The sequence below is a fragment of the Pinus tabuliformis genome, chromosome 6 (genome assembly GCF_031772625.1).
Source record: "Pinus tabuliformis cultivar Carrire ecotype Pingquan chromosome 6, CPIR1, whole genome shotgun sequence".
Classification (NCBI taxonomy): Eukaryota; Viridiplantae; Streptophyta; class Pinopsida; order Pinales; family Pinaceae; genus Pinus; species Pinus tabuliformis.
The window spans coordinates 158641963-158714051 of NC_142292.1; the positions used below are offsets into that span (position 1 = coordinate 158641963).

The 72089-nt window shown below is 35.9% G+C and overlaps 1 protein-coding gene and 3 non-coding genes across 4 annotated transcripts; 3 read left to right on the plus strand and 1 right to left on the minus strand.

The window, feature by feature from the left end:
- Positions 1 to 29690: 29690 nt before the first annotated feature.
- Positions 29691 to 29795, plus strand: LOC149257864 (U6 spliceosomal RNA). The gene has a single exon (XR_016261268.1). It is a non-coding gene; the product is annotated as a U6 spliceosomal RNA (small nuclear RNA).
- A 2986-nt stretch (positions 29796 to 32781) lies between these two features.
- Positions 32782 to 36665, minus strand: LOC149257865 (uncharacterized). The gene is made up of 2 exons (XM_089389611.1): positions 34979 to 36665; positions 32782 to 34577 (listed from the first exon to the last, which is right to left on the minus strand). The coding sequence occupies exons 1-2, from the start codon at positions 36663 to 36665 to the stop codon at positions 32782 to 32784; spliced, it is 3483 nt and encodes a 1160-aa protein (XP_089245737.1).
- Positions 36666 to 45598: 8933 nt separating this feature from the next.
- LOC149257866 (U6 spliceosomal RNA) lies at positions 45599 to 45701 on the plus strand. The gene has a single exon (XR_016261280.1). It is a non-coding gene; the product is annotated as a U6 spliceosomal RNA (small nuclear RNA).
- A 15119-nt stretch (positions 45702 to 60820) lies between these two features.
- On the plus strand, positions 60821 to 60925 carry LOC149257867 (U6 spliceosomal RNA). The gene has a single exon (XR_016261262.1). It is a non-coding gene; the product is annotated as a U6 spliceosomal RNA (small nuclear RNA).
- The last annotated feature ends 11164 nt before the right edge of the window (positions 60926 to 72089 follow it).

Genomic DNA, 72089 nt, shown 5'->3' on the forward strand with positions numbered 1-72089 from the left:
TGGGCAGGAAGCACGGATGACAGGAAAAGCACTAGTGGTGGTGCATTCTATATGGGTTCTAGATTAGTGTCTTGGTTAGCAAGAAACAAAGTTCAATTGCATTATCTACAGCTGAAGTAGAATATGTGCTTACTGCATCTTGCTGCACACCACTCCTTTGGATGATGCAGACATTGTAAGACATTCAAATCTCATGTACTCCACCCATCTCCATTCTATTGTATAATAAAAGTGCAATAAGTATTTCAAAGAATCCAGTCTTGCATTCCAAGACCAAGCACATACCCATCAAATATAATTTTCTACGTGAACAAGTGCTTGAACAAAAGGTCAAATTGGAGTATGTTCCCTCCAAAGAACAGGTTGCTGATATATTCACCAAACCACTACCCAGAGAGACATTTGAATATCTCATGCAGAAGCTGGGAGTACTTGATGCATCATCTTGCTGTTGAAACTTATCTGTTTCAGAGAAAAGTGGTTATACGTGGGTTTCATGAAGCGTATCCACGTACATTCGCAAGTTGTTGTGGATACAGTCGCGTATATGTTCGTTTGAATAAAAATAGTGGGCCAGACTCAGGATGAAAGGAGTCTGATATGGGTCTGACAGTGATCATCTAGCACAAGTTCAGGGGCAGAATATACTTCTAATAATGCATTGTTGACATTATCTTAGGAGATCTTGGTACAAATTCACAGTTGGTTTCTATTCAGGTGAAACAGGTTCACGGGGAGATCATGGTTGCTAGTCTAGATGGTGATTGATAGATGCTGCTGATAACTATCATAGTCTTGTTTTAGATATTTGGTCTCTATGTCATGTATATATTTTAATGTCAAGGTCATGAAATGACCTATATTGTTTCCCCACTATGCATGGGATGGATGATGTAATGCTCTTGTTTTGACATGTATAATCATTTGGTATATACCCACTTGGTTGGGTGGATGAGTCAAACTTGGTATATCCCCAATTGGTTGGGAGATGGATGTATGTATGAGTCATTGGTGATAGGAAGGTCATTTATGATGTATGTATAGAGTCATATTTTTGCAGACCTTGTTTATATTCAGGGCGGGCATGGACTCAAGCATGGAGCTCAATTAGCACACTTTATCATATCAGAAAATTCAGAATGTACTCAGGGGGAGCATAACCCTTTGCCCTTGATGACAAAGGGCAAGAGTGACTTGGGGTTGCCACCGAGTCCAAAGGGGGAGATTGTTGGCATTATGACACAGGTGTTGTCCTTCATGGCAACTCACACAGATTACAGATCACAATTCAAGCTCACAGAATGAAGAAAGAGAGGTATACGCAGGTTCCCCATTGACCAAGTTGCATGTACACGCGAGTTCACAGACCAAAAGACGCATATAGCGTACACACTCACTTTCACAGAAATAAAAGCGCGTACATGTTGGAAAACTTAGTTTTGGTCCATGGTATTTAGTCCATGGTATTTTGATCCATGGTATTGGTCCAAGGTGTGTTGTCCAAAGTGTTGACCCCGAGTATTTGGTCCAAGGTACTAATTCTAAGTGGTTTTGGACCATGGTATTGTCTAAGGCCTAAGATTGTAAAACGAGGAGAAGATCATTAGGCAAAGGCACTCATGAATTGAATATCTAATGAAGAGCAAGATCTAGAATATAGGTGATTGGGTTATAGTGAACAGATGGATCTGACTCAAGGATGAACCTAAGCGATTGATGAAGGATAAGTTCTATTGATGGGTCAAGATCTTAAGGCTTGAAGAGAAGTATCGTTGTGTGGTTTTGATCTTTTATCTGAATAATTGGCGCATGTTGTAATCTGTAAATATGATGATTTGGAAATAACTAATGTCTGGAATTGTTGTAAAATTTAAATCATCATTTACAGATCTATACGCAGCTTCAATTTAGCAAAGGCACGTATACACACTAGTTCTTCATATCAAAATAATGTATACGCAGGCTTGCCTTGAGATAACGACATACCTACACAGACTCGACACATTGAGGTAGCGTATACCTAATGAAATATGATTTAGCTACTTCTGTTTGTTGTTGCAATGTTCTAGGTTATGGCTTGGGTTCTGGTTACTATTACTGTATTCTGGTTATAGCATTCTGAGAAGTGATTGATTGATTCAGTTTTGGTTGGTGCAAAGGAGATTGGCTGATACAGATATAATTGATGGTTGATTGATGTTATTGATGGATCCAGTATGAAAAATTATGAAATGTGGTCCCTGGAAGAAAAGAGAAGGTTGTAGCCTTCTGTAGGCCTCCACCTATGTACTAGTAAACACAACAAGTAGTACAAGATCTAGGGGGTAGTAGCTCCCTTCCAGGGGAAGCTGGAGAACAAGAGAAGGTTGTAGCCTTCTGCAGGTAGAAGCCTACGTACTGGTACAAGTCTGCACCAGTACAAAAATTATAAAAAGAAGTTTCTTATTAAACGAAGATAGAGACGATTGCAGTAGGTGGTTTTCACTCACATTGGGTTTCCACCTTATATCTTGTGTTCATGTGTGTGATTGTTTGTTCCATTTTTTCTGCACCTAGTTACTATTTATATTGTTTTGATGCGCATATTAAAGATCAACATATGATGAATTAACTAAGTTATAAGTTTGAAGAGTATATGCTAGTTGCCTTACATATAGCTGCATATACACGAAAGTTTAATTAACAGACGTAGCGTATATAAATATGATTATGGAAATGAAATATTATCGACTTGCTAATAGTGATTCACCCCCACCCCCCAGTATTATTTCCAAGAATTTGTATCAGAGCAGGTCCTTCAGAAGAAGCTTGATCGCTTGAAGGAATATCTGTCATCATGAGTAACTATGAAAGAGAGGCATCCATTAGACCACCAATATTTGATGGGAGCAACTTCGTTTATTGGAAGATAAGAACCACAACCTATCTTCAATCTCTTGGAATATATGTCTGGGAAATCGTGGAAGGAGGATATACATTTCCATTAGCAATTCCTATAGATACGGCAGGTAAAAAGCAATATGAAACCAATGCCAAGGCTGTCAATACATTATTGGGGCGTCTGTCACAATTAGAATTTGTCAAATCTATGCAGCTCAAAACCACCAAAGAAATATGGGACAAGATCATTCCAAGCTATGAAGGAGACAATCAGGTAAAACGTGCAAAACTACAATCTCTCAGAATTCAATATGAAATCCTCAAAATGCACAATGATGAAAGTATAGTTAATTACTTCTTACGTATAGATGAGATTGTTAATTGCATGAAGAAATTGGGTGAAGAGATAAAATAAGTTACTTTAGTTGAAAATGTTTTAAGATCCTTGTCTACCAAGTTTGAATCAAAAGTTTCTGCCATAGAAGAAAAGCAGGATCTTCAGAGTATCACTATGACACAGCTACACGAAATCTTAACTGCTTTCGAAATGAGAAAAGGAGGTCTATCAAACATGAGAGAAGTTGCATTCAAAGCTTTAGGAAGAGAAGAACTCAATGAATCAGGACATATTTTATAAGAAGAGGAAGAAGCAAACTTTGTCAAGAACCTTCAACGGGGTTCTGGAAGATTCAGACGTAAACTACCTTTCAAATGTTTTGCTTGTCAAAGAGTCGGTCACTATGCTACCAAATGTCCTCATAAGATAAGCTTGATAAAGGTAAGGAATCAACAAAATGGAATAAAAAACAAATCGTAAGTAAGAAGAGCTACTGTACGCATGAAGATAGCAATGGTTTATCAAATAGTGATGAAGATAATAATGACTATAGACTTCTGATGGCTTTTGAAGATGATGATTTCTTGGATGCTTTAGATGAAGACATTCTTTATGAAGAAATCTCTAAACTCAAAATCTGTTTAGAAGAAAAGAATATGACTATAGATACTCTGACATTCCAACTTGCCGAAAGAGAAAAACACAAAGAAAAACTAAAATGTGAAATTGTGGGTCTAAGGAAATATATTGAGAAAACAAAAGCTCTCAAACTCATATTTTCTAAAGGATTAGAAACTTTAGATGAAGTTATCAAAGTGAAGCGTTCTCCTCCGATAAAGACAGGTCTTGGATATATTGAGGAAGCATCTCAAGCACAGAAGTCGTCAACCTCCACTAAAAGCTATCTTGATGCAGCAAAGAGCAGTGAATAGTTTGACAATCGTCTGCAAAGGCTTAAATCAGTTCACCAAGTAAATCGGGTTCAATCTACTTCAAGGATGAACAGAAGTTACAACTAACCTCAGGTAAATCATACTCAATTTGCTTCAAAAATGAATGTCAATGGAAACTACAATCACCAGGTCAGTAGATTCAATAATCACAGGAACTTCTTTAATGGCCAATGTTTTTCATGTTATAACTTTGGACACAAAGTTGCTCAATGTGTTGCCTACAAGACCATCATGACTAGAGAAGCATGAAAACAAAGGAATGTGACAACGATCATGAAAAGGACCTAAAATAAATTTTCGCTTCTTGAAAATGAAATAGAATTCTCTATCTATAACAACTTCAGTCATGAAGATTTTGAATGCAGGAGTAAATTTCAGCAAACATCTGAGAAGGAGAAAGCTTCATTGAGTCCCCAAATAAGGAGAAAGAAAGAACCACAAACAGAAAGATGTGGTATAGCCTTGTATGCAGAAGAACAAGAAAATCAGTGGTACATCGACAATGGATGCTCAAAACACATGACAAGTGATAAAGAAAAACTTCAGTCATACAATGCCTTAGAAAAGGAAAAGAAGGTCTCATTTGGAAATGACACTCCTGCTGTCATAAAATGTAAAGGTTCTATTCTCTTAAAAGAAAAGGTTAAAGCTAGGAATGTTATGTATGTTGATGATCTAAAGCATAACCTATTGAGTGTCAGTCAAATGTTTGATCAAGGAAATGAAGTAGCATTTTGATCAAATGGATGTGTTGTTCGTGATCTTGATACAAGACAAACCACAATCAAAGGCATAATAACTCCAAATAATTTATACATACTCAAGGGAGGACAACAACAGTTCTATCTAAGCAAAAATGATGAACACTGGCTATGGCACAGAAGATTGGGGCATCTAAGCTTCCCTCAAACAAGGAAATCATGCAAATTCTAGGTTGTTCGTGATCTTCCCGATATCAACATTCCAAAAAATACAATATGCAAATCTTGTCAATTTGGTAAGCAAACCAGAGCACATTTCCCTGAGAAGGAAGAATCAGCTAGTAAGCCACTTGTACTTGTTCATACTGATTTATGTGGTTCATCAAGGAAAAAGTCACCCCGTGGAGAAGAATACTTTATATTTTTCATTGATGATTTTTCTAGAATGTGTTGGATGGGACTTCTAAAGCATAAAGATAAAGCATTTGAAAAGTTCAAAGCCTTAAAAGCTTTCGTTGAAAATGAATCAGATCACAAAATTAAATGCCTAAGATCTGATCGAGGAGGGGAATTTACCTCCGATGCATTCTTCGAATTTTGTGAAGAACATGGAATAAAAAGAGAATTCTCCACTGCAATGACTCCTCAGCAAAATGGAGTGGTAGAAATGATGAACAAAATTGTACAACAAATGGCTCATGCCATGCTAGATGAGTCCGGAACTCCTGCAACCTTCTGGGGTGAAGCTGCATTTGTTTCCGTCACTATCCTCAACAAAACAAACATTCAGGTAAACAACACTCAAACTCCACATGAACTTTGGTATGGTAAGACTCCTACTATAAAATACTTCAAAGTTTTTGGAAGCAAATGTTACATCAAAAGGACTGATGAAAAACTTGTCAAGTTTGAACGTAGAGCAGATGAAGGCATTCTCCTCGGTTACTCTTCTTGGAGTAAAGGATATAAGTGTTGTAATAAAAGACTTGGGAAAATTATTGAAAGTATTGATGTTGTAGTTGGTGAAGCAGGCAAAAATCAAGAGTGTGAAGAAGATGAGGATTATCCTTCAACATCAAATCTGACTAATTCTAAAGAATAAGAAACCAATGAAGCACCAGAAGAACAGATAATGGCAGAAGAAAAGAGTCCATCTAGGTATGTTAAGAAAAATAATCCACAGACTCAAATTTTGGGACAGAAAGAGGCAGGTGTGCAGACAACAAGAACTATTACATAAGCTTCAAGCTATATAGCATTTCTTTCCTCCATTGAACCTCAAAATGTAAATGAAGCATGCAAAGATGAATGTTGAGTCAAGGCCATGAATGAAGAACTTGAGCAAATTGAAAATAATAATACTTGGGAATTAGTTCCTATACCTCATGATAAGAATATTATAGGAACCAAATCGATATTTAAAAACAAGCTGTATGAAAATGGTGAAGTTATCAGAAACAAGGCCATACTTGTTTGTAAAGGATATTCTCAACAAGAAGGTATAGATTTTGAAGAAACTTTTGCACCTATTGCTAGACTTGAAGCCATAAGAATGTTCCTTGCTCTATCTAGCTTTCAAAAATTCAAAGTATACCAAATGGATGTAAAATCTGCCTTTCTTAATGGAGACTTAGAAGAAGAAGTATATATTGAGCAACCAGACAAATTCATCCTTGGAAATGATCCAAAACTTGTATGCCGACTCAGAAAGTCTCTCTATGGTCTAAAACAATATCCAAGGGCTTGGTATTACCGTCTTGACAAATACCTCCATCAAGAAGGTTTTTCAAAAGGATTAGCTGATAGCAATCTATATCCAAAGATTGATAATGATAAATTGCTAATAATTGTGGTGTATGTTAATGATATCATTTTTGGTAACAATGAACAAGCCATGAGTCAAAACTTTGCCTTGGTAATCCAACAAGAATTTGAAATGTCCCTACTTAGTGAGCTCACATATTTTCTCGGCCTACATGTTCAACAAAATGAAGATGGTATTTTTCTATCACAAACCAAGTATCTGAAGCAGATCTTGATAAAATATGGCATGAAAGATTCTAAACTAGTATGTACCCCCATTGTAACAGGATGCAGTCTAAGCTCAAATGATGAATAAGTAGCAGCACATCAACCAACCTACAGATCCATGATTCGCAGTTTGCTTTATCTAACAGGTACCCGACCAGACATCATGCATGCATTGGGAATAGTTGGAATATTCCAAGAAAATCCAAAGGAATCACAACTTTAGGTAGTCAAAAGGATTTTCAAATATCTTCAAGGAACTCAGAATTTTGGTTTATGGTATCTTTGGGATACAAATCTTACACGTCATGCATATACATATGCAGATTGGGCGAGAAGCATGCATGACAGGAAAAGCACTAGTGCTGGTGCATTCTATATGGAATCCAGATTAGTGTCTTGGTTCAGCAAGAAGCAAAGTTCAATTGCATTATCTACAACTGAAGCAGAATATGTGGTTGTTGCATCTTGTTGCACGCAACTCCTTTGGATGATGCAAACATTGCAAGACATTCAGATCACATGTACTCCACCCATCTCCATTCTATGTGATAATACAAGTGCAATCAGTATTTCAAAGAATCCAGTCATGCATTCCAAGACCAAGCACATACCCATCAAATATCATTTTCTACGTGAACAAGTGCTTGAACAAAAGGTCAAATTGGAGTATGTTCCCTCCAAAGAACAGGTTGCTGATATATTCACCAAACCACTGCCCAGAGAAACATTTGAATATCTCAGACAGAATCTGGGAGTAGTTGATGCATCATCTTGCTATTGAAATTTATCTGTTTCAGAGAAAAGTGGTTATACATGAGTTTCATGAAGCATATCCACGTACATACTCAAGTTGTTGTGGATACAGTCGCGTATATGTTCGTTTGAAGAAAAACAGTGGGCCAGACTCAGGATGAAAGGAGTCTGATATGGTTCTGACAGTGATCATCTAGCGTAGTTTCAGGGGGAGCATATACTTCTAATAATGTATTGTTGACATTATTTTAGAAGATCTTGGTACAAATTCACAGTTGGTTTCTATTCAGGTGAAACGGGTTCATGGGGAGATCATGGTTGCTAGTCTGGATGGTGATTGATAGATGTTGCTGATAACTATCATAGTCTTGTTTCAGATATTTGGTCTCTATGTCATGTATATATTTTAATGTCAAGGTAATGAAATGACCTATTTTGTTTCCCCACTATGCATAGGATGGATGATGTAATGCTCTTGTTTTGACATGTATAATCATTTGGTATATACCCACTTGGTTGGGTGGACGAGTCAAACTTGGTATATCACCACTTGGTTGGGAGATGGATGTATGTATGAGTCATTGGTGATAGGAAGGTCATTTATGATGTATGTATAGAGTCATATTTTTGCAGACCTTGCTTACATTCAGGGGGAGCATGGACTCAAGCATGGAGCTCAATCAACACACTTCAACATATCAGAGAATTCAGCATGTACTCTGGGGGAGCATAACCCTTTGCCATTGATGACAAAGGGGGAGAGCGACTTGGGGTTGCCATCAAGTCCAAAGGGGGAGATTGTTGGCATTATGACACAAATTTGGCACTATGACATAGGTGTTGTCCTTGATGGCAACTCACACAGATGACAAATCACAATTCAGGCTCACAGAATGAAGAAAGAGAGGTATACGAAGGTTCCCCATTGACCAAGCCGCGTGTACACGCGGGTTCGCAGACCAAAAGGTGTGTATAGCATACACACTCACTTTCATGGAAACAAAGGTGCATACATGTTGGAAAACTTAGTTTTGGTCCGTGGTATTTGGTCCATGGTATTTTGATCCATGGTATTGGTCCAAGGTATCTTGTCCGAAGTGTTGACCCTAGGTATTTGGTCCAAGGTATTGATTCTAAGTGGTTTTAGACCATGGTATTGTGTAAGGCCTAAGACTATAAAAGGAGGAGAAGATCATTAGGCAAAGGCACTCATGAATTGAATATCTAATGAAGAGCAAGATCTAGAATACAGGGGATTGGGTTATGGTGCACAGTTGGATCTGAATCAAGGATAAACCTGAGCACTTGATGAAGGATAAGTTCTATTGATGGGTCAAGATCTTAGGGCTTGAAGAGAAGTATCGTTGTGTGGTTTTGATCTTTTATCTAAATAACTGGCGCATGTTGTAATCTATAAATATGATGATCTGGGTATAACTGATGTCTAGAATTGCTGTAAAATTTAGATCATCATTTACAGATCGTACGTAGGTTCACTTTAGCAAAGGCGCGTATACACGTTGGTTCTGCATATCAAAACAGCGTATACGTAGGTTCGCCTTGAGATAACGGCGTATCTACGTAAGTTCGACACATTGAAGTAGCGTATACCTAATTAAATATGCTTTAGCTACTTCTATTTGTTGTTGCAGTGTTCTGGGTTCTGGTTACTGTTACTGTATTCTGGTTACAACATTCTGAGAAGTGATTGGTTGATTCAGTTTTGGTTGGTGCAAAGGATATTGGTTGATGCAAATATAATTGATGGTTGATTGATGTTATTGATGGATCTAGTTTGAAAAATTATGAAATGTGGTCCCTGGAAGAAAAGAAAAGGTTGTAGCCTTCTGTAGGCGTACACCTACATACTAGTAAACAGAACGGCCAGTACAAGTCCTAGGGGTTGTAGCTCCCTTCCAGGAGAAGCTGGAGAATGAGAGAAGTTTGTAGCCTTCTGCAGGTAGAAGCCTACATACTGGTATAAGTTTGCACCAGTACAAAAATTGTAAAAAGAAGTTTCTTATTAAAGGAAGATAGAGATGATTGCAACAGGTGGTTTTCACCCACATTGGGTTTCCACCTTATATCTTGTGTTCATGTGTGTGATTGTCTGTTCTGTTTTTACTGCACCTGGTTACTGTTTATATGGTTCTGATGCAGAGATTAAAGATCAATATATGATGAATTAACTAAGTTATAAGTTTGAAGAGTATATGCTAGTTGCCTTACATACAGCTGCGTATAGATGTAAGTTTAATTAAAAGAAGTAGCGTATATAAATATTATTATGGAAATGAAATATTATTGACTTGCTAATACTGATTCACCCCCCCCTTCTCAGTATTATTTCCAACATCAACTTCAACTTTAGGACCCTCAGGAGCTAATCCAACACTTCATATAGCTTTCCCTTGGGTCCTACTAAAGTTTTGACTAACTTAAGACTCATTCGCTCTCATGCTATGGGCATGACATCATCTAGAAACCCAGAGTCGCTCTCATAGGCTTTCCTGCCAGTGTTTAGAGACTCATTTTGCCTATTCTATGCCAACATACCTGGTATTTGAGCCACTTTTTTAGGCCTAGAGCCAAGGTCACTACCCAAAATGAATGATAACTTAGGAGCAGTAAAATAACAAGTAAACAATGGTGTAAAAGAAATAAGTTAAACACAACCTTACTCAGACCACTACTAGCCATGACAGACATTTCATCAAACATGTCGTAATCATGTAATCTACAAGTGTAACCAACATAATTAGGCATATGGATATTGTACTTATATAAGAATCGCTAAGAACCATTGTTCCCTCATGTCATTTGCAACATTACCATCTATTAGACCATAGATAAATTATCCATTCATTTACAAGTAAAAACATGTTGAGAGCCATACATAGTTGTTGTCATAAAACACACATATAACCAACATAATAACAACAAAAATGCTCATGAAAGTATAGCCATATAGACCACATATAATCCATAAAAATGCTCATAGAAATACAAGGAAAAATAACCTTTCAGTAATGATGCAAAAGTAAACCCGGGATGGGACTTCCACATTCCACCCGACCATAGAATGGCTAAGCCAAATCTCTCTTTAGCCATTCACCCCCGTGCCATGTTCCAAGCATGAATGTGGGACTCAAACCAAAAGAACAAACAAGGGCATTCCAAGGCTAGGCCACCTCACCCTCATTAATAGAAACCAAGCTTTACCGTAATCCATCCTGGATCATTACGCCAACATAATGAACACATCATAATAGGATTTACCATGATATCCACCTGATCACTAGGCCAAAAAATCATGGATGCCACCGGATTTCTCCACCTACATCATGAGGAATTTTTCTACCTCCTAGTCTCTCAGGCTTTATCGCAATCCAAACTAGGATCACTAGGCCCTAAACTGAGACCCACTCTCCAAGCTCTACCGCATATCTCAAACTCTGAATTCCTAGGCCCAATAGAGAGAAAACCACCTCTTGGCTTACTATATATCCTTCCATTCACCAGCAATGATTCCTAGGCCATTTGAGGCAACACAAAATCTGGCTTTATAGCAACCCACTGTCTGGTTCAGGGCTTACTAGGCCATGTGTTCTTTCATTTCAGTGATCCCTCACTCAGCTTGGAATACATCTAGCAATCCAGCTTATCTAAAACATGAGAACCCAATCATATCATGACTATCTGGAAATGGCAAGACTAGGCTGAAAACACTATTAAAGCTAAGAAAACCCATGCCATAATCGAAAAATAACCACATACAATATCATGCATGCCAAATCTATCAAGGAAAATACACATGCAAATTAATACCTACAATTATTCATGTTGTAGCTGCTTCATCCTAGCTTTCTTATCTAATCTTTGGTTCCTCTTGCCTTCTTTTTCCTTTCTTGATCCAATGCCAAAAATTTCTCAAAGTAAACTTTGAGTGTCGAAGAGAGAGAGAGAGAGAGAGAGAGAGAGAGAGAGAGAGAGAATAATGAGAGAACTCCAAAACTGAATTGACAAAAGGTTACCAACTGATCCCCAGAAGCCTTTTTATGAATGAGGCCTCTATTTTCTTAATTTTCCATTATTTTCCTCCATTTTTCTCCTCACATGCAACCTATGACCTTTCACCTCTTTTTTCTCCTAATTTCCATTATTTTCATAAAAAAATGTGCCAAAAAATCCATTTTTCCTTTCTAAAGCCTTAGCCATTATCTTTGTCAATTTCCTTAGCCATAATAAACCAAATGAACACACCCTAGGACGCCTTGCCCAACATTCAGCTTGGAATAAGTGTCCCATCATATGTGGTTATTAATTTTACTTTATTAACTTTTATTACATGAAATTTTCATGAGGGTTATTACAATGGTTATGTGATAGTCCATCAAATTGTTTGATTATGTACATGGTATCTCCATGAGTTGGAGTGTGTTGTATGTACCCATATCTATGTAACATGAAAATTGCATAGCATTATAAAACTTGGAGAGGCATGCAACATACTACCTGATAATGACTTGTATATCTTCTCCAGTTTACTTCAATAGGCTCTTTCAGGGAGTTCTCCAACACTCTGTACAGTGGGCCATGTGTTGAGTAAATACACTTGAGTAGACTATATACTCATTGTAGACTCTAACAAGTGAAGTTTTATATTGAAGGGGAGTTCATAAATAAATTGAATGAATCATGTATGCAAAGAACATCCTATCAGACTAGCGGTTGCAACGGTTACATACCCGTGCATTTTGGTGGAAAGTTGTTTCTTACATGGACATTGATATTTTGGTGATGTATGCATATTTGAGGTACGAAGTGAAAGTGGTAGGCTAGACTAGAAATATAATTTGTTGATTAGGAGGTTCTTCAAGTCATGATGAGGTATTTTTTGTAGAGAGGAAGATGTTGAAGAGGTTGGTTGATGAATATTAAGAAAAGTAGTCATTAACGGGGAGTGTTGGATTATATATCTCCTACTTTTCTTATATGAGTAATATATTTAGTTATTAAGTTTATTGTTCATTATTTGTATAGTTCTAGTCTTTATGTGAAGAAGTATGCTCCTAGCTTCTATAACGTTGTTGAGGCCTGCTTGGTTTGAGAGATTCTCTTCAACTAGTTGGATTTCTATATTGGTGTGTGGTTAAGATATTTTTTCAAATGAGTGATTATGTGTCCAAGATAATTTTCGAATCTTAAGATAAATCTTACTATCTTTATATTTAAAACATCATTTGATTAATATGTAGAACTCTCAAGTCATTTTTTATGTGTGCAATAATCTCTAGTTTCCAATCTTCACGGTAAAGTAAAAAAACTTTCATGATATTATATTAATTTATTTTCATTATCATAATTAATTTTAAAAATTTATTTTTAACGATTAACATCTTACTATTAACTTTATTAACTTTTTTTTTTTAATGTAATAATTGATTTCCGAAACACAACTTTCTATTATGTTATTGTACTTTCCTCTTTCCAAGACTGACTTTTTGTTATGTTACTGCGCTCTCAATGAGAGCACACTAACCATAAAACTATAATTCTAAGTTGTGAATAACAAAATAAATAGTTCTTTTTTAATATCAATTTAATATAATTTAATCATTATATCCGGTAGATTCGTTTTTCTTTGTTATTTTTAAATTTTGAAATAATCCTCTTTCAAATTCATCCGTTACTTTTACATGGTCCCTAATTCTTTATTTTTTTCCAAATTGAATAGGGGTGAAAATTCATATTGTTGAGTGTAAAGACATACAAACATTGTTAAACCACAAATATATTTACATAATTTATTTAACTTTAAATTCATTATTAAACCATAAATCTGTTTACATAATTTATATATTTTTAAACTACTTTCGCTATTAAAGTACGAACGTTTAAAATTTTAACAAAAAATTTATATATTTTTAAACTACTTTTACTAATAAAATATAATATGAACATTTAAAATTTTAACAAAGATTGGGAAATGACTCTTCACTTCCATCTTATTACCTTGTGGACATTGATTATTAGCATTCTCATTTTTTTTGGTTAGAAAAGAATGTATCAATAAATGAAATATAAAGTATTTTTAAATTAGTATTCCTATACATTTAAATACTTCATTATAGGTAATTTATGGAAAATTATTTATTTATTTAAAATAGATTTGATTATTTTACTATGTCAAAATTAACCCAACATTAATTTACATTGATTTTGAGATAGAAAATAAAATAACATAAATATAGTACAATTCTTTTTATTACTATCTCTTTTTATGTCATTATTTGTAAATGTAAAAATATATTTCAAAAAAATAATTATACTTTAAGATTTACTTTTATAAAATAACTTATCACTTTAGCATTTTGATCCTCATTCTTTCATTTTTTATTTTTTATTTTTTAATTATTCCAAATTCAATGATTACAAAAATTTCATAATTTGAAAAAAAAAAACTAAAAAACATTTTAAACAAATAGGGAAGGCGAAATCCATAATTTACTATTCTTGAAAGATAAATTAATATAAAACTAAAAGTATTCGACACGCATTCAAAACGACTCTTAAAACTATATACATCCCATAGATTATATAATTCACAATAATGATCATAATTATATCTATTTATTGGGGAAGCCGAATTCCAAAATTTACTATTCTGGAAAGATAAATTAATATAAAACTAAAAGTATTTAACACACATTCAAAACAACTCTTACAACTATATACATCCCATAGATTACATAATTCACAATAATAATTAAAATTCTATATATTTATAACGTACATATTTATTTAAAAGAAAAAAACTTGCTAACAACATTATCTCCAAAGATAAAAACTTTCCTATTCTAATAAACTCTACTTCTAATATTAAAATAAATATTATATATGCTGTATATCTATACCAAACTTATTCTTTATAACTATCAATGCATCCTAGCATTAGCGAGAGTGGTTAATTATAAGCATCCAAAAAAACTTCAAAAAATTATTACATGAAAAAGCTAAAAATGAAAATAAAGAGTTGAGATTTTGGTGTTAAAATGGATGTCACCTCTTTTGTTTTCCTCCTTTTAATTCAGTTTACTTAGTTTAATATTTTCTATGTTAATTTTATGAATTAAAAATTTATATATAATCAACTTTTATTTTTATATTTATTTTATAAAATAAAATAAATTTTAACTATTAATACTTTTTATTAACTAATTTTTTAATAAGATAAATCATTTTCAATTTATTTTTTTTAAACTAATTTTTACACAAAAGAAAAGAGAGTACACTGACACTAAAAGCAGAGATGCAATGATGAATTTTTTTTGGTAGATTTAATGTAACTTACTTAATGGTTTAATGTAACTTAATGGTTAGATGCAGTAGATGATGCGTTCTTTGTTTTCAATTTTAAACTAATCCTCTTTCATATACATCCACTAATTTCACGTCACATAAACTCTTTATTTTTTTGGTTAAATTGGATAGGGATAAAAGTAGATATTGTAACTTACCTGACACAACACTTCCGTTTTTAAATTTGAACTCTATTTTCTCTCATATATATATTTAAATTAGTTTTTAGTGGTTAGTTTAATTGTTTCAGTCTCTATTATTAAAGTATACTTTTTATTGACAGGTCACATGTTTAATTTTTTCCATATTTTTAAAGTTAGATTTTGTGGTTCAGCAATAAGGAAGTGGTCTTTCCTTTTTTTACTTTTTAAATTTTAACTCTATTTTCTATATATATATAAATTAGTTTTAATGGTTAGTTTAATTGTTTCAATCTCTATTATTAAAGTATATTTTTTATTGACAGGTCACATGTTTAATTTTCTCTACATCTTTAAAGTTAGGCTTTGTGGTTGAGTGACAAGGAAGTGGTCTTTTCCGATATATCTATGTGGTACACATAATCCACACTCTCGGGACTAGGCTTCGTAGTTGACCTGTCAGAAAGTGATCCTTTCTACTAGGTTTACCTAATATGATACAATTATTTCATGGACGTGGTTACCAATCTTCAAGGACTATGAACCATATAGAAAAAAAAAAGGTTAAATATTTTTAAACTATTGCTAATAAAATTTGAAGCTTTTAATGTAAACAAAAATCAATTTAATAAAACAATGAAATTCATATTTTTTTGTAAGCTTCAAAAAAAAAATGTTGAAGCCTAGTTTCTTTATGGGTAAAGAATATATTGGAAAATGACTCAATCTTATCACTTTTTCAATATTAACTATTAGTCTTTGCCCAGGTTGCATGTTGACCACTATTAGTTTTCAATTGACTGTGTCAAGTTATAATGTTTAACTTTATAAATAATGAGAGTATTTTTTATAATTAAAAAAAAAATGATAATATTTCATTGGCTCAAAAATATGTACGTCTTATTTCAGGGTTTTTGACATGTGTACCATACTTCCCATGAAATTCACTCACCTTGAGAACTCACCAATTTTCACAGAGATTGCCAATTTTCATGAGATTTTGTAATCTAATTAAATAAATTGATATTATTTATTGCATATATGAGCATATATTAATAATTGGATGGTTATAGTCTTCCCTAGTTTTGAATTGACTGAATTGTACGAAAGATTGTTATTTTGTTAAGGTAACTAAAAGCCTATTTCTTTAATATGAATCATAAGGCCAAAGGCTTCTATAGATGTGCTAAGATAAAGGATGGGTTCTAATATTTTCATTTATATTTTTTTCTATTGTTAGTCTTTCTTATTGGAAGAATTCCTATATCCATGATTGCCTTCACATTCAATTTCCAAATTCAAATCAAAACCTTTTTAAGTGCCTTGAAAATGAGTTTGGAAAAAGTACTTTGAATTTCATCATAAGAACTTTCAAGCCATTTTCCTTGGGTTTCATATCACCGCAGAGTCGGGTTATAGGTAGAATACTCACACTAATAATGTTTCCATTCATCTTTTCTTGCTTTTCAATTCTCAATTTCTTATCATATTATGATACCACGTACTCTCGACAACAACATAATTCATTTTTCTATGGAAACTATGTCTAGGAAACTTAGAAGCTACATAATCTTTGAAGCCTAAAATTCTACCCAGCAAGTTTTGACTACCCAGTGAGATCTTGTGGGATACTGCATGAGATATATCTATAGATCTAGGTGTTGTGTATAAGTTACATATTTCTTTACACATATTGATATGTGCTATATTTTTAACGTAAAATAAATAGAGGAATCTTATGCATCTAAAGTAATTAGACAAGCCTTCTAACTCTACCCTGTATTGAAGCAAGTAATATTCAATGTTCAGTGGCTTTTTTCTTGTAAGCTTGGTGATTCCTTTCTATTAATTTTTTAAAATAGGGCATATTACATCCATATAACCATGAGTTAGGTGGCCTCATCCTACCCAGTGGGAAACTAGGTCTGTTGACCACCTATCTGCAAAATAAGCCATCCATAAACACAAAACTTTGGCAATGTCCAACCAAGCCATGTATACTTGAGTGCCTTTTTTCTTCCTATGTACTAGATAACTATAAACATAACTATAAATACATCTATATTTATGTAAAATAATTCAAAAAATATGGAATGAGTTTTCATTGATCTTCATTGTCTGAGTGGAGAGGGGCAGGATCCATCAAATTGGATATAGGAAGGTCCAAGTGATGGATGCACGGGATGTGTTTCTCAATTCGACTTAGTCACTTGCTCTTCTATTATAGACAAAAATGTATCCTTTCCAGAATTCTCATGAGATCAGACTTCTCTAAGTTTCCCCATATGCCTTCACGTTGTTCTGAATAGGCTTGTGCATTCTGGTCATAAGGAGGTCGATCAATGATCTTTTCCATAATGCATTTCATCATCTAAAATAGATGAATCTTCTGCTAGTATTGAGTGACTCTCCCCCTCCTATAACCAGGGTCCAATGCTACGTCCTGTCACTCGACCTATTCCTTCTCAAATTCTTCCTTCGCCTGGTGGATTTCCTCCTCCCACCCTACAATCAGATTTTTACCAGGTTCAGATTGTTTTCATGGTATGCCTGGGCGGCCTCATCAATGATGGTCACAACTGTCCTGTGCCCACGACTCCTCCCTATCACCCCGGTGGATGAGATGGGCCTACCACCCTAGGCATGAATGCTCCTCCTCTGTTTTTCGTGGCCTCTGTTCCCTACTGCAATGTTTCATGGCCCCTTTTCTTGCACCATGCTTTCACTGTACCTCGAATACTCCTCTTTTCCTTGAATTTTCCTCCCTATAGTATCCTTGAGTAGTGGGACAAAAGCTGGACGAATACAGAGGTCTCGTCCCGCCTGTTGGAAATAATACTAAGAGGGGGGTGAACCAGTATTAGCAATTTAACAATATTTCATTTCCATTAATAGAATTATATACGCTATTTCCATTAATGAAACTTGCATGTATATGCAACTGTGTTTAGAGCAACTAGGATATGCCTTGCAAACTTATAATTTAGTAAGTTGATCTTTAATCTGTGTATCAGAACCATATAACCAGTAATCAGATGCAGTAAACAGAATAGGCAATCACACACATGAACAAAATTTATAAGTTGGAAACCCAATGTGGGTGAAAACCACTTGCCGCAATAGTCTCTATCTTTCTTTAATAAGAAACTTCTTTTTACAAATTTTGTATTGGTGCAGCCTTATACCAGTACACAGGCTTTTACCTACAGAAGGCTACAACCTTCTCTCGTTCTCTAGCTTTTCGTGGAGGGGAGCTACAACCTCCTTAGCTCTTGTAGTAGCTGATGTGTTTAGTAGTACGTAGGTGCTTACCTACAGAAGGCTACAACCTTCTCCATTCTTCCAGGGACCACGTTTCATAAATTTTCATATTGGATCCATCAATAACATCAATCAAACATCAAATATATCTGCATCAACCAATCTCCTTTCTACCAACGCAAACTGAATCAAATAATCACTTTTCTGAATGCTGTAACTAGAATATAGTAATAGTAACCAGAACCCAATCCAGAACCCAAAACATTGCAAAAATAAACAACAGTAGCTACAAAATATTTTATGATATGTACGCTACTTCAATGTGTCGAACCTACGTTCATAAGCTGTTATATGAAGGCAAACCTGTGTATACTCTATTTTGAAATGACAAACCAGCGTGTATACGTGCCTTTGCTATACTGAACCTGCGTACAGATCTGTAAAAGATGATTTAACTTTACAACTATTCAGACATCAGTTATACTCAGATCATCAGATTTATAGATTATGACATGCGCCAATTATAAAAGATCAAAACCACACAAAGATACTTCTCTCCAAGCCCTAAGATCTTGACCCATCAAAAGAACTTATCGGTCTTCAAGCGCTTAGGTTCCTCCTTGATTCAGATCCAACTATGCACCATAACCCAATGACCAGTATTCTAGATCTTGCTCTTCATTAGATATTCAATCCTTGAGTGCCTTCGCCTAATGATCTCCTCCTCCTTTTATATTCTTAGGCCTTACTCAATACCATGGTCCAAAACCACTTAGAACCAATACCTTGGACCAAATACCTGGGGTCAACATGTCAGACAAGATAACTCAGACCAATACTATGGATCATAATACCATGGACCAAATACCATGGACCAAAACCAAGCTCTCCAACATGTACTCACCTTTCCTTGCGTGAAAGTGCATGTTTATGCATACACACCTTTTGGTCAGTGAACCCGCGTGTATACACGGCTTGGTCAAGGGGAACCTGCGTATATCTCTTTTTCCTTCATTCTATGAGCCTGAGTTGTGATCTGTCATCTCAGTGAGTTGCCATCAAGGATAACACCTGTGTCATAGCACCAATATTGTGTCATAATGCAAAAAATCTCACCCTTTGGATTTGATGACAACCCCAAGTCACTCTCCCCCTTTGTCATCAGCAACAAAGGGTTATGGTCCCCCTAAGTACATGATAAATTCTCTGATATGTTGAAATGTTCTGTTCATGCTCCCCCAAAGACTCATACATACATCCATCTCCCAACCAAGTGGGGATATACCAAGATTGACTCATCCACCCAACCAAGTGGGGATACACCAAAAGTTTATACATGATAAAATAATAACATTACATCATCCATCCCAAGCATAGTGGGGAAACAAAATAGGTTGTTACATGACCTTGATAATCAAAGATATACATAACATAGAGACAAAATATCTAAAACAAGACTATAAGAGTCATCAGCAACTACCATCAGCAGCATCTGTCAATCACCATCCAGACCAGTGACCATGATCTCCCTTTGCACCTGTTCCACCTGAATCATAAACAACTGTGAAATTGTACCAAGATCTTTTAAAATAATTCCAACAATGCATTATTAGAAGTATATGCTCCCCTTGAACCTGTGCCAGATGATCACTGTCAGACCCATATAAGACTCTTTTCATCCTGAGTCAAGCCCACTGATATTCTTCAAATCAACATATACGCGACTGTATCCACAACAGCCGACGCATGTATGCGGATATGCTTCATGAAACTCATCTACAACCATTGTTCTCTGAAACAGTTAAGTGTCAATAGCAATATGATGCATCAACTACTCCCAGCTTCTGTCTAAGGTATTCAAATGTCTCTCTGGGTAGGGGTTTGTTGAAAATATTAGCAACTTGTTCCTTCGAGGGAAAATACTCCAATTTGAGTTTTTGTTCAAGCACTTGTTCTCGGAGAAAATGATATTTGATAGGTGTCTGCTTGGTCTTGGAATCCATGACTGGATTCTTTGAAAAACTGATTGCACTTGTATTATCACATAGAATGGAGAAAGGTGGAGTACATGTGATCTGAATGTCTTGTAATGTTTCCATCATTCAAAGAAGTTGTGTGCAACAAGATGCAACAGCCACATATTTTGCTTCAGCTATAGATAACGCAATTGAAATTTTTTTCTTTCTGAACCAGGACACTAATCTGGAACCCATATAGAATGCACCACCATTAGTTCTTTTTCTGTCATCCATGCTTCCTACCCAATCTGCATCTATATATGCATGAAGTGTAAGATCTGTATCTCTAGGATACCATACACCAAAGTTTTGTGTTCCTTGAAGATATTTGAAAATCCTTTTGACTGCCTGAAGGTGTGTTTCCTTTCGATTGGCTTAGAATCTTCCAACTATTCCCACTACATGCATGATGCCTGGTTAGGTACCTGTTAGATAGAGCAAACTACAAATCATGGATTTGTAGGTTGGTTAATGTACTGCTGATTCATCATTTGCATTGAGGCTACATCCTGTTACCATAGGGGTACATACTAGTTTACAATCTTCCATGCCATATTTCTTCAAGATCTGCCTGAGGTACTTAGTTTGTGATAGAAAAATACCATTTGTATTTTGTTGAACTTGTAAGCCAAGAAAATATGTGAACTCACCAAGAAGGGACATTTCAAATTCTTTCTGCATTACCAAATCAAAGTTTTGACTCATGGCTTGTTCATTGCTACCAAAAATGATATCATCAACATACACAACAAGTATTAGAAATTTATCTTTGTCAATTTTTATATATAGATTGCTATCAGCTGATCCTTGTGAAAACCCTTGTTGATGAAGGTATTTTTCAAGACGATAATACCAGGCCCTTGGAGCTTGTTTAGACAATAGAGGGCCTTTTTGAGTTTTCTTACAAGCTTTGGATCATTTCCAAGGATGAATCCGTCTAGTTGCTCAATATATACTTCTTCTTCTAGGTCTCCATTAAGAAAGGCAAATTTCACATCCATTTGATATAATTTGAACTTCTGAAAGCTAGACAGAGCAAGGAACATTCTTATGGCTTCAAGTCTAGCAACAGGTGAAAAATTTTCTTCAAAGTCCATACCTTCTTGTTGAGCATACCCTTTACAAACAAGTCTAGCCTTGTTTCTAATAACTTCTCCATTTTCGTTCAGCTTGTTTTTGAATATCCATTTGGTTCCTATGACATTCTTATCATTAGGTCTAGGAACCAATTTCCACATATTCTTTTCAATCTGCTCAAGTTCTCCATTCATGGCCTTGACCCAACATTCATCTTTGCATGCTTCATTTACATTTTGCGGTTCGACGGAGGAAAGCAATGCTACATAGCTTGAAGCTTCTGTAATAGTTCTTCTTGTCTGCACACCTACCTCTTTCTGCCCCAAAATTTAAGTCTCTAGATGATTCTTTGGAACATACCAGGATAGACTTTTTTCTTCTACCCTTATCTGTTCTTCTGATGCCTCATTGCTTTCTTCTTCAGAATTAGTCTGATTTGATGTGGAAGGATAATCCTCATCTTCTTCATAATCTTTAGTTTTTACCTGCTTTAGATTTTTGCCTTCTTTATCAACCACAACATTAGTACTTTCAACAATTTTCCCAAGTCTTTTATTATAACACTTATATCGTTTACTTCGGGAAGAGTAACCAAGGAGAATGCCTTCATCTGCTCTAGGTTCAAACTTGCCAAGTTTTTCATCAGTCCTTTTGATGTAACATTTTATTCCAAAAACTTTGAAGTATTTTACAGTAGGAGTCTTACCATACCAAAGTTCATGTGGAGTTTGAGTGCTATTTACCTGGACGTTTGTTTTGTTGAAAATAATGATGGCATCAAATGTAGCTTCACCCCATAAGGTTGCAAAAGTTCCAGACTCATCTAGCATAGCACGAGCCATTTGTTGAACAGTTCTGCTCATCCTTTCTACCACTCCATTTTGTTGAGGATTTCTTGCAGTAGAGAATTCCCTTATTATTCCATGTTCTTCACAGAAGTCGAAGAATTCATTCGAGGTAAATTCCCTCCTTGATCTGATCCGAGACATTTGGTTTTGCGATTTGATTCATTTTCAACTAAAGCTTTGAAGGATTTGAACTTTTCAAATGCTTCATCTTTATGCTTTCGAAGTCCTATCCAACACATTCTTGAAAAATCGTCTATTAACAATATAAAATATTCTTCTCCACGAGGTGACCTTTTCCTTGATGGTCCACATAAGTCAGTATGAACAATTTCAAGAGGCTTACTAGCTAATCCTTCCTTTTGAGGGAAATGTTTTTTGGTTTTCTTACCAAATTGACATGATTTTCATATTGTATTTTCTATAATGCAGATATCTGGAAGATCATGAACCGCCTGTTTTCTGCATGCTTTTCTTATATGAGGGAAGCTTAGATGCCCCAGTCTTCTATGCCATAGTCAATGTTCATCATTTTTGCTTAGATAGCACTGTTGTTGTCCACCCTTGAGTATGAACAAGTTGTTTGGAGTTCTTAAACCTTTGATCACTGTTTCTCCTATATCAAGCTCATGAAGAACACATCCATTTGATCGAAATACTACTTCATTACCTTGATCACACATTTGACTAACACTTAATAGGTTATGCTTTAGACCATCAACATACATAACATTCCCATCTTTAACCTTTTATTTTAAGAGAACAGAGCCTTTACCTTTTATGACTGTAGGAGTGTCATTACCGAATGAGACCTTCTTTTCCTTTTCAAAGGCATTATATGACTGAAGTTTTTCTTTATTACCTGTCATGTGTTTCGAGCATCCATTGTCGATATACCATTGATTTTCTTGTCCTTCTGCATACAAGACTATTCCACATCTTTCTATTTGTGGTTCTTTCTTTCTCCATGTTTTGGGACCCAATGAAGCTTGCTCCTTCTGAGATGTTTGCCAAAATTTACTCCTGCATTCAAAATCTTCATGACCAATGTTGTTATAGATAGAGAATTATATTTCATTTTCAAGAGCAGAAAAGTTATTGTAGGTCCTTTTTATGATCCCAGTCACATTCCTTTGATTTCGTGCTTCTCTAGTCATGATGGTCTTGTAAGCAACACATTGAGCAACTTTGTGTCCAAAGTTATGACATGAAAAACATTGGCCATTAAAGAAATTCCTGCGATTATCGAATCTACTGACTTAATGATTGTATTTTCCATTGACATTTATTCTTGAAGCAAATTAAGACTGATATGCTTATGGTTGGTTATAGCTCTATTCATCCTTGAAGTAGATTGAACCTGATTTACCTGATATTTGCTTTATGCCTTTGCTGACGTTTTTCAACCTGTTCACTTCTCCTTGCTGCATCAAGATTGCTTTCGGAGGTTGATGGCTTCTATGCTTGAGGTGCTTCTTCAATATATCCAAGACCCGTCTTTATCAGAGGAGAACACTGCACTTTGGTAATTTCATCTAAAGCTTATGATCCTTTTGCAAATCTAAGATTGAGAGCTTTTGTTTTCTCAATATCTTTTCTTAGACCCACAATTTCACATTCTAACTTTTCATTGTGTTTTTCCCTTTCAGCAAGTTGGAATGTCAAAGTATCTATAATCATACTCTTTTCTCCTAAATAGATTTTAAGTTTAGAAATTTCTTCATAGAGACCATCTTCAGCTAAAGCATCCAGGAAATCATCATCTTCAAAAGCCATCAAAAGTCTATAATCATTACCATATTCATCTTCATCACTATTTGATAAACCATCGCTATCTCCATGTGTATAGTAGCTCTTCTTACTTACATTCTATTTTCTATTCCATTTTTCCGATTCCTTACCTTTATCAAGCTTATCTTTATGAGGACATTTGGCTGCATAATGATCGACTCTTCCACAAGCAAAGCCTTTGAAAGTTAATTTACCTCTGAATCTTCCAGAACCTCATTGAAGGTTTTTGACAAAGTTTGCTTCTTCCTCTACTTTTGAAATGTGTCCTAATTAATTGAGCTCTTCTCTTCCTAAAGCTTTGAATGCAGCTTCTCTCATATCTGATGGACCTCTTTTTCTCATTTCAACAGCAGTTAGGATTCCTTGCAGCTGTGTCATAGTCATACTCTGAAGATCCTACTTTTCTTCTATGGTAGAAACTTTTGATTCAAACTTACAAGACAAGGATCCTAAAACATTTTCAACTAAAGTAACTTCTTTTATCTCTTCACCCAAGTTTTTCATGTGATTAACAATCTCATCTATACGTAGAAAGTAATGAACTATACTTTCATCATTGTGCATTTTGAGAGTTTCATATTGAATTCTAAGAGATTGTAGTTTTGCACGTTTTACCTGATTGTCTCCTTCATGGCTTAGAACGATCTTGTCCCATATTTCTTTGGCGGTTTTGAGCTGCATAACCTTGACAAATTCTGATTGTGACAGACTCCCCAATAGTGTATTAATAGCCCTGGCATTTTTTTCATATTGCATTTTACCTACCGTATATGTAGGAATTGCTGATGGAAATGTATATCCTCCTTCCACAATTTCCCAAACATTTGTTCCAAGAGATTGAAGACAGGCTGTGGTTCTTACCTTCCAATAGATGAAGTTGCTCCCATCAAATATTGGTGGTCTAATGGATCCCTCTCTTTCGTAGCTACCCATGATGATAAATCTTCCTTCGAGTGATCAAGCTTCTTCTGAAGGACGTGCTCTGATACCAATTGTTGGAAATAATACTGAGAGGGGGGGTGAATCAGTATTAGCAATTTAACAATATTTCATTTCCATAAACAGATTTATATACGCTACTTCCATTCATGAAACTTGCGTGTATAGGCAATTGTGTTTAGAGAAATCAACGTATACGTTGCAAACTTATAATTTAGTTAGTTGATCTTTAATCTATGTATCAAAACCATATAACTAGTAATCAGATGCAGTAAACAGAATAGCCAATCACACACATGAACACAAGTTATAAGGAGGAAAACCAATGTGGGTGAAAACCACCTGCGGTAATCGTCTCTATCTTTCTCTAATAAGAAACTTATTTTTACAAATTTTGTACTGGTGCAGCCTTATACCAGTATGCAGGCTTTTACCTGCAGAAGGCTACAACCTTCTCTCATTCTCCAGCTTTTCCTCGAAGGGAGCTACAACCCCCATAGCTCTTGTACTAGCTGATGTGTTTACTAGTATGTAGGTACTGACCTACAGAAGGCTACAACCTTCTCTATTCTTCTAGGGACCACATTTCATAAATTTTCAGACTAGATCCATCAATAACATCAATCAAACATCAAATATATTTACATCAACCAATCTCCTTTGTACCAACCAAAACTGAATCAAATAATCACTTTTCTGAATGTTGTAACCAAAATACAATAACATATACCAGAACCCAATCCAGAACCCAGAACACTACAACAGCAAATAGCAGTAGCTAAAACAAATTTTATGAGACGTGTGCTACTTCAATGTGTCAAACCTGCATTCATACGTTGTTATATGAAGGAAAACATGTGTATACATTGTTTTGAAATGCCAAACGAGCGTGTATACGTGCCTTTGCTATACTAAACCTGTGTATAGATCTGTAAAAGATGATTTAACCTTTACAACTATTCAGACATGAGTTATACCCAGATCATCAGATTTATAGATTACGACATATGCTAATTATAAAAGATCAAAACCACACAAAGATACTTCTCTCCAAGCCTTAAGATCTTGACCCATCAAAAGAACTTATCCTTCTTCAAGCGCTTAAGTTCCTCCTTGATTCAGATCTAGCTATGCACCATAACCCAATGACCAGTGTTCTAGATCTTGCTCTTCATTAGATATTCAATCCTTGAGTGCCTTTTCCTAATGATCTCATCCTCCTTTTATAGTCTTAGGTCTTACTCAATACAATGGTCCAAAACCACTTAGAACCAATACCCTGGACCAAACACTTGCGATCAACACATCGGACAAAATACCTCTGACCAATACTATGGATCACAATACCATGGACCAAATACCACGAACCAAACCAAGTTCTCCAACATGTACGCGCCTTCCCTTGCGTGAAAGTGTATGTCTACGCATATGCACCTTTTGGTCAGTGAACCCATGTGTATACGCAGCTTGGTCAAGGGGAACCTGCGTATATCTATTTTTGCTTCATGCTGTGAACCTAATCTATGATCTTTCATCTAAGTGAGTTGCCATCAAGGACAACACCTGTGTCATTGCACCAAACCTGTGTCATAATGCCAACACCGCCAACACACCTACTACACTCTTACATAATTTCAACCATGTAAGAGCCTCCTTCCACTAGCTATCATTGATTGAGAGTCTCTCTGGTATGCTTATGAATACATGGTGAACTACACTTCCTTACTTCAGGAAAAGATGGCCGAGGTGGTAGGGTGTGTTCTTTCTTTCCTCATATCTTGCCTCAAAAATTTCGAGGTCTACACGGAGTTCAAGTAAATTGGCCAACATTCAATGGATTTTAAATCAATCTTAATATCATAAAAAGAATTGGGTGTCATGTTTCCACCTAAGATTTTATATATACGAAGGAGTGTATAATGGTCCTTTGTATATTTGGTTATGAGTTCGAACCGAGATAATTCCAAAGCGAATTTGAAGTCGAGGCAATGAAATTGATAGTCATTGATGAGGCAGATGTCAAGGCGTAAGATGGATGGAAACATAACACAACATAACATATGTTGTGCTCAGAGCTCTTACTGTCCACCCAACTTTTCTCCATAGACAAAACCATGAAGGAGATAAACAAGAAGCAATATTTTCTATGTAAAAAATTGTCGTTATCCCATAAGGATCTAGGAAACAATCTGTTAATAAGCGATTGAATAGATATTTGCATTATTGAGAATAATCTCAGATATCTATGTTACAAAATATTTAGTTTATTTTTGTAATATGAGATTCAAGATACTAGTATCAAATAAGACTTATTTTCCTAATTAAATTAAAAATTTGTCAATGTAAGCTAAAAGTAATATTTGCATACTATAGTAATCTCTATTTTGCTAAACTTTTCATATTATTTTTTTATTTTATTTTTATGTTTTAATAAGAATAAAATTTTACTTTATAAAGGTAATTAAAAAATTATTTATTTTTTAATAATAATTGTGGAATATTATTTTAAATATTTTATTTACTATTTTTTTTTTTAATTTAGTATACCAAAAATTTATATCTATATTTTAAATTAACTTCAAATATTTCATTTTATATTTTATGATGTAATAATTTCATATATATATATATATATATACATACACACTTAAAAGTTCATCAAAATAGTTAAACACATGTAATTATCCAAATTATCTAACAATGTATCATATTTTAGTATTTCATGAGATTGTATTAATTTAAGTTCTTGAATATATTTTAATGTTTATTTGACAATTTTTGTTTCACTTTTGTTTATATATAGTTAATGGGTAGGGATTTCCATTCTCAACATTTGGAATTGTCTAATCATTATATATTTTTTTCGTAAATTTTGGTTTTTGTCGTTTAAAATGGATTTTTTGACTGTATATATGGATTCAAATCTTGATTTGTGTTATTTAAATGCATATATGGATTCAATAGCCTGAGAAACCCTACTGCATTTGAATTGTAGATAGCTCATAACTCAAACTTATGATTCCAACTATTTCAACAAATAGCTTTCAGGTTTCAAGCAAATTAAACCAAAAAATATGTTAAAAACCCTCCAAAACATATAACAAATATACTTTATACTATGTTTATTAGAATCCAGAATTATAGTATATAGAAATACATGTCTTCAAATAAAAAACCCTTTATAACTACCCTACCCATTTTCTTCAAATATAGCCATCAATTCCTGAGTAAATAAAATTTAATCACTTGCTGAGATGGATATTTAGATGAAACATTCTATGATTACCGAATCCCTTCAATCGAATAAACACAATCAATCAGAGTGGGTGGGAAAGACTGATTTTTTTTGACCTAAGGGATCATATCAAATGCTCACGCAACAAGATTTGTTTAGATCATTTTCATGAGCAGAGGAAAATGACAAATGCCAACATAATGCTGATGAACGAGTTTTGTCTTAGAAACTATTAGGAATGGTGTTTTTCTTAGTGGACATGCAAATATCTTCATTAACATATCGCAGTCCTCTTATCGGATATTGCAATGTTCTTTCCAGGAAATGCTTGGTCTTTCTAAGAAATGGTTTGGATATCACATTAGGTTCAGGATTTCTGATTATATTATAAGTAGATCAGTTTGAATTATCGAATTAGGTTTAGGGTTTATGTTTATGGATGATGAGTGGACTAGTGTGAATTGATGTATTCTAGGTATTTGAGTAAAAATATGGTTAAACCTTCCAACTTTAACTGAATGAGAAGGGGCAGGTCGATACACTGATACCCTCCATACATTAGAAAATATATCTAAGAGAATCAAAAGGAATATCCAGTTCTTTAGCGCTCTCATCAAGTTTTGCCACACTGTGAGATACCAAGTTGGGGAATCAGAGATAGGTTTAAGAAGCGAGATCAATTATTTTAGGACGGAACATGTGAGGTAAAGGAAGGGATTTCTCATGGGCTAATCCTTGTCTCGTGTACTCAACAACAACAAGAAGGATAAGAACAAGAAGAAGCATGTTATTTTCTCATCTCGTGCAGGTATACAAGATTCAGTGGGACTCATCCATTGCCTCTTGAAATCATGCATATCTGCAAATGGCATAGTGGGAGCAATGGTTGTTGTATAATCTGCAAAGATTTTGGATTATTTGACTTTAAGGGTTTCGGAGTTGACCAGAAATTCAAGTGAAGACCGGAAGGTTAGACATTTGCAGCTTGCGATACAAGAGAGGAAGCAGGTAAGGAGGTCGTTTAAAGAAGTTGTAAAAAAAAAATCTATACTCAATAGGATTTGGTGGATAAGTGGAGACATTAAATTTTCTTATTTTGTAAGAGCCTTAATTCATTTATAACTTTCTATATTCCTAAACTATAATTATAAAATATCATAATTGAAAAAAAAAAAGTCCCATACATATAAATTTATTTTCATTGTAAACTTATTCTTGCAATTGTTTTAAATCCTTTTCAACATTTAAGTTCTTCATAAAAATCCAAAATTGAAATAAAATAAAATAAATCCCATTTTAGTGATTTATCAGTGTGGTAGCTAAATGTTATATGTTTTAATAATGTTTGACAGGTAAGTCCCTCATTCGTGTCCCTCGTGAGACATCTGATAAAAATTGAAAGATACAAAGAATATTAGCATGGTCCTTGAACAAAGAAGACAATAATAAATCGAGAAATGGTCGAAATTTATTAAATGTTGTTTTTTTATTAGAGTAATTGGGGGGATGGTGGCTAAACCCTAGCTACCCTTGCCCCATGTGTTTCCTTCTCCCATTTGTCTAGTCTTGTTCAAGATTCACTATGACCACCCTGATTTCCTATTGCAGTCGTTGTTCTCAGCGCTTATGTGGTATGTGTTTGGAGGTTTCCATCGATGTTGGTGCCACCACTTAAGATAATTCTTCCATACTCGGTTTAGAATTGGTTGCATATTTGTAGGTGGATGTTCAGATAATGTCTCAACCTCCCTATTCATATTTGGAATTGGTTGGATCTCAAAAGAACCATAAATCTGTGATGTATACATGTGATTTGCATTATGTAATAGAATTGTTCTTTTGTGTGTGCATCTCTCAATTTTATTGTTATAATGTGTATTATATTTTTAAAATTTTGTGGAAAAAACATGTGAACTGTTTAAGAAACCAACGTTTCTGACTAACTTAGTGAGTCCATCATCAGGGCAATGTTTTCTTTTGAGAAGAAAGAGCGTGAAATCATGGAGCTATTAATAGTTAAATGAGAAATTATTTGATGTCTTCTTTTACTGTCGGCTTATTAAATGACTAACTAGTTGATAGATTTTATTTATTTATTTTATTATTATTATTATGTTAATTAATTAATTAATTTATTATTATTATTATTATTATTATTGTTATTAATTAATTTATTTTTATTTTTATTTTTAATCTTTTAAATGTTATTGGTTTAATTAGGGATTAATTATGTATTTGTTTAGATTTATTTACTTAATAATTTATTTATTTGTTTATTTATCTATTTATGTTCTTTGCTTATGTATTAAATGCTTTATTAGTAATGAATATAATATAAAGTTATAGTTTGAAGGTTTATTTAAGATGACTAATTAGGGTTAAATAGGGTGTTATTTGTTAGAGGTAATATTTGTTTATTTGTTTGTTTGTTGTATATCTACATTTTTTTTTTTTCTGAGTAAAGACTATTCTATTATGTATAAATAAAAGAGGAAAATATTTACAAAGATGTTGGAACCTCTGAGGGGGCTAAAGCCAACCCTCTGTCCAAAAAAAAAAACTTCTGCCATCAGCTCTTAACTGTCTGTTTACATAGATAAAAAACAAGAGCCCAAGACTTTGTAGAACTAGACACCACCACCAAAAAGCAAAAACTAGAAGACGATGGAGAATTTTACTGAAAAATGCTAACGTGGACAACAACGACAACACAAAACCGCTTAGCAAAAACCACCAGTATATCGGACCGCCGTCGACCAGCAAGCGGTTTCCATATGAACGAGCCCGATATAATCTCCTGTTGACGCGTGGCTCTCTACATACGTCATCATTTTTTACTTTTCGGGACGTAAAGTTCAGCAAAAAAGAGCCTTCCGAAATCCTCCACCGCCGTCCGATCTGCTCCATCATTCTCCACCTTTGATTGTTTCAACCTGAGGTGGTAATTCTACATCTTCACCGTTGGCTTTGCAAGGAGAGCTGACCCATTCAATCATCACATTGTCTTCAACATCCATAATACTGCGACCAGGAGGCATCACCGGATACAGAACAGTGCCTGAGAACTGCGCCGGTGCACAAGGAATGAACTCCTCGTGTGAAGAAGTTTGCTGAAGACGCGCATCCTCTTCATGACCTTCGTCCTGCTGCACCTCTGGAAGATTGAGGATATCCTCTACCATGCTTCCTTGAGAATCCTTAGAATTCTGTGAGAGAGTCCTGTCCATGGATTGTTCATCAGAGCCAGAGAGGTCATCTTCTTCCTCTGAGAAGATGACTGTGATAATAGCAGAGATAGTAGGCTTGTTTAGCTTGCTTTTAAATGTGAAACGGGAGGAGTGGAAAGAACTGTAGAGGGACGAACCAGAGTGGTCGGATGATGGTGAGGCCGGCGAGACAGAAGCTATCAGGGAAATGCGTCGAGGAACAGGACCTCCCCTTCCTTTAACACCCCCACGAGTGCATGAACTACTACCCCTCCGAGAAATTCCTCGACGTCGGGCCATACCAACAATGATTGATAAACTGAGAGGACAAAAGGGTTGAAGGAGGAAGAAGAACGACCCACCCAAATTTGAAATAAACAGAGGATAACAGTACTCAGAGTAGAAAGTGCCCAAGGAAAGCACCACACAGATAGAAATCAGAACCCCTAAATAAATTCCAGAATTGTCTGAATGAGTCCCACACCCTACCCAAACAGCTTCAACAAACACCGTAACATGACCTATTACAGTTATATACCAAAGGAAAAAACAATGACCATACCAGATGCGAGCCAGAAGAACCGTAATTAAATGCTTGAGGCTGGCCAGATGCGGGCTTCTATGGAGCCATGATGGCTTCCAAATGCTTAGCACTGCACCTAACTCCTGTGAACCAATTCGACTGGGAATGTCTCTGCTAGAATGAGCCAGAGAGAAAGTCGAGCTTTGGGCAATTGAAATGGATCGTATGCTCATCATCCTGAAGAACTTACTCCGCATGTTGTACACCCAATTCCTCATTAATGGGATTTAATGCGCTGCCATAAATCACCTACTTGCTCCACGATGATGCCCGATGCCGGCGTCGCTCGTATGGGCATTAACGGCTCATTAAATCACCCGCATCCGGGTGTGAGTTCTCCTGCAGCTGCATATCACTAGTAACTATAGTCTTGAAGATGGAGAGTTGATTCTCTGAAACCATGCTGGAGATTGAGCCTTCAAAGAATTCCTTTCCACTTTCCACTCCTATGTTTGCAAGAAAGTCAGCCAATTTATTCCCTTCCCTTCTAATGTGTTTAAAGGAAATTGCTTGGTGATTGGTAAGCCATTGTTTGAGAAGCTCTAGTCTAGTGGCCAATCTCCAACTGCTACTAACCTTATATACCTAAGATCCCTGCATAAGCTTTGAGGCCATGTTGATAATAATTTGAGAGTCCCCTTCCACTATAAGAGGAAAGAGTCTCTGTTCCTATGCCAAATTTAGTCCTCTCCATAGACCCTCCAATTCTGCCGCATTGTTGGTATTCCAACCAATTGAGCCAACATAGGTTATTAGGGGGGTTCCCTGGTAGTTTCTGATGCTTCCTCCGAATCCTGTTTTTCCTGGATTCCCTTTCGAGGCTCCATCGAAGTTAAGCTGGTATACATTATTTGGTGGTGGTGTCCAACTTGATGGAGATTCTAGATGCTTTGAAGAGTTATCCTTTGATATTAACGGATGTTGTAATTGAATCTGCCAGTTGTCCCATATGGCTTGTTCCTGCGGGAGAGATGGGAAGTCCTCTTTAGACCATCCTTTAATAGACAGAGTTTCTTTAATGTTCTGGTGCAATCCATGCCAAATTTGTTCAATTGGTTGTGCTTGATCTTTAAATATTCTTCTATTTCTTTCCTTCCAAATATTCCACATAAGTAATCCCGGTATGAGCTGCCAGAGTGTGTTTAAGAGTTTACTTTTATACGGCTCTTGGGGCCAGGTGCGGAGAGTCCCTTTGATGTCTCCAGTCACTCTTCCATCCTTCTGACAGCGGAAGGTAATTTTTTCCCAGAGTTTCCTTCCCATTGGACAGGATTGCATAAGATGTAATGCTGATTCCTCTTCCTGTTTGCAGTTTGGGCAAATGGAAGGTCCAGCAAAATTCCTTTTCCTGAGATTGTCCCATGTGAGAATTCTGTTGTGAGAGATAAGCCATAGAAAAGTTGAGACCTTCGGCCATATGGATGGGTTCCATATCCTATCCCATAATTGATCTTTAATTATCTTTTCTTTGATAATTATTTTATAAGCTTCCCTGGTTGTGAAAGTGCCTTTTTCCTCATATCCCCATCTGAGGGTGTCCAAGCCTGCCGAAGTGAGTATTTTCCTTTTTTGAAGCTCAGTGGAGAGGGAGAGTTGAGTTTGCTCCGGGCTATGTGGTATTATATGCCTGGCCTCTTTCCATTTTCTATGTTCTTGAGCGTTGTGTGAGTCCCAAAAACGACTCACCTTCTCATGTTGTTGTATGTCTTGATCAGCAATACCCGGAATTGTGTCTCTGAGGTTAGGGAGCTGCTGCCATGAGTCTTCCAAAAATCTAGCCGTGTGGCCATCCTTCACCTCCCAAAAGCTGTGTTTCTGAATTATATCCCTGTGTTGAATGGCTGAGTTCCAAATCACTGATCCTTTGCTAGTTCCTGACATTCTAAGTCTCTCCTCCATGGATTTGTTGCTTGCATATTTCGCTGTCCAAAGGTAGGCCCAAGGTGTTGTGGGATTGGATAGCCATTTCCACCATATTTTGGACACCATAACCATATTACTATGTTCTGGGTCTCTTAATCCAATTCCCCCTGCCTTTTTGGGAAGACATGCTTTCTCCCATTTTACTAATGCCCATTTTCGATTTGGCCCTGATTTACCCCAAGGGAAGTTTCTCTGACGCTGTTTGATAGCTTTAAGGACCCATTTGGACGCTGCCAATATGGAGAAAAGGTAAAGAGGCATGGTTTGAAGAACTGCTTTGATTAGTACTAGCCTACTTGCCATATTGAGCGCTCTATGCGTCCACAGGGATAATCTAGCTTCCAGCTTCTCTAAAAGATTGTTCCATGAGGCATGCTTGAGAGCCGTGGCAAATAAAGGAGCCCCCAAATACTTAGACGGAAGGGAAGCGATGGAGAAGCCAAGGATACGGGCAATAGGTCTTTGGATGGATGGCGAAGTGTTGAAGAAGAAGATCTGGGATTTGACTTTGTTAATGAGGGCTCCAGAGGCCTCCGAGAAGTCTGCAAGAATAGATTTAAGGGCTCGAGCTTCTTGAACAGACGGATGACCAAAAAGCAGGTTGTCATCGACGAATTGCTGGTGCGAAAAAGCAGGGCTTGGTGGAAGGCTAGACCTTTGAGATGATGAGAACGGAGGGCTTCTTTAATGCTACGTCCTAAACCTTCAGCCAAAATGACAAACAGGAAGGGCGAGATAGGGTCCCCTTGGCGAATGCCTCTAGAAGGACGAAAAGTGGGTGAGGGGATTCCATTGATGAGAATAGAGAAGAACGAAGAGGAAATGAGACTACTGATCCATCTAATCCAAGAGGGGGCAAAACCAAAGGCTTGAAGGATTTTTTGCAGATATTCCCAACTGATACTATCAAAAGCCTTAGATAAATCGAGTTTGAGCAACATACCTGGTTTTTTTGTGTGCTTGAGAGAGTGGATTATCTCATGGGTTAGAATTATCCCATCCGTAATCTGCCTTCCTTCAACGTAACCAGTTTGTTCTGGAGAGATGATAAGTGGAAGCAGGGGCTTCAATCTGGAAGCTATCACTTTGGAAACAATCTTGTATATGATGTTGCATAAAGCAATCGGTCTGAATTTATCCGGAGTGGAGGATTCCTCTTCTTTAGGGATTAAAGCTATGAATGTTGCGTTCAGTCCTGGATACATCCATCTGAGGGTACGCGATTCTTCCACCACCTGCCACACCTCCCATTTGACCAGATCCCAAAAGTGATGAAAAAAATTTGAAGTAAAGCCATCGGGTCCCGGAGCTTTTCCTGCTTTGAGTTGATGGACAGCATCATCAACTTCCTGGAGGCTTATGGGTTTGAGAAGGAGAGTGTTATGATCTTCCGTGATTAATTTGGGAATATTGCTGATGATTTTCCCGATAGCTTCTGTTCTGTTTATATCCGGCTCTTGATTCATCTTCTTGAAGTAGTTGAGGAACACCTGTTCTATTCCTTCATGTGTTTCGATTTTGCCTCCTTGTTCATTGGTGACCCAGGAAATTTGATTAATCATTCTTCTTTGCACTGTAGATTTGTGAAAGAATTTCGTATTCTTCTCACCCTCCTTCAACCATCTAACTCTCGATTTTTGTCTCCAGAGAGTTTCCTCCTGTGACTCTCGCTCGAGGAGTAGATTCTCTAAGGACTGCTCTTTCTTGCTAAGTTCTTCCGAGCGTCCTTCAGTTATCATTCTTTGCTGAACCACTTTCATTTCTTGATTGAGGATTTCCTTAGCCTTAAAAATGTTGCCAAAGACAGAGTGATTCCATTTTTTAATTTCCCCTTTGAGATATTTCAGCTTCCTTTGGAATGAAGCCATTTTTGTACCATCCGTCAAATTGCATTTTACCCAGGTTGCTTTAACAAATTCGTTGAAGTCCGGGTGAGACATCCAAAAAGCCTCAAATCTAAAGGGACGTCTAATATGGCAGCCAGGACGATTCCACTGGAGGGCTATCGGCCAATGATCGGAACCAGAGTAAGGGAGAATAGAAGCTATGAATTCTCCACCTACATGAACTGCATTGTCAGAGATTAAAAAACAATCCAGACGTGATGCTATTTGCATTGGACCTGTCCTTTTGTTGTTCCAGGTGTAGAGGCCATTATTAGTAGGAATATCCATGAGCCAATTATTCTGTATGAAATCCTTTAATAGAGATCCATCCCTGTTTGTTATGCATCGGCCTCCCTTTTTTTCCTCCACCGAAGCGATCATATTATAGTCTCCTCCAGCGATCCATAACGGGTATTGCCTATCTGTGCTAAGATTTGTTAAAGCCTCCAAAATTTCATTCTTGTGCTGGGTTTCTTGAGGAAAGTACACATTAGTGATGTGCCCATAGATGTTGGTTCCTATTATATGGAATATTGCTTGGATGAAATTTTTATTTGCATGTATGTTGGTCATTTGAATCTTTCTTGCATCCCAAAGCACTGCAAGTCCTCCAGAAGTGCCCTGAGCATCAACAGCTGCTACTATCCCCCCTGGCCAAGCCTTAGCTGCTATTTTTTCCAAAACTATCGAATTGCATTTTGTTTCCTGTAGAAAAAGAACTGCTGGTTTTTCTTCCATTAACATGTTTTTTAAGAGTTTTCCTTTCCTTGGGCAATTAAGTCCTCTGATATTCCATGAGATCAACTTCATTGGGAAGGCTTGGGATTGATGTTGAAATACTTGGTTAGCTTGGCATATCTGCCTGATTCTACCAGTACTTCTCCAATCTTGATGGTTCTTTTTAAGGTACATTCACTGCTCTCTTTTTTTTTTTTAATAAGGGTTTCCAGGTGTTACTTAATTTTAGACCATCATCTCTATTCATGTTGTTAGAGGATTTTACAATTTCAATTGCTTCTTTCACCCTTCTTTTTAAATAATGGTCTTCTTTGTGAATTAATTTTGCTTATTCCATACAAATATAGTGAGAGGAAGAACATGCATGCTCTGCCAGGACTGATTTTTCTGATCTATTTCTTGTGATATCACTAATGTGTTCTTTTAACCTTATGCCAAAGGATATCCATGTTTCACCTATATATACTTTTCCATAAGAGCAGGGAATCGAGTATACTCCTTTGTGATTTTTTGGGTCCATTAAGTCTTTGGCAGAATCAAGCATGTTTTTGATGGTGTTCGGGGGCGTGAAGGCAACCATGATGCTATGTTTGGTGAGAATTCTAGCAATTTTGTCTGTGGTTCCTTTGATATAGGGTAAGGAGATTCTAGGGTTTTCAAGAGTTTTTCTTTTTTGGGATTTGGACGTGGATTCTTTAATTAGTTTTTGAATAATGTTTTTATGATAGCCATTGTTTATAAAGACCTTGTAGAGATGGTTAAGTTCTTCCTCTAAATGTTCAGGGTCAGAGATTCTAGAAGCTCTGGTAGCTAGGGTTTTGATGACACCGACTTTTTGCTTTGGATGGTGGTGGGAATTTGAGTGGAGATATTTGTCTGTGTGAGTTTGCTTCCTGAAGACCTGGTGGCTAAGTTTACCATTTTTCTTGGTAAGGAGGTCATCAAGGAAGGGGAGTTGGTTGTCTTTTTCAATTTCAATAGTGAATTTTATGTGTTGAGACAGGTTGTTTATGTGTGATAAAAATTCATTAAGTTTATCTAAACCATGGCTCCATTTGGCGAAAATGTAATCTACATATCTTTTCCATTCTTCACGGGTAAAGGGGAAAGATTTAAGGGCCATTTTTTCAAAATGTTCCATGTTTAAGTTGGCAATTAATGGTGATAAAGGAGAGCCCATGGCAACACCATGAGTTTGCTCATAGATTTTTCCTTTAAAACTGAAGTATGAAGATTTAAGGCAAAGGCTTACTAGATCCACAGTTTCAAGGTCTGTGATTTTCTTCAATACTTCTATGGCTTCATCTATAGCAAGAATTATCTTCCAAGTCTCTCTCTTAATTCTTACATGCAAAATACATATTATAACAATAAAAATAATCTTTGTTTGACTGGTCTTCATCAGCAGCTCTACCAACTCTGTAGTCTTTTGGACCATCCCGATTTCGTGTTGCAGGCGATGCTTATGTGATTAATGCTTGTAGGTTTCCATCGATGTCGGTGCTGCCTGTAGGAGCAACTCTCACTAATTTGTCTCATGATGTCAGTGCCGCCTGTAGGAGAAACTCTCGCTAATTTGTCTCATGATGTCAGGGCCGCCTGCACGAGATACTCTTGCTATTTTGTCTCATGCTCTAGCTTTGTTGGGTTGCATAGGTCACCTAATAGGATCTTCCACTTGTCGCAAACAGTCCCATGCCGTTGCCACATGTTGGTTTTCCTCAGGTCGGGTTCTTCTGGTGTTGTGGCATAGGTTGTTCTTATCTTCAAGGTGGTGTTCTCAGTTCTTGTGTGGCTTGTGCTAAGAGGTTTTCATCAATGCCATTGCTGCCTGTAGGAGTTGTTCTCGCTAGCTCATCTCATGCTCGAACTATTTTGATTTTTTTGGTCGCTTGTGTAAAACACACAAACTGGAAACCAAATAAACTTTTATTAATTGATCTCAAATAATGATGTAAGATGTGTACATATTAATACATACAATAAATAGTTGAATTAGTTTCTAGGTCTTCTTGGACTCCAAAAAATACTCAAACTGATCCAAGCTTAATCCCAAGGATTTGTTGTTTAACATTCCCCCCCTTAATCAGAAGGGATGTACCAAAGTCCAAGAATGAGAGTTCAAAGTGAAAAATTGCGTCTCGTCCAAGAGTTGAATGCCTCTCAAGAATGGTTTTTAAGGATGACAACAAATCAATCTGGGAGAACTTAACGTCTCAACCAACACCAAGTCTGGAACCTTCATACTAGTTCTCAGAACAACCAAAAATGTGGTTTTAAGGTGACCACAAACTCTAAAACTATCACAAAAGTTCCTTAAACAATTCCAAACATGGAAGTGCTCATTCACAAACAACTCAATCAACTCAACTTTGACTCAGGCACGCTTGACATCTCCAACTCGAACCTATAGTAGATGACAAACAACTCAATCAACTCAAATATGAATTAGGCTCATCTCACATCTCAAAATCGAACCTATAGCATATCATCAACAATTCCCGCCCTTGTCAGATACAGGGTGAGAAGTATTCTTCATCACTGTAACGATGGTCATCACTCTTGAACACATTCTTCAGTATGTCTTGTAAAACTGCTTAGTTTCTTTTGTCCAATCCTAAGAAACAATGCATCCAAAATTTAGTTTCTCTCTTACAAAAGCCTTCTTTCTAAAAAATATATTTGTATGGTGATTATGCTTTCCACAACGCTTACATGTGTGAAGATCAAAATACAGATATTTTACATGTCTAACTCTACTACACTATTGGCATCTATCAACTTGTTCTGGAACAACACCTTCCAGAAATTCAATGCTTCAGAATTGTATAAGTTTAGAAAAAACTAGAATGTTAAAAGATACATCAAGGATATCCTTGGTATAACCTAAACCGATTCTATTTGTATTGTGTGTAATCTCTTCCCATGGTCTTATAATAGGTTTCACATCAACTTCTAACTGCATCCAAATTTTCACCTAAAATCACTTCATTTCTTTGATCATTCTCTAACTAGTACTAGTGATCAGACTCAAACAAACTATTGTTCTAAACAAGAACATGGTCAGAATTCCTCTTTTGTAAATCATGTAATTCATCTCACTGAAACTGGGACTCTAGCTCCAAGAATTCAATTTTATTTTTAGCAATTTTCAAACATGTTTGAATGTCAAAGAGAATGTCCTTGCTGACTTGGACACTATTATGAACAATGGATGACATTAATCTACATAATAGCTATAAAAAATCATCGACTTTAGCAATTTTCTCTAGCAATAAACTTGAAAAAAGGGATGTCGGCTACCACCAAACATGCACCCGTTCACAACATAATTTGACAAGTAATAATGGTTGGTATAATATTCAAATAAGAGAATAAGGGTAGGTATCCATGTACCTAAAACCAATGATGGCTTTAAAGTACATAAAAATAGCCAACGACACTGCTTGGTTCCTCCTAAACCACTTCTCAAATAGTTTCACCAATAAAATATGTGAGAAATTAACAATGTAAATTCAACAAAAAAAAAATTAAAATGCTTGAGGGAAAAATTTTAAGGTGAAAATAATTCAAACATATCTTGCTACCAATATCACAATTTCAATCTAAAAATTCAACCACATCTTAAACGCATCTCATAAACACTCTTATCCGTGGCATATTTAAACAACTTCGAAAAATGTCTCCACAAAAATTTGAATTGTAATATTCAATATGCCAAATTAGCTCTTCTAACCGAATTTCCCTTTTCCTTTTCTTTATTTCATCAACTCATAAAACGTATGACTTAAATTTCACCAAAACAAAATTGAGGCTCAACAAAAATTAAAAACTGTGAAGTGTTACAAAGAAATGGCTCATTTTTCAAAGAAGGTAGTTTCTCAGCCTATGAGAGGCCATATCAATAGAACTGAGATTGTAACATAATCGGATTCAGAACATTCAATCAATAAACTACGCTCATCTGAATATGCTCAGTGAGGAAAGCAAAGGGAACAAATATTATGGCATTGGACAAATGATGAAACTGTCAATAAATAGTGGGCTTGACTGTATCAGAAGAAAGCACTCTGTCAACTCAATACAAAAATTTGGTATTTGACAGAAGCGTATAAAAATTCCATACATGCTCAATTCTGCAAATGATCTCTAGGCTCACAGAGGCATGCTTAGGGAAGATTGAAAATAATCAACAAACCTCTCTCAAAAAATTCACCCCAAAAACAGAGTCCGTCAATGGACTCTCCAGAATCACTTCATTTTTGTCAATAAATAGTGGGCTCAACCGTATCAGAAGATATCACTCTATCAATTCAATACTAAAATTTGGTATTTGACAGAAGCATATAAAAATTCCATACTTACTCAATTCTGCAACTGATCTCTAGGCTCACAGAGGCATACTCAAGGAAGCTTGAAAACAATCAACAAACCTCTCTCAAAAAATTCACTCGAAAGACAGAGTCCGTCAATTGACTCTCCAAAATAGCTTCATTTTTGTCAATAAATAGTGGGCTCGACTGTATCAGAAGAAAGCACTCTGTGAACTCAATACAAAAATTTGGCATTTTACACAAGCATATAAAAATTCCATACTTACTCAATTCTACAAATGATCTCCAGGCTCGTGAAGGCATGCTCAGGGTAGCTTGAAAACAATCAACAAACCTCTCTAAAAAAATTCACCCCAAAGATAGAGTCTGTCAATTGACTCTCCGGAATCACTTCATTTTTTGCCAAAACATCATTAAAAAAAATATAGAATTTTTTATGTTGTTCATATTCTAGCACCCTGAGCTTACAAGAATGTTGAATAGTTACAGTCTGGAAGAAATGAAGCGATTGCTGCAAATCAAGTAGTGGCTTTTGTGGATCATAAACAAACCCTTTCATCACAACCAAAAAACATCCAAAAATTGAACCCTTCTCAGTAAATCAAAATATTGTTAATAAAATCATCATAGGAATAATATATACAACGAATGTTTTTTAGGTTTATGGATAATTGCATATTTGTGCTTGATATTATTTCTTTTTGTGGAATATTATGAGAATATTGGGAAGATTATGAAGATTTGGAGGAGGAGATAATCTAGGGAATTTCTCCCTACTACAAGAGAATGACTATTAAATAATAAATCAACAATATATTGTGGAATTATGGCACAGATTGTGGAACTCCAATGATTGAGAAAATCTAGGAATGTGCTCTCTGCCATTTAATGCACATTCCTATTATTGGGAACCAGATCCATTAATCAAGGGATTTTGGTGGCGAAAGCTTCCTCCATTCATGGAGAATGATTCCTAATCATTTTTTTAAGTACAAAGTCAAATTTTCCTCTAGGGATAGATTTTCATTAGTCTTGTTATGGAAAGAAGTCATATTTTTGTAGCTCCATTGTATTTTCTTGTAGGGATGTAATTGTATTGATGAAAATAATGAAGATTGGTGTCATGTTCAACTTATAAATCTTGTTCTCCTCCATATGTATCTAATTTTCCTTAGGATTGGCCATCCCAGGAGACTTAGAGCCCTTTTGTATCATTTTCTTTTGTTCTTTTCACTTTTTATTCACATGCATATCTTGTTTTTGTTTCTTTTTATTTCTGCATATAGTATTAATGATTTCTTGTTATAAGATTGGGTTAAATGGTTGATGTAAGTTCTTTTTCAGGATCACAAACATTATTTCATCATTGGAAAAGATTTGGAATGTCATAGTAATCATTGAACTACTTGGATTAGCTTTCTTATTCCCAAATCTGGATTTCTGGAACTCCTTTGTGGCAACTAGCATTGAACTTCTTCTATTTTTTAGATCATGCTAATGATATTAAATCAAGTTGATTCCACTTGTATTAGATCATAAAAAAATTATATTTCATAATAAAATTTACCCCATTGCATTTTCACTTGATTAGGTTAGGCATTGGATGGATTTACTGGCACACTAATTCTCAAATTTCTGATTTTTAGACTAGTAATTTTCTATTATTTTTAGCATGGGTTAAGAGAGGTCTTTTTGAGTGATTCCACTAGGAATGGGGACCTAAGACATCATAGTCAATAACGAAGCTTGTCGCATCCAATTTTGATTTTATTTTCTTGGTCATTCGATGAATTATAATTTCGTATAGTAAATCTATAAAATCCTGTAGTAAAATAGGGTATCATGTAGGAGAACAAGCGGATCCTGTAGGAGAACTAGTACATCCTGTAGGAAATCCTGTAGCGGCCTGTTTTGAGCCCGAATTGAAAAATCATCATTGAAGCTAGGATTAGGCCCCTATTTTACCTCCAAGCCATCAAAATCAATGTACCCCTCTTCCTCTACACCTCTCTCCCCTACCAAAGATCAAGTAAAGATTAGCATTTGCATTTATGAAGAAAAAAGATTAAAAAAATGAGTTCTTTTATATTTACACATGCACATAGTAGTTAGTACTCTCTAAATAAGATTTCATGCTTAGATTAGTTAAAACATCACATGTGACAAATAGGGTTTAAAATAGGGCTCTTTTGCAAGCAAAGCATGTCAATAAGTAGATAGAGGATTTCATGTTACTTTACAATTATTTTTAAATTCGGTCTTTCATTCATGCAAATAGGCAGCATTTTTTTTCTCTCATGATAGAAAAATGAAGGACACATTGTATGTTGCACATATAATGTTGATACCTCTTAAATTTGTACGAACCCTAGGTTGATCATTAAAGTCAGTAGCCATGGGAGTTGCAGCATTCTTGTCAATACCGAGGCTCATCAAATAATGGAATATTATTTTAAATATTTTATTTACTATTTTTTTTTAATTTAGTTCATATACACACACTTAAAAGTTCATCAAAATAATTGAACACTTATGTAATTATCCAAATTATCTGCTAGTGTATCATATTTTAGTATGTAATGAGATTTTATTAATTTAAGTTCTTCAATATATTCTAATGTTTATTTGACAACTTTTGTTTATATATCTAACGGGTAGGGATACCATTGTCAACATTTGGCATTGTCTAATCATTATAAGTTTTTTAGTTGTTAGCACGAACCATTGTTTTGGTAAATTTAGGTTTTTGTTGTTTAAAATGGATTTTTCGACTACATATATGGATTCAAATGTTGATTTGTGTTGTTTAAATTGAATTTTCCACTACATATATGGATTCAAAAGACTGAGAAACCCAACCGCATTAAGATTGCAGAGAGTTCATAACTCAAACTTATGATCCAACTATTCCAACAAATACCTTTCAAGTTTCAAGCAAATTGGACCAGAAAATATGTTAAAAACCCTCCAAAACATATAACAAATAAACTACAGTTTTATTAATAGTTAACTGTATTTATATAAAATTCAATTTTCAATACCTTTATTAATAATTAATTATTAATATACTTATTAATATTTAGATTTATATATTTTATATTAATGTTTATTAGAATCCAAAAGTAGAGTATACAGAAATAGATGTCTTCAAATGAGGAACCCTCTATAACTACCTTACCCATTTTCTTCAAATCTAGCAATCAATTCTTGAGTAAATAAAATTTAATCGCTTGCTAAAATGGATCTTTAGATGAAACATTCTATGGATTACAGAATTCCTTCAATCGAATAAACACAATCAATTTGAGTGGGTGGGAGAGACACTGATTTTTCATGACCTAAGGGATCACGTACCAAATTTTCATGCAACAACATTTCTTTAGATCGTTGTCATGAGCAAAGAAAAATGACAAACTCCAACAGAATACTAATGAATGAGTTTTGTCTTCCCAACTGTTAGGAATGGTGTTTTTCTTAGTGGATATGCAAACAACTTCATTAACAGGTCACAGTCCTCTTATTGTATATTGCAATGTTCTTTCCAGGTAATGTTTGGTCTTTCTAAGAAATGGTTTGGATCTCAAATTAGGCTCAGGATTTCTGATTATATTATAAGTGGACCATTGCAAATTGTCGAATTAGGTTTAGGGTTTATATTTATGGATGATGAGTGGACTAGTGTGAATTGATGTATTCTAGGGATTTGAGGAAAAATATGGTTAAACCTTCCAACTTTAAATTAATGAGAAGAGGTAGGCTGATATGTTGAGATCCTCCATACATTAGAAAATATATCTAGGAAAATTGAAAGGAATATCCTGTTCTTTAGTGCTCTCATCAATTTTTTGCGACATTGTGAGATACAAAGTTGGGGGATCAGAGATAGGTTCAAGAAGCAAGCTCAATTATTTTTGGAGGGAAAATGTGAGGTAAAGGAATCAAGGGCTTTCTCATGGGCTAATCCTTAGCCCTTGTACTCAACAATAACAACAACAAGGATAAGAACAAGAAGAACCATGTTATTTCCTCATCTAATGCAGGTATACAAGATTCAGTGGGACTCATCCATTGCCTGCTAAAATCATGCATATCTGCAAATGGCATAGTGGGAGCAATGGTTTTTGTATAATGTACAAGGATTTTGGATTATTTGACTCTAAGGGTTTTGGAGTTGACCAGAAATTCAAGTGGAGACCTGAAGGTTAGACATTTTCATCTTGCGATACAAGAGAGGAAGTAGGTAAAGAGGTCATTTCAGGAAGTTACAACAAAATACATACTCAATAGGATTTGGTGGATAAGTCAAGACATTAAATTGGTTTATTTTGTAAGAGCGTTAATTCATTTATAACTTTCTATATTCCTAAATTAATAATTATAAAATATCATAATTTGAAAAAAAAAAATGTCTCATACATATAAATTTATTTTTCATTGTAAACTTATTGTTGCACTTGTTTTAAATCCTTTTCAACATTTAACTTCTCCATAAAAATCCAAAATTGAAATAAAATAAAAAGAAAAAATCAATTTTAGTGATTTATCACTATGGTAGCTAAATGTTATATGTCTTAATAATGTTTGACAAGTAAGTCCCTCACTCGCATCCCTCCTGAGATATCCGATAAAAATGGAAAGATACAAAGAAGATTAGCATGGTCCTTGCATAATGAACACAATAATAAATCAAGAAATGGTAAAAAAAATTTAAATGATGTTTTTTTATGAGAGTGATTAGGGAGATCGTGGCTAAACCCTAGCTACCTCTCGCCCCTATGCTAGCTTATCCCCTTTGCCTAGTCATGTTCGAGCTTCACTATGACCATCCTGATTTCCTATTGCAAGTGTTGTTCTCGGTGCTTATGTGGTATGTGTTTGGAGGTTTCCACTGATGTCGGTGCCACCACTTAAGATAATTATTCCATACTCAGTTTAGAATTGGTTTCATATTTGTAGGTGGATGTTCAAAGAATATCTCAACCTCCCTATTCATATTTGGAATTGTTTGGATCTCATAAGCACCATAAATATGTGATGTATCCGTGTGATTTGCATTATGTAATAGAATTGTTCCTTTGTGTGTGCATCTCTCAATTTTATTGTTCTAATGTGCACTGTAATTGTGCATGGAAGAATTATCTTCCAAGTCTCTCTCTTAATTCTTACATGAACAATTACAATACATATTATAGCAATAAAACTAATATTTGTCTGACTAGTCTTCATCAGTAACTCTACCCACTCTGTAGTCTTCTGGACCATCCTGATTTCGTATTGAAGGTGGTGTTTATGTGATTCATGCTTGGAGCTTTCCATCAATGTCGATGACACCTGCAGGAGTAACTCTCGCTAATTGATCCCATGTTTAATTTTTTCCATATTTTTAAAGTTAGATTTTGTGGTTCAGCAATATGGAAGTGGTCTTTCCTTTTTTTACTTTTTAAATTTTAACTCTATTTTCTATATATATATATATATATATAAAAATTAGTTTTAATGGTTAGTTTAATTGTTTCAATCTCTATTATTAAAGTATATTTTTTATTGACAGGTCACATGTTTAATTTTCTCTACATCTTTAAAGTTAGGCTTTGTGGTTGAGTGACAAGGAAGTGGTCTTTTCTGATATATCTATGTGGTACACATATTCCACACTCTCGGGACTAGGCTTCGTAGTTGACCAGTCAAAAAGTGATCCTTTCGACTAGGTTTACCTAATATGATACAATTATTTCATGGACGTGGTCACCAATCTTCAAGGACTATGAACCATATAGAAAAAAAAAAGGTTAAATATTTTTGAACTATTTCTAATAAAATTTGAAGCTTTTAATGTAAACAAAAATCAATTTAATAAAACAATCCAATTCATATTTTTTTGTAAGCTTCAAAAAAAAATGTTGAAGCCTAGTTTCTTTATGGGTAAAGAATATATTGGAAAATGACTCAATCTTATCACTTTTTCAATATTAACTATTAGTCTTTGCCCAGGTTGCATGTTGACCACTATTAGTTTTGCATTGACTGTGTCAAGTTATAATGTTTAACTTTATAAATAATGAGAGTATTTTTTATAATTAAAAAAAAATGATAATATTCCATTGGCTCAAAAATATGTACGTCTTATTTCAGGGTTTTTGACATGTGTACCATAATTCCCATGAAATTCGCTCACCTTGAGAACTCACCACTTTTCATAGAGATTACCAATTTTCATGATATTTTGTAATCTAATTAAATAATTTGATATTATTTATTGCATATATGAGCATATATTAATAATTGGATGATTATAGTCTTCCCTAGTTTTGAATTGACTGAATTGTATGAAAGATTGTTATTTTGTTAAGGTAACTAAAAGCCTATTTCTTTAATATGAATCATAAGGCCAAAGGCTTCTATAGATGCGCTAAGATAAAGGATGGGTTCTAATATTTTCATTTATATTTTTTTCTATTGTTAGTCTTTCTTATTGGAAGAATTCCTATATCCATGATTGCCTTCACATTCAATTTCCAAATTCAAATCAAAACCTTTTTAAGTGCCTTGAAAATGAGTTTGGAAAATGTACTTTGAATTTCATCATAAGTAATTTCAAGCCATTTTCCTTGGGTTTCATATCACCGCAGAGTCGGGTTATAGGTAGAATACTCACACTAATAATGTTTCCATTCATCTTTTCTTGCTTTTCAATTCTCAATTTCTTATCATATTATAATATCACGTACTCTCGACAACAACATAATTCATTTTTCTATGGAAACTATGTCTAGGAAACTTAGAAGCTACATAATCTTTGAAGCCTAAAATTCTACCCAGCAAGTTTTGACTACCCAGTGAGATCTTGTGGGATACTGCATGAGATATATCTATAGATCTAGGTGTTGTGTATAAGTTACATATTTCTTTACACATATTGATATGTGCTATATTTTTAACGTAAAATAAATAGAGGAATCTTATGCATCTAAAGTAATTAGACAAGCCTTCTGACTCTACCCTGTATTGAAGCAAGTAATATTCAATGTTCAGTGGCTTTTTTCTTGTAAGCTTGGTGATTCCTTTCTATTAATTTTTTAAAATAGGGCAGATTACATCCATATAACCATGAGTTAGGTGGCCTCAACCTACCCAGTGGGAAACTAGGTCTGTTGGCCACCTATCTGCAAAATAAGCCATCCATAAACACAAAATTTTGAGAATGTCCAACCAAGCCATGTATACTTGAGTGCCTTTTTTCTTCCTATGTACTAGATAACTATAAACATAACTATAAATACATCTATATTTATGTAAAATCATTCAAAAATTATGGAATGAGTTTTCATTGATCTTCATTGTCTAAGTGGAGAGGGGCAGGATCCATCACATTGGATATAGGAAGCTCCAAGTGATGGATGCACGGGATGTGTTTCTCAATTTGACTTAGTCACTTGCTCTTCTATTATAGACAAAAATGTATCCTTTCCAGAATCCTCATGAGATCAGACTTCTCTAAGTTTCCCCATATGCCTTCACGTTGTTCTGAATAGGCTTGTGCGTTCTGGTCATAAGGAGGTCGATCAATGATCTTTTCCATAATGCATTTCATCATCTAAAATAGATGAATCTTCTGCTAGTATTGAGTGACTCTCCCCCTCCTATAACCAGGGTCCAATGCTACCTCCTGTCACTCGACCTATTCCTTCTCAAATTCTTCCTTCGCCTGGTGGATTTCCTCCTCCCATCCTACAATTAGATTTTTACCAGGTTCAAATTGTTTTCATGGTATGCCTGGGCGGCCTCATCAATGATGGTCACAACTGTCCTGTGCCCACAACTCCTCCCTATCACCCCGGTGGATGAGATGGGCCTACCACCCTGGGTGTGAATGCTCCTCCTCTGTTTTTCGTGGCCTCTGTTCCCTACTGCAATGTTTCATGGCCCCTTTTCTTGCACCATGCTTTCACTGTACCTCGAATACTCCTCTTTTCCTTGACTTTTCCTCCCTATAGTATCCTTGAGTAGTGGGACAAGAGCTGGACGAATACAGAGGTCTCGTCCGACCTGTTGGAAATAATACTAAGAGGGGGGTGAACCAGTATTAGCAATTTAACAATATTTCATTTCCATAAATAGAATTATATACGCAACTTCCATTAATGAAACTTGCATGTATATGCAACTGTGTTTAGAGAAACTAGGATATGCCTTTCAAACTTATAATTTAGTAAGTTTATCTTTAATCTGTGTCTCAGAACCATATAACCAATAATCAGATGCAGTAAACAGAATAGGCAATCACACACATGAACAAAATTTATGAGTTGGAAACCCAATGTGGGTGAAAACCACTTGCCGCAATAGTCTTTATCTTTCTTTAATAAGAAACTTCTTTTTACAAATTTTGTATTGGTTCAGCCTTATACCAGTACACAGGCTTTTACCTACAGAAGGCTACAACCTTCTCTCGTTCTCTAGCTTTTCGTGGAGGGGAGCTACAACCTCCTTAGCTCTTGTACTAGCTGATGTGTTTACTAGTACGTAGGTGCTTACCTACAGAAGGCTACAACCTTCTCTCATTCTATAGCTTTTCCTGGAGGGGAGCTACAACCTCCTTAGCTCTTGTACTAGCTGATGTGTTTACTAGTACGTAGGTGCTTACCTACAGAGGGCTACAACCTTCTCCATTCTTCCAGGGATCACGTTTCATAAATTTTCATACTGGATCCATCAATAACATGAATCAAACATCAAATATATCTGCATCAACCAATCTCCTTTCTACCCACGCAAACTGAATCAAACAATCACTTTTCTGAATGCTGTAACTAGAATATAGTAATAGTAACCAGAACCCAATCCAGAACCCAAAACATTGCAAAAATAAACAACAGTAGCTAAAAAATATTTTATGATATGTACGCTACTTCAATGTGTCGAACCTACGTTCATAAGCTGTTATATGAAGGCAAACCTGTGTATACGCTATTTTGAAATGACAAACCAGCGTGTATACGTGCCTTTGCTATAGTAAACCTGCGTACAGATCTGTAAAAAATGATTTAACTTTACAACTATTCAGACATCAGTTATACTCAGATCATCAGATTTATAGATTATGACATGCGCCAATTATAAAATATCAAATCCACACAAAGATACTTCTCTCCAAGCCCTAAGATCTTGACCCATCAAAATAACTTATCCTTCTTCAAGCGCTTAGGTTCCTCCTTGATTCAGATCCAACTATGCACCATAACCCAATGACCAGTATTCTAGATCTTGCTCTTCATTAGATATTCAATCCTTGAGTGCCTTTGCCTAATGATCTCCTCCTCCTTTTATATTCTTAGGCCTTACTCAATACCATGGTCCAAAACCACTTAGAACCAATACCTTGGACCAAATACCTGGGGTCAACATGTCAGACAAGATAACTCAGACCAATACTATGGATCATAATACCATGGACCAAAACCAAGCTCTCCAACATGTACTCACCTTTCCTTGCGTGAAAGTGCGTGTTTATGCATACACACCTTTTGGTCAGTGAACCCCCGTGTATACACGGCTTGGTCAAGGGGAACCTGCGTATATCTCTTTTTCCTTCATTCTATGAGCCTGAGCTGTGATCTGTCATCTGAGTGAGTTTCCATCAAGGATAACACCTGTGTCATAGCACCAAACTTGTGTCATAATGCAAAAAATCTCACCCTTTGGATTTGATGACAACCCCAAGTCACTCTCCCCCTTTGTCATCAACGACAAAGGGTTATGGTCCCCCTAAGTACATGATAAATTCTCTGATATGTTGAACTGTTCTGTTCATGCTCCCCCAAAGACTCATACATACATCCATCTCCCAACCAAGTGGGGATATACCAAGATTGACTCATCCACCCAACTAAGTGGGGATACACCAAAAGTTTATACATGATAAAATAATAACATTACATCATCCATCCTAAGCATAGTGGGGAAACAAAATAGGTTGTTACATGACCTTGATAATCAAAGATATACATAACATAGAGACAAAATATCTAAAACAAGACTATGAGAGTCATCAGCAACTACCATCAGCAGCATCTGTCAATCACCATCCAGACCAGTGACCATGATCTCCCTTTGCACCTGTTCCACCTGAATCATAAACAACTGTGAAATTGTACCAAGATCTTTTAAAATAATTCCAACAATGCATTATTAGAAGTATATGCTCCCCTTGAACCTATGCCATATGATCACTGTCAGACCCATATAAGACTCTTTTCATCCTGAGTCAAGCCCACTGATATTCTTCAAATCAACATATACGCGACTGTATCCACAACAGCCGACGCATGTATGCAGATATGCTTCATGAAACTCATCTACAACCATTGTTCTCTGAAACAGTTAAGTGTAAATAGAAAGATGATGCATCAACTACTCCCAGCTTCTGTCTGAGGTATTCAAATGTCTCTCTGGGTAGGGGTTTGTTGAAAATATTAGCAACTTGTTCCTTGGAGGGAAAATACTCCAATTTGAGTTTTTGTTCAAGCACTTGTTCTCGGAGAAAATGATATTTGATAGGTATGTGCTTGGTCTTGGAATGCATGACTGAATTCTTTGAAAAACTGATTGCACTTGTATTATCACATAGAATGGAGAAAGGTGGAGTACATGTGATCTGAATGTCTTGTAATGTTTCCATCATTCAAAGAAGTTGTGTGCAACAAGATGCAACAGCCACATATTTTGCTTCAGCTGTAGATAACGCAATTGAAATTTTTTTCTTTCTGAACCAGGACACTAATCTGGAACCCATATAGAATGCACCACCATATTTGCTTTTTCTGTCATCCATGCTTCCTACCCAATCTGCATCTATATATGCATGAAGTGTAAGATCTGTATCTCTATGATACCATACACCAAAGTTTTGTGTTCCTTGAAGATATTTGAAAATCCTTTTGACTGCCTGAAGGTGTGTTTCCTTTTGATTGGCTTAGAATCTTCCAACTATTCCCACTACATGCATGATGCCTGGTTAGGTACCTGTTAGATAGAGCAAACTACAAATCATGGATTTGTAGGTTGGTTAATGTACTGCTGATTCATCATTTGCACTGAGGCTACATCCTTTTACCATAGGGGTACATACTAGTTTACAATCTTCCATGCCATATTTCTTCAAGATCTGCCTGAGGTACTTAGTTTGTGATAGAAAAATACCATTTGTATTTTGTTGAACTTGTAAGCCAAGAAAATATGTGAACTCACCAAGAAGGGACATTTCAAATTCTTTCTGCATTACCAAATCAAAGTTTTGACTCATGGCTTGTTCATTTCTACCAAAAATGATATCATCAACATACACAACAAGTATTAGAAATTTATCTTTGTCAATTTTTATATATAGATTGCTATCAGCTGATCCTTCTGAAAAACCTTGTTGATGAAGGTATTTTTCAAGACGATAATACCAGGTCCTTGGAGCTTGTTTAGACAATAGAGGGCCTTTTTGAGTATTCTTACAAGCTTTGGATCATTTCCAAGGATGAATCCGTCTAGTTGCTCAATATATACTTCTTCTTCTAGGTCTCCATTAAGAAAGGCAAATTTCACATCCATTTGATATACTTTGAACTTCTGAAAGCTAGACAGAGCAAGGAACATTCTTATGGCTTCAAGTCTAGCAACAGGTGAAAACGTTTCTTCAAATTCCATACCTTCTTGTTGAGCATACCCTTTATAAACAAGTCTGGCCTAGTTTCTAATAACTTCTCCATTTTCATTCAGCTTGTTTTTGAATATCCATTTGGTTCCTATGACATTCTTATCATTAGGTCTAGGAACCAATTTCCACATATTATTTTCAATCTGCTCAAGTTCTCCATTCATGGCCTTGACCCAACATTCATCTTTGCATGCTTCATTTACATTTTGTGGTTCGACGGAGGAAAGCAATGCTACATAGCTTGAAGCTTCTGTAATAGTTCTTCTTGTCTACACACCTACCTCTTTCTGCCCCAAAATTTAAGTCTCTGGATGATTCTTTGGAACATACCAGGATAGATTTTTTTCTTCTACCCTTATCTGTTCTTTTGATGCCTCATTGGTTTCTTCTTCAGAATTAGTCTGATTTGATGTGAAAGGATAGTCCTCATCTTCTTCATAATCTTCAGTTTTTACCTGCTTTGGATTTTTGCCTTCTTTATCAACCACAACATCAGTACTTTCAACAATTTTCCCAAGTCTTTTATTATAACACTTATATTGTTTACTTCGGGAAGAGTAACCAAGGAGAATGCCTTCATCTGCTCTAGGTTCAAACTTGCCAAGTTTTTCATCAGTCCTTTTGATGTAACATTTTATTCCAAAAACTTTGAAGTATTTTACAGTAGGAGTCTTACCATACCAAAGTTCATGTGGAGTTTGAGTGCTATTTACCTGGACGTTTGTTTTGTTGAAAATAGTGATGGCAGCAAATGTAGCTTCACCCCAGAAGGTTGCAAAAGTTCCAGACTCATCTAGCACAGCACGAGCCATTTGTTGAACAGTTTTGCTCATCCTTTCTACCACTCCATTTTGTTGAGGATTTCTTGCAGTAGAGAATTCCCTTATTATTCCATGTTCTTCACAGAAGTCGAAGAATTCATCCGAGGTAAATTCCCTCCTTGATCTGATCCGAGACATTTGGTTTTGCGATCTGATTCATTTTCAACTAAAGCTTTGAAGGATTTGAACTTTTCAAATGCTTCATCTTTATGCTTTCGAAGTCCTATCCAACACATTCTTGAAAAATCGTCTATTAACAATATAAAATATTCTTCTCCACGAGGTGACCTTTTCCTTGATGGTCCACATAAGTCAGTATGAACAAATTCAAGAGGCTTACTAGCTAATCCTTCCTTTTGAGGGAAATGTGTTTTGGTTTTCTTACCAAATTGACATGATTTTCATATTGTATTTTCTATAATGCAAATATCTGGAAGATCATGAACCGTCTGGTATCTGCATGCTTTTCTTATATGAGGGAAGCTTAGATGCCCCAGTCTTCTATGCCATAGTCAATGTTCATCATTTTTCCTTAGATAGCACTGTTGTTGTCCACCCTTGAGTATGAACAAGTTGTTTGGAGTTCTTAAACCTTTGATCACTGTTTCTCCTATATCAAGCTCATGAAGAACACATCCATTTGATCGAAATACTACTTCATTACCTTGATCACACATTTGACTAACACTTAATAGGTTATGCTTTAGACCATCAACATACATAACATTCCCATCTTTAACCTTTTCTTTTAAGAGAACAGAGCCTTTACCTTTTATGACTGCAGGAGTGTCGTTACCGAATGAGACCTTCTTTTCCTTTTCAAAGGCATTATATGACTGAAGTTTTTCTTTATTACCTGTCATGTGTTTCGAGCATCCACTGTCGATATACCATTGATTTTCTTGTCCTTCTGCATACAAGGCTATTCCACATCTTTCTATTTGTGGTTCTTTCTTTCTCCATGTTTTGAGACCCAATGAAGCTTGCTCCTTCTGAGATGTTTGCCAAAATTTACTCCTGCATTCAAAATCTTCATGACCAATGTTGTTATAGATAGAGAATTCTATTTCATTTTCAAGAGCAGAAAAGTTATTGTAGGTCCTTTTTATGATCCCAGTCACATTCCTTTGATTTCGTGCTTCTCTAGTCATGATGGTCTTGTAAGCAACACATTGAGCAACTTTGTGTCCAAAGTTATGACATGAAAAACATTGGCCATTAAAGAAATTCCTACGATTATCGAATCTACTGACTTAATGATTGTAGTTTCCATTGACATTTATTCTTGAAGCAAATTAAGACTGATATACTTGTGGTTGGTTATAGCTCTATTCATCCTTGAAGTAGATTGAACCTGATTTACCTGATATTTGCTTTATGCCTTTGCTGACGTTTGTCAACCTGTTCACTTCTCCTTGCTGCATCAAGATTGCTTTCGGAGGTTGATTGCTTCTATGCTTGAGATGCTTCTTCAATATATCCAAGACCCGTCTTTATCAGAGGAGAACACTGCACTTTGATAATTTCATCTAAAGCTTATGATCCTTTTGCAAATCTAAGATTGAGAGCTTTTGTTTTCTCAATATCTTTTCTTAGACCCACAATTTCACATTCTAACTTTTCATTGTGTTTTTCCCTTTCAGTAAGTTGGAATGTCAAAGTGTCTATAATCATACTCTTTTCTCCTAAATAGATTTTAAGTTTAGAAATTTCTTCATAGAGACCATCTTCAGCTAAAGCATCTAGGAAATCATCATCTTCAAAAGCCATCAAAAGTCTATAATCATTACCATATTCATCTTCATCACTATTTGATAAACCATCGCTATCTCCATGCATATAGTAGCTCTTCTTACTTACATTCTATTTTCTATTCCATTTTTCCGATTCCTTACCTTTATCAAGCTTATCTTTATGAGGACATTTGGCTACATAATGACCGACTCTTCCACAAGCAAAGCCTTTGAAAGTTAATTTACCTCTGAATCTTCCAGAACCTCACTGAAGGTTTTTGACAAAGTTTGCTTCTTCCTCTACTTCTGAAATGTGTCCTAATTAATTGAGCTCTTCTCTTCCTAAAGCCTTGAATGCAGCTTCTCTCATATCTGATGGACCTCTTTTTCTCATTTCAACAGCAGTTAGGATTCCTTGCAGCTGTGTCATAGTCATACTCTGAAGACCCTGCTTTTCTTCTATGGCAGAAACTTTTGATTCAAGCTTACAAGACAAGGATCTTAAAACATTTTCACCTAAAGTAACTTCTTTTATCTCTTCACCCAAGTTTTTCATGCGATTAACAATCTCATCTATACGTAGAAAGTAATGAACTATACTTTCATCATTGTGCATTTTGAGAGTTTCATATTGAATTCTAAGAGATTGTAGTTTTGCACGTTTTACCTGATTGTCTCCTTCATGGCTTAGAATGATCTTGTCCCATATTTCTTTGGTGGTTTTGAGCTGCATAACCTTGACAAATTCTGATTGTGACAGACTCCCCAATAGTGTATTAATAGCCTTGGCATTTTTTTCATATTGCTTTTTACCTACCGTATCTGTAGGAATTGCTGATGGAAATGTATATCCTCCTTCCACAATTTCCCAAACATTTGTTCCAAGAGATTGAAGATAGGTTGTGGTTCTTACCTTCCAATAGATGAAGTTGCTCCCATCAAATATTGGTGGTCTAATGGATCCCTCTCTTTCGTAGCTACCCATGATGATAAATCTTCCTTCGAGTGATCAAGCTTCTTCTGAAGGACCTGCTCTGATACCAATTGTTGGAAATAATACTGAGAGGGGGGGTGAATCAGTATTAGCAATTTAATAATATTTCATTTCCATAAACAGATTTATATACGCTACTTCCATTCATGAAACTTGCGTGTATACACAACTGTGTTTAGAGAAATCAACGTATACGTTGCAAACTTATAATTTAGTTAGTTGATCTTTAATCTATGTATCAGAACCATATAACTAGTAATCAGATGCAGTAAACAGAAGAGCCAATCACACACATAAACACAAGTTATAAGGTGGAAAACCAATGTGGGTGAAAACCACCTGCGGTAATTGTCTCTATCTTTCTTTAATAAGAAACTTATTTTTACAAATTTTGTACTGGTGCAGCCTTATACCAGTATGCAGGCTTTTACCTGCAGAAGGCTACAACCTTCTCTCATTCTCCAGCTTTTCCTCGAAGGGGGCTACAACCCCCATAGCTCTTGTACTAGCTGATGTGTTTACTAGTACGTAGGTACTGACCTACAGAAGGCTACAACCTTCTCTATTCTTCTAGGGACCACATTTCATAAATTTTCAGACTAGATCCATCAATAACATCAATCAAACATCAAATATATTTACATCAATCAATCTCCTTTGTACCAACCAAAACTGAATCAAATAATCACTTTTCTGAATGTTGTAACCAAAATACAATAACATATAACAGAACCCAATCCAGAACCCAGAACACTACAACAGCAAATAGCAGTAGCTAAAACATATTTTATGAGACGTGCGCTACTTCAATGTGTCAAACCTACATTCATACGTTGTTATATGAAGGCAAACATGTGTATACACTGTTTTGAAATGCCAAACGAGCGTGTATACGCGCCTTTTCTATACTAAACCTGTGTATAGATCTGTAAAAGATGATTTAACCTTTACAACTATTCAAACATGAGTTTACCCAGATCATCAGATTTATAGATTACGACATGTGCCAATTATAAAAGATCAAAAACACACAAAGATACTTCTCTGCAAGCCTTAAGATCTTGACCCATCAAAAGAACTTATCCTTCTTCAAGCGCTTAGGTTCCTCCTTGATTCAGATCTAGCTATGCACCATAACCCAATGACCAGTGTTCTAGATCTTGCTCTTCATTAGATATTCAATCCTTGAGTGCCTTTTCCTAATGATCTCCTCCTCCTTTTATAGTCTTAGGTCTTACTCAATACAATGGTCCAAAACCACTTAGAACCAATACCCTGGACCAAACACTTGCGATCAACACATCGGACAAAATACCTCAGACCAATACTATGGATCACAATACCATGGACCAAATACCACGAACCAAACCAAGTTCTCCAACATGTACGCGCCTTCCCTTGCGTGAAAGTGTATGTCTACGCATATGCACCTTTTGGTCAGTGAACCCATGTGTATACGCAGCTTGGTCAAGGGGAACCTGCGTATATCTATTTTTGCTTCATGCTGTGAGCCTAATCTATGATCTTTCATCTAAGTGAGTTGCCATCAAGGACAACACCTGTGTCATTGCACCAAACCTGTGTCATAATGCCAACACCGCCAACACACCTACTACACTCTTACATAATTTCAACCATGTAAGAGTACACTCTTACATAATTTCAACCATGTAAGAGCCTCCTTCCACTAGCTATCGTTGATTGAGAGTCTCTCTGGTATGCTTATGAATACATGGTGAACTACACTTCCTTACTTCAGGAAAAGATGGCCGAGGTGGTAGGGTGTGTTCTTTCTTTCCTCATATCTTGCCTCAAAAATTTCGAGGTCTACACGGAGTTCAAGTAAATTGGCCAACATTCAATGGATTTTAAATCAATCTTAATATCATAAAAAGAATTGGGTGTCATGTTTCCACCTAAGATTTTATATATACGAAGGAGTGTATAATGGTCCTTTGTATATTTGGTTATGAGTTCGAACCGAGATAATTCCAAAACGAATTTGAAGTCGAGGCAATGAAATTGATAGTCATTGATGAGGCAGATGTCAAGGCGTAAGATGGATGGAAACATAACACAACATAACATATGTTGTGCTCAGAGCTCTTACTGTCCACCCAACTTTTCTCCATAGACAAAACCATGAAGGAGATAAACAAGAAGCAATATTTTCTATGTAAAAAATTGTCGTTATCCCATAAGGATCTAGGAAACAATCTGTTAATAAGCGATTGAATAGATATTTGCATTATTGAGAATAATCTCAGATATCTATGTTACAAAATATTTAGTTTGTTTCTGTAATATGAGATTCAAGATACTAGTATGAAATAAGACTTATTTTCCTAATTAAATTAAAAATTTGTCAATGTAAGCTAAAAGTAATATTTGCATACTATAGTAATCTCTATTTTGCTAAACTTTTCATATTATTTTTTTTTTTTTATTTTTATGTTTTAATAAGAATAAAATTTTACTTTATAAAGGTAATTAAAAAATTATTTATTTTTTAATAATAATTGTGGAATATTATTTTAAATATTTTATTTACTATTTTTTTTTTTAATTTAGTATACCAAAAATTTATATCTATATTTTAAATTAACTTCAAATATTTCATTTTATATTTTATGATGTAATAATTTCATATATATATATATATATATATATATATATATATATATATATATATATTATATATATATATATATATATATATATATATATATATATATATATATATATATATATACACATACACACTTAAAAGTTCATCAAAATAGTTAAACATTTCCATTCTCAACATTTGGCATTGTCTAATCATTATATAATTTTTTTCGTAAATTTTGGTTTTTGTCGTTTAAAATGGATTTTTTGACTTTATATATGGATTCAAATCTTGATTTGTGTTATTTAAATGCATATATGGGTTCAATAGCCTGAGAAACCCTACTGCATTTGAATTGTAGATAGCTCATAACTCAAACTTATGATTCCAACTATTTCAACAAATATCTTTCAGGTTTCAAGCAAATTAAACCAAAAAATATGTTAAAAACCCTCCAAAACATATAACAAATATACTTTATACTATGTTTATTAGAATCCAGAATTATAGTATATAGAAATACATGTCTTCAAATAAAAAACCCTTTATAACTACCCTACCCATTTTCTTCAAATATAGCCATCAATTCATGAGTAAATAAAATTTAATCACTTGCTGAGATGGATATTTAGATGAAACATTCTATGATTACCGAATCCCTTCAATCGAATAAACACAATCAATCAGAGTGGGTGGGAGAGACTGATTTTTTTTTACCTAAGGGATCATATCAAATGCTCACGCAACAAGATTTGTTTAGATCATTTTCATGAGCAGAGGAAAATGACAAATGCCAACATAATACTGATGAACGATTTTTGTCTTAGAAACTATTAGGAATGGTGTTTTTCTTAGTGGACATGCAAATATCTTCATTAACATATCGCAGTCCTCTTATCAGATATTGCAATGTTCTTTCCAGGAAATGCTTGGTCTTTCTAAGAAATGGTTTGGATATCAGATTAGGTTCAGGATTTCTGATTATATTATAAGTAGATCAGTTTGAATTATCGAATTAGGTTTAGGGTTTATGTTTATGGATGATGAGTGGACTAGTGTGAATTGATGTATTCTAGGTATTTGAGTAAAAATATGGTTAAACCTTCCAACTTTAACTGAATGAGAAGAGGCAGGTCGATACACTGATACCCTCCATACATTAGAAAATATATCTAAGAGAATCAAAAGGAATATCCAGTTCTTTAGCGCTCTCATCAAGTTTTGCCACACTGTGAGATACCAAGTTGGGGGATCAGAGATAGGTTTAAGAAGCGAGATCAATTATTTTAGGACGGAACATGTGAGGTAAAGGAAGGGATTTCTCATGGGCTAATCCTTGTCTCGTGTACTCAACAACAACAAGAAGGATAAGAACAAGAAGAAGCATGTTATTTTCTCATCTCGTGCAGGTATACAAGATTCAGTGGGACTCATCCATTGCCTCTTGAAATCATGCATATTTGCAAATGGCATAGTGGGAGCAATGGTTGTTGTATAATCTGCAAAGATTTTGGATTATTTGACTTTAAGGGTTTTGGAGTTGACCAGAAATTCAAGTGAAGACCGGAAGGTTAGACATTTGCAGCTTGCGATACAAGAGAGGAAGCAGGTAAGGAGGTCATTTCAAGAAGTTATAAAAAAAAAATCTATACTCAATAGGATTTGGTGGATAAGTGGAGACATTAAATTTTCTTATTTTGTAAGAGCCTTAATTCATTTATAACTTTCTATATTCCTAAATTATAATTATAAAATATCATAATTGAAAAAAAAAAGTCTCATACATATAAATTTATTTTCATTGTAAACTTATTCTTGCAATTGTTTTAAATCCTTTTCAACATTTAAGTTCTTCATAAAAATCCAAAATTGAAATAAAATAAAAAAAATCCCATTTTAGTGATTTATCAATATGGTAGCTAAATGTTATATGTTTTAATAATGTTTGACAGGTAAGTCCCTCATTCGTGTCCCTCGTGAGACATCTGATAAAAATTGAAAGATACAGAGAATATTAGCATGGTCCTTGAACAAAGAAGACAATAATAAATCAAGAAATGGTCGAAATTTATTAAATGATGTTTTTTATTAGAGTAATTGGGGGGATGGTGGCTAAACCCTAGCTACCCTTGCCCCATGTGTTTCCTTCTCCCATTTGTCTAGTCTTGTTCAAGATTCACTATGACCACCCTGATTTCCTATTGCAGTCGTTGTTCTCGGTGCTTATGTGGTATGTGTTTGGAGGTTTCCATCGATGTTGGTGCCACCACTTAAGATAATTCTTCCATACTCGGTTTAGAATTGGTTGCATATTTGTAGGTGGATGTTCAGATAATGTCTCAACCTCCCTATTCATATTTGGAATTGGTTGGATCTCAAAAGCACCATAAATATGTGATGTATACATGTGATTTGCATTATGTAATAGAATTGTTCTTTTGTGTGTGCATCTCCCAATTTTATTGTTATAATGTGTATTATATTTTTAAAATTTTGTGGAAAAAACCTGTGAACTGTTTAAGAAACCAACGTTTCGGACTAACTTAGTGAGTCCATCATCAAGGCAATGTTTTCTTTTGAGAAGAAAGAGCGTGAAATCATGGAGCTATTAATAGTTAAATGAGAAATTATTTGATGTCTTGTTTTACTGTCGGCTTATTAAATGACTAACTAATTGATAGATTTTATTTATTTATTTTATTATTATTATTATGTTAATTAATTAATTAATTAATTTATTTATTTATTTATTATTATTATTATTATTAATTTATTTATTTTTATTTTTATTTTTAATTTTTTAAATGTTATTGGTTTAATTAGGGATTAATTATGTATTTGTTTAGATTTATTTACTTAATAATTTATTTATTTGTTTATTTATCTATTTATGTTCTTTGCTTATGTATTAAATGCTTTATTAGTAATGAATATAATATAAAGTTATAGTTTGAAGGTTTATTTAAGATGACTAGTTAGGGTTAAATAGGGTGTTATTTGTTAGAGGTAATATTTGTTTATTTGTTTGTTTGTTGTATATCTACATTTTTTTTTTTCCTGAGCAAAGACTATTCTATTATCTATAAATAAAAGAGGAAAATATTTACAAAGAGGTTGGAACCTCTGAGGGGGCTAAAGCCAGCCCTCTGTAAAAAAAAAAAACTTCTCCCATCAGCTCTTAACTGTCTGTTTACATAGATAAAAAACGAGAGCCCAAGACTCTGTAGAACTAGACACCACCACCAAAAAGCAAAAACTAGAAGACGATGGAGAATTATACTGAAAAATGCTGACGTGGACAACAACGGCAGCACAAAACCGCTTAGCAAAAACCACCAGTATATCGGACCGCCGTCGACCAGCAAGCGGTTTCTGTATGAACGAGCCCGATATAATCTCCTGTTGACGCGTGGCTCTCTACATACGTCATCATTTCTGACTTTTCGGGACGTAAAGTTCAGCAAAAAAGAGCCTTCCGAAATCCTCCACCGCCGTCCGATCTGCTCCATCATTCTCCGCCGTTGATTGTTTCAACCTGAGGTGGTAATTCTGCATCTTCACCGTTGGCTTTGCAAGGAGAGCTGACCCATTCAATCATCACATTGTCTTCAACATCCATAATACTGCGACCAGGAGGCATCACCGGATACAGAACAGTGCCTGAGAACTGCGCCGGTGCACAAGGAATGAACTCCTCGTGTGAAGAAGTTTGCTGAGGACGCGCATCCTCTTCATGACCTTCGTCTTGTTGCACCTCTAGAAGATTGAGGATATCCTCTACCATGCTTCCTTGAGAATCCTTAGAATTCTGTGAGAGAGTAATGTCCATGGATTATTCATCAGAGCCAGAGAGGTCATCTTCTTCCTCTGAGAAGATGACTGTGATAATAGCAGAGATAGTAGGCTTGTTTAGCCTGCTTTTAAATGTGAAACGGGAGGAGTGGAAAGAACTATAGAGGGATGGACCAGAGTGGTCAGATGATGGTGAGGCTGGCAAGACAGAAGCTATCGGGGAAATGCGTCGAGGAACAGGACCTCCCCTTCCTCTAACACCCCCACGAATGCCTGAACTACTACCCCTCCTGGAAATTCCTCGACGTCGGGCCATACCAGCAATGATTGATAAACTGAGAGGACAAAAGTGTTGAAGGAGGAAGAAGAACGACCCACCCCAATTTGAAATAAACAGAGGATAACAGTACTCAGAGTAGAAAGTGCCCAAGGAAAGCACCACACAAATAGAAATCAGAACCCCTAAATAAATTCCAGAATTGTCTGAATGAGTCCCACACCCTGCCCAAACAGCTTCAACAGACACCATAACACGACCTATTACAGTTATATACCAAAGGAAAAAACAATGACCATACCAGATGCGAGCTAGAAGCACTGTAATTAAATGCTTGAGGCTGGCCAGATGCGGGCTTCTATGGAGCCATGATGGCTTCCAAATGCTTAGCACTGCACCTAACTCCTGTGAATCAATTCGACCGAGAATGTCTCTGCTAGAATGAGCCAGAGAGAAAGTCGAGCTCTGGGCAATTGAAATGGATCGTATGCTCATCATCCTGAAGAACTTACTCCTCATGTTGTACACCCAATTCCTCATTAATGGGATTTAATGTGCTGCCAGAAATCGCCTACCTGCTCCACGATGATGCCCAATGCTGGCGTCGCTCGTATGGGCATTAACGACTCATAAAATCACCCGCATCTGGGTGTGAGTTCTCCTACAGCTGCATATCACTAGTAACTATAGTCTTGAAGACGGAGAGTCGATTCTCTGAAACCATGCTGGAGATTGAGCCTTCAAAGAATTCCTTTCCACTTTCCACTCCTATGTTTGCAAGAAAGTCAGCCAATTTATTCCCTTCCCTTCTAATGTGTTTAAAGGAAATTGCTTGGTGATTGGTAAGCCATTGTTTGAGAAGCTCTAGTCTAGTGGCCAATCTCCAACTGCTACTAACCTTATATACCTGAGATCCCTGCATAAGCTTTGAGGCCATGTTGATAATAATTTGAGAGTCCCCTTCCACTATAAGAGGAAAGAGTCTCCGTTCCTGTGCCAAATTTAGTCCTCTCCATAGACCCTCCAATTCCGCCGCATTGTTGGTATTCCAACCAATTGAGCCAACATAGGTTATTAGGGGGGTTCCCTGGTAGTTTCTGATGCTTCCTCCGAATCCTGTTTTTCCTGGATTCCCTTTCGAGGCTCCATCGAAGTTAAGCTGGTATACATTATTTGGTGGTGGTGTCCAACTTGATGGAGATTCTAGATGCTTTGAAGAGTTATCCTTTGATATTAACGGATGTTGTAATTGAATCTGCCAGTTGTCCCATATGGCTTGTTCCTGCGGGAGAGATGGGAAGTCCTCTTTAGACCATCCTTTAATAGACAGAGTTTCTTTAATGTTCTGGTGCAATCCATGCCAAATTTGTTCAATTGGTTGTGCTTGATCTTTAAATATCCTTCTATTTCTTTCCTTCCAAATATTCCACATAAGTAATCCTGATATGAGCTGCCAGAGTGTGTTTAAAAGTTTACTTTTATACGGCTCTTGGGGCCAGGTGCGGAGAGTCCCTTTGATGTATCTAGTCACTCTTCCATCCTTCTGACAGCGGAAGGTAATTTTTTCCCACAGTTTCCTTCCCATTGGATAGGATTGCATAAGATGTAATGCTGATTCCTCTTCCTGTTTGCAGTTTGGGCAAATGGAAGGTCCAACAAAATTCCTTTTCCTGAGATTGTCCCATGTGAGAATTCTATTGTGAGAGATAAGCCATATAAAAGTTGAGACCTTCGGCCATATGGATGGGTTCCATATCCTATCCCATAATTGATCTTTAATTATCTTTTCTTTGATAATTATTTTATAAGCTTCCCTGGTTGTGAAAGTGCATTTTTCCTCATATCCCCATCTGAGGGTGTCCCAGCGTGCCGAAGTGAGTATTTTCCTTTTTTGAAGCTTAGTGGAGAGGGAGAGTTGAGTTTTCTCCGGGCTATGTGGTATTATATGCCTGGCCTCTTTCCATTTTCTATGTTCTTGAGCATTGTGTGAGTCCCAAAAATGACTCACCTTCTCATGTTGTTGTATGTCTTGATCAGCAATACCCGGAATTGTGTCTCTGAGGTTAGGGAGCTGCTGCCATGAGTCTTCCCAAAATCTAGCCGTGTGGCCATCCTTCACCTCCCAAAAGCTGTGTTTCTGAATTATATCCCTGTGTTGAATGGCTGAGTTCCAAATCACGGATCCTTTGCTAGTTTCTGACATTCTAAGTCTCTCCTCCATGGATTTGTTGCTTGCATATTTCGCTGTCCAAAGGTAGGCCCAAGGTGTTGTGGGATTGGATAGCCATTTCCACCAGATTTTGGCCCCCATAACCATATTACTATGTTCTGGGTCTCTTAATCCAATTCCCCCTGCCTTTTTGGGAAGACATGCTTTCTCCCATTTTACTAATGCCCATTTTCGATTTGGCCCCGATTTACCCCAAAGGAAGTTTCGCTGAAGCTGTTTGATAGCTTTAAGGACCCATTTGGGCGCTGCCAATATGGAGAAAAGGTAAAGAGGCATGGTTTGAAGAACTGCTTTGATTAGTACTAGCCTACTTGCCATATTGAGCGCTCTATGCGTCCACAGGGATAATCTAGCTTCCAGCTTCTCTAAAAGATTGTTCCATGAGGCATGCTTGAGAGCCGTGGCAAATAAAGGAGCCCCCAAATACTTAGACGGAAGGGAAGCAATGGAGAAGCCAAGGATACGGGCAATAGGTCTTTGGATGGATGGCGAAGTGTTGAAGAAGAAGATCTGGGATTTGACTTTGTTAATGAGGGCTCCAGAGGCCTCCGAGAAGTCTGCAAGAATAGATTTAAGGGCTCGAGCTTCTTGAACAGACGGATGACCAAAAAGCAGGTTGTCATCGACGAATTGCTAGTGCGAAAAAGCAGGGGTTTGGTGGAAGGCTAGACCTTTGAGATGATGAGAATGGAGGGCTTCTTTAATGCTACGTCCTAAACCTTCAGCCAAAATGACAAACAGGAAGGGCGAGATAGGGTCCCCTTGGCGAATGCCTCTAGAAGGACGAAAAGTGGGTGAGGGGATTCCATTGATGAGAATAGAGAAGAACGAAGAGGAAATGAGACTACTGATCCATCTAATCCAAGAGGGGGCAAAACCAAAGGCTTGAAGGATTTTTTGCAGATATTCCCAACTGATACTATCAAAAGCCTTAGATAAATCGAGTTTGAGCAACATACTTGGTTTTTTGTATGCTTGAGAGAGTGGATTATCTCATGGGTTAGAATTATCCCATCTGTAATCTGCCTTCCTTCAACGTAACCAGTTTGTTCTGGAGAGATGATAAGTGGAAGCAGGGGCTTCAATCTGGAAGCTATCACTTTGGAAACAATCTTGTATATGATGTTGCATAAAGCAATCGGTCTGAATTTATCCGGAGTGGAGGATTCCTCTTCTTTAGGGATTAAAGCTATGAATGTTGCGTTCAGTCCTGGATACATCCATCTGAGGGTACGCGATTCTTCCACCACCTGCCACACCTCCCATTTGACCAGATCCCAAAAGTGATGAAAAAAATTTGAAGTAAAGCCATCGGGTCTCGGAGCTTTTCCTGCTTTGAGTTCATGGACAGCATCATCAACTTCCTGGAGGCTTATGGGTTTGAGAAGGAGAGTGTTATGCTCATCCGTGATTAATTTGGGAATATTGCTGATGATTTTCCCGATAGCTTCTGTTCTGTTTATATCCGGCTCTTGATTCATCTTCTTGAAGTAGTTGAGGAACACCTGTTCTATTCCTTCATGTGTTTCGATTTTGCCTCCTTGTTCATTGGTGACCCGGGAAATTTGATTAATCATTCTTCTTTGCACTGTAGATTTGTGAAAGAATTTCGTATTCTTCTCACCCTCCTTCAACCATCTAACTCTCGATTTTTGTCTCCAGAGAGTTTCCTCCTGTGACTCTCGCTCGAGGAGTAGATTCTCTAAGGACTGCTCTTTCTTGCTAAGTTCTTCCGAGCGTCCTTCAGTTATCATTCTTTGCTGAACCACTTTCATTTCTTGATTGAGGATTTCCTTAGCCTTAAAAATGTTTCCAAAGACAGAGTGATTCCATTTTTTAATTTCCCCTTTGAGATATTTCAGCTTCCTTTGGAATGAAGCCATTTTTGTACCATCCGTCAAATTGCATTTTACCCAGGTTGCTCTAACAAATTCGTTGAAGTCTGGGTGAGACATCCAAAAAGCCTCAAATCTAAAGGGACGTCTAATATGGCAGCCAGGACGATTCCACTGGAGGGCTATCGGCCAATGATCGGAACCGGAGTAAGGGAGAATAGAAGCTGTGAATTCTCCACCTACATGAACTGCATTGTCAGAGATTAAAAAACGATCCAGACGCGATGCTATTTGCATTGGACCTGTCCTTTTGTTGTTCCAGGTGTAGAGGCCATTATTAGTAGGAATATCTATAAGCCAGTTATTCTGTATGAAATCCTTTAATAGAGATCCGTCCCTGTTTGTTCTGCATCGGCCTCCCTTTTTTTCCTCCACCGAAGCGATCATATTATAGTCTCCTCCAGTGATCCATAACGGGTATTGCCTATCTGTGCTAAGATTTGTTAAAGCCTCCAAAATTTCATTCTTGTGCTGGGTTTCTTGAGGAAAGTACACATTAGTGATGTGCCCATAGATGTTGGTTCCTATTATATGGAATATTGCTTGGATGAAATTTTTATTTGCATGTATGTTGGTCATTTGAATCTTTCTTGCATCCAAAAGCAATGCAAGTCCTCCAGAAGCGTCCTGAGCATCAACAGCTGCTACTATCCCCCCTGGCCAGGCCTTAGCTGCTATTTTTTCCAAAACTGTCGAATTGCATTTTGTTTCCTGTAGAAAAAGAACTGCTGGTTTTTCTTCCATTAACATGTTTTTTAAGAGTTTTCCTTTCCTTGGGCAATTAAGCCCTTTGATATTCCATGAGATCAACTTCATTGGGAAGGCTTGGGATTGATGTTGAAATACTTGATTAGCTTGGCATATCTGCCTGATTCTACCAGTACTTCTCCAATCTTGATGGTTCTTTCTAAGGTACATTCACTGCTCTCTTTTTTTTTTTTAATAAGGGTTTCCAGGTGTTACTTAATTTTAGACCATCATCTCTATTCATGTTGTTAGATGATTTTACAATTTCAATTGCTTCTTTCACCCTTATTTTTAAATAATGGTCTTCTTTGTGAATTAATTTTGCTTATTCCATACAAATATAGTGAGAGGAAGAACATGCATGCTCTGCCAGGACTGATTTTTCTGATCTGTTTCTTGTGATATCACTAATGTGTTCTTTTAACCTTATGCCAAAGGATATCCCTGTTTCACCTATATATACTTTTCCATAAGAGCAGGGAATCGAGTATACTCCTTTGTGATTTTTTGGGTCTATTAAGTCTTTGGCAGAATCAAGCATGTTTTTGATGGTGTTCGGGGGCGTGAAGGCAACCATGATGTTATGTTTGGTGAGAATTCTAGCAATTTTGTCTGTGGTTCCTTTGATATAGGGTAAGGAGATTCTAGGGTTTTCAAGAGTTTTTCTTTTTTGGGATTTGGACGTGGATTCTTTAATTAGTTTTTGAATAATGTTTTCATGATAGCCATTGTTTATAAAGACCTTGTAGAGATGGTTAAGTTCTTCCTCTAAATGTTCAGGGTCAGAGATTCTAGAAGCTCTGGTAGCTAGGGTTTTGATGACACCGACTTTTTGCTTTGGATGGTGGTGGGAATTTGAGTGGAGATATTTGTCTGTGTGAGTTTGCTTCCTGAAGACCTGGTGGCTAAGTTTACCATTTTTCTTGGTAAGGGGGTCATCAAGGAAGGAGAGTTGGTTGTCTTTTTCAATTTCAATAGTGAATTTTATGTGTTGAGACAGGCTATTTATGTGTGATAAAAATTCATTAAGTTTATCTAAACCATGGCTCCATTTGGCAAAAATGTCATCTACATATCTTTTCCATTCTTCACGGGTAAAGGGGAAAGATTTAAGGGCCATTTTTTCAAAATGTTCCATGTTTAAGTTGGCAATTAATGGTGATAAAGGAGAGCCCATGGCAACACCATGAGTTTGCTCATAGATTTTTCCTTTAAAACTGAAGTATGAAGATTTAAGGCAAAGGCTTACTAGATCCACAGTTTCAAGGTCTGTGATTTTCTTCAATACTTCTATGGCTTCATCTACAGGAAGAATTATCTTCTAAGTCTCTCTCTTAATTCTTACATGCACAATACATATTATAACAATAAAAATAATCTTTGTTTGACTGGTCTTCATCAGCAGCTCTACCAACTCTATAGTCTTTTGGACCATCCCGATTTCGTGTTGCAGGCGATGCTTATGTGACTAATGCTTGTAGGTTTCCATCGATGTCGGTGCTGCCTGTAGGAGCAACTCTCACTAATTTGTCTCATGATGTCAGTGCCGCCTGTAGGAGAAACTCTCGCTAATTTGTCTCATGATGTCAGGGCCGCCTGCACGAGATACTCTTGCTATTTTGTCTCATACTCTAGCTTTGTTGGGTTGCATAGGTCACCTAATAGGATCTTCCACTTGTCACAAACAGTCCCATGCCATTGCCACATGTTGGTTTTCCTCAGGTCGGGTTCTTCTGGTGTTGTGGCATAGGTTGTTCTTATCTTCAAGGTGGTGTTCTCAGTTCTTGTGTGGCTTGTGCTAAGAGGTTTTCATCAATGCCATTGCTACCTGTAGGAGTTGTTCTTGCTAGCTCATCTCATGCTCGAACTTTTTTGATTTTTTTGGTCGCTTGTGTAAAACACACAAACTGGAAACCAAATAAACTTTTATTAATTGATCTCAAATAATGATGTAAGATGTGTACATATTAATACATACAATAAATAGTTGAATTAGTTTCTAGGTCTTCTTGGACTCCAAAAAATACTCAAACTGATCCAAGCTTAATCCCAAGGATTTGTTGTTTAACATTCCCCCCCTTAATCGGAAGGGATGTACCAAAGTCCAAGAATGAGAGTTCAAAGTGAAAAAATGCGTCTCGTCCAAGAGTTGAATGCCTCTCAAGAATGGTTTCTAACGATGACAACAAATCAATATCAGAGAACTTAATGTCTCAACCAACACCAAGTTTGGAACCTTCATAGTAGTTCTCAGAACAACCAAAAATGTGGTTTTAAGGTGACCACAAACTCTAAAACTATCACAAAAGTTCCTCAAACAATTCCAAAGATGGAAGTGCTCCTTCACAAACAACTCAACTTTGACTCAGGCACGCTTGACATCTCCAACTCGAACCTATAGTAGATGACAAACAACTCAATCAACTCAAATATGAATTAGGCTCATCTCACATCTCAAAATCGAACCTGTAGCAGATCATCAACAATTCCCGCCCTTGTCGGATACAGGGTGAGAAGTATTCTTCATCACTGTAACGATGGTCATCACTCTTGAACATATTCTTCAGTATGTCTTGTAAAACTGCTTAGTTTCTTTTGTCCAATCCTAAGAAACAATGCATCCAAAATTTAGTTTCTCTCTTACAAAAGCCTTCTTTCTAAAAAATATATTTGTATGGTGATTATGCTTTCCACAACGCTTACATGTGTGAATATCAAAACACAGATATGTTACATGTCTAACTCTATTACACTATTGGCATCTATCAACTTGTTCTGGAACAACACCTTCCAGAAATTCAATGCTTCAGAATTGTATAAGTTTAGAAAAAACTAGAATGTTAAAAGATACATCAAGGATATCCTTGGTATAACCTAAACCGATTCTATTTGTATTGTGTGTAATCTCTTCCCATGGTCTTATAATAGGTTTCACATCAACTTCTAACTGCATCCAAATTTTCACCTAAAATCACTTCATTTCTTTGATCATTCCCTAACTAGTACTAGTGATCAGACTCAAACAAACTATTGTTCTAAACAAGAACATGGTCAGAATTCCTCTTTTGTAAATCATGTAATTCATCTCACTGAAACTGGGACTCTAGCTCCAAGAATTCAATTTTATATTTAGCAATTTTCAAACATGTTTGAATGTCAAAGAGCATGTCCTTGCTGACTTGGACACTATTATGAACAATGGATGACATTAATCTACATAATAACTATAAAAAATCATCGACTTTAGCAATTTTCTCTAGCAATAAACTTGAAAAAAGGGATGTCGACTACCACCAAACATGCACCTGTTCACAACATAATTTAACAAGTAATAATGGTTGGTATAATATTCAAATAAGAGAGTAAGGGTAGGTATCCATGTACCTAAAACCAATGATGGCTTTAAAGTACATAAAAACAGCCAACGACACTGCTTGGTTCCTCCTAAACCACTTCTCAAATAGTTTCACCAATAAAATATGTGAGAAATTAACAATGTAAATTCAACAAAAAAAAAATTTAAAATCCTTGAGGGAAAAATTTTAAGGTGAAAATAATTCAAACATATCTTGCTACCAATATCACAATTTCAATCTAAAAATTCAACCACATCTTAAACGCATCTCATAAACACTCTTATCCGTGGCATATTTAAACAACCTCGAAAAATGTCTCCACAAAAATTTGAATTGTAATATTCAACATGCCAAATTAGCTCTTCTAACCGAATTTCCCTTTTCCTTTTCTTTATTTCATCAACTCATAAAACGTATGACTTAAATTTCACCAAAAGAAAATTGAGGCTCAACAAAAATTAAAAACTGTGCAGCGTTACAAAGAAATGGCTCATTTTTCAAAGAAGGTAGTTTCTCAGCCTATGAGAGGCCATATCAATAGAACTGAGATTGTAACATAATCGGATTCAGAACATTCAATCAATAAACTACGCTCATCTGAATATGCTCAGTGAGGAAAGCAAAGGGAACAAATATTATGGCATTGGACAAATGATGAAACTGTCAATAAATAGTGGGCTTGACTGTATCAAAAGAAAGCACTCTGTCAACTCAATACAAAAATTTGGTATTTGACAGAAGCGTATAAAAATTCCATACATGCTCAATTCTGCAAATGATCTCCAGGCTCACAGAGGCATGCTTAAGGAAGATTGAAAACAATCAACAAACCTCTCTCAAAAAATTCACCCCAAAAACAGAGTCCGTTAATGGACTCTCTAGAATCACTTCATTTTTGTCAATAAATAGTGGGCTCAACCGTATCAGAAGAAATCACTC

What these genes read in the sequence shown, in the direction of transcription:
- LOC149257865 (XM_089389611.1), bottom strand. Translation starts at nt 36,665, where the DNA reads ATGTTAATGGAAGAAAAACCAGCAGTTCTTTTTCTACAGGAAACAAAA. An exon ending in CAAGCACACAAAAAAACCAG is followed by an intron (nt 34,578 to 34,978) that starts GTATGTTGCTCA and finishes CTATTCTTGCAG; the next exon opens with ACTTCTCGGAGGCCTCTGGA.